General features: G+C 40.7%; 1 protein-coding gene across 1 annotated transcript; it reads left to right on the top strand.

Moving 5' to 3' along the window:
- The first annotated feature begins 8,474 nt into the window (after positions 1-8,474).
- On the top strand, positions 8,475-30,469 carry LOC139463939 (endoplasmic reticulum junction formation protein lunapark-B-like). Its single transcript, XM_071245397.1, has 11 exons — positions 8,475-8,614; positions 11,312-11,353; positions 15,691-15,878; positions 17,721-17,779; positions 21,274-21,314; positions 22,867-22,953; positions 24,435-24,483; positions 25,396-25,545; positions 26,329-26,502; positions 27,331-27,444; positions 28,433-30,469. The coding sequence occupies exons 1-11, from the start codon at positions 8,588-8,590 to the stop codon at positions 28,774-28,776; spliced, it is 1,275 nt and encodes a 424-aa protein (XP_071101498.1). The 5' UTR covers positions 8,475-8,587; the 3' UTR covers positions 28,777-30,469.
- Positions 30,470-57,878: the final 27,409 nt, after the last annotated feature.

The following is a 57,878-nucleotide window of genomic DNA, read 5'->3' on the forward strand; positions in this document are numbered from 1 at the left end:
CTGTTCTCAGCAGCATTTTAGCTTTACTCCGGCATGTTAAGACCAGTTATTAAATATGCTTGTTTCACGGGACTTATTTTCAAAACTGACTGGATAGGAAGTTAGGATTTGTTTCCATTTGGGTACAAATCTATGCAAGTAAATTTAATTCCATGCACCATGTGACATCATTTGGTCACGCACCCAGCGGCTCCCAGTGAAGAAGGGGCGGGCATGAAGCCATGGTGACAAGAGGGAGCTTCCTCTGCGAATCTGACATACTATACATGGCATTGCGGTTTCAATAATTGGAATCTGGTGCAAAATAATTTCTTGAATTGCTTCTGAAGAGTGCTTAGAAATTACAAATATGAGGTCGAGGACAATGGTATGAGCGGGCGGGTCATTAGACACCAAGAATGTACCAATCTTTATTGTGAATCCTTGGCAATGTAAACATGTAGATGATGTCATGAGTAACGATTCGCGTCAAAGGGACATGATGCTTCACAATCAATCATGTCGACCATCTCCATTAGTCGATATCTAGTACCGTTTACGCCTCGGAATCCAACGGGTCTATCTAAAAGTGTTGTTTCTAAAGAGACACTCGGTACAGAGAAACATGGGGCGGTCGGGTAGCCTAGTGTTTAAAGCGTTCGCTCGTCACGCAGAAGACCCGTGTTCGATTCCCGACATGGATACAATGTGTGAAGCCCATTTCTGGTGTCCCCCGCCGTGATATTGCTGGAATATTGCTAAAAGCGGCGTCAAACCATACTCACTCACTCACTCACAAAGATACATATAGTGCATGGTCCAGCAACGTACCACCAATTCCTGTCTCAAAGATTTACCACAATCCTGAATACAATCAATGAACAATTAGAACTTATTTGAGACAAGTGGATTAATTCCATGTGGATTATTAAACACTTCAGGATTTGCTTGAACTTTTGCAATCTCAGAAAAGAATCAAGATCAGTTCTGTAGAAACATTGACGTTTTCAGTCTATACACCACTACCCTACACCACATACGTAATGAAAGCCTGCATTCCTTGTTCCACGGGGCATTTGTCACAAACAGTTGTGAATGGGTGGTGGCCATAGTTTAGTTGCATATCTTTCTTCAAAGCTTCAGGGAAATTTGTCAAAAATGAAAGCAAATGTCATGTGAAGTTTACTGAGAAATCAATATGTGAAATGCTGAACTTCCTCATGGATAACATCAACTTGAAATTTGGGGACATTCGGAGAAGAAGAAGGCATCTCCATGGGCGCACACTGTACTCACCTCCTTGCTGATCCCCTTCTCTATGCATGGGAATCGGAAGTTTTGCTCGAAGTTGCAAGGTGCGGTGGGGTAGTTTAATGGTTAAAGCGCTTGCTCGTCACGCCAAAGACCCGGGTTCGATTCCACACATGGGTACAATCTGTGAAGCCCATATCTGATGTCCCCCACCCTGATATTACTGAAATAGTGCTAAAAGCGGCGTAAAATCATTCTCACTCACTCACTCACTCAAATCAAAAACAAAATCAAAACACGGGTTTGTGTTTCATATTTAGATCACCAACTCACTCACTCGCTCATATTTAGATCTGTACATAGATTCAGTGACAAAACAACATCCACAAGACCGTAATACGAGAGGGATGAATTCAACTTCATGACAGTAAACTTGCCCTTTTCCAATATAGCAGCTGCTCCAGTTGGTTTCTGCATTTATAAACTTTTTAAGTACAATCGAGCATGCTCTTTCTAGGAAGATTACAAAGGTCATCTTTGGACTCTTGACTAAAGTTGATAAAAATTACATTATTCAAAGCCTAAAAAAAATTTTCTAAACTTTTTATGGAGACATTCCCAAATTGGACGCATCAGTGACCAATGATGTCCCATGTTCCCGTGTTATTTTCCGAAACGTCCAATCTGTCAGACAATATGCCACCTGATAAATAAACAAGTGTTGTGGGAACAAAGTTTTGAAGCGGAACAAAGTGGTGAAGGTACCTAGTGCTGAAGTAACCAAGTGCTGAAGTAACCAAGAGCTGAAGTAACCAAGAACTGAAGTAACCATGTGCTGAAGTAACCAATGTGCTGAAGTAACCATGTGCTGAAGTAACCATGTGCTGAAGAAACCAGTGACAAAGTGCTGAAGTAACCAAGTGTTAAAGTAACCAAGGGCTGAAGATACCATGTGATGAAGAAACCAAGAGCTGAAGAAACCAAGGGCTGAAGTAACTATGTGCTGAAGTAATCAATGTGCTGAAGTAACCATGTGCTGAAGTAACCATGTGCTGAAGTAACCATGTGCTGAAGTAACCAATGTGCTGAAGTAACCATGTGCTGAAGTGACCATGTGCTGAAGTAACCATGTGCTGAAGTAACCAATGTGCTGAAGTAACCATGTGCTGAAGTAACCATGTGCTGAAGAAACAAGTGACAAAGTGCTGAAGTAACCAAGTGTCAAAGTAACCAAGAGCTGAAGATACCATGTGCTGAAGAAACCAAGAGATGAAGTAACCAAGAGCTGAAGATACCATGTGCTGAAGTAACCAAGTAAGTAAATAATTCGTGGGCTGACCGTTATATTTTCTAAAAATAATGTGTCTTCTCTTTTATTGGCGAGGGTGGGGTTTGGGTTAGATGGCGTGGATCATTGTTCACCCTGGGACACTGGTTTCCCTGACCAAAACTCTATTATTCAAAAACCGCCACGATGCGGTTGGTCGACTCACTTCTTCACTTCCTCACCTCACGAGCCGTTCTACAAAACGTTATTTGGACGTTGATGTCTCACAGCGGTTCTTTCACATCAATTATACCGCCCGGGTGTACATCACAAAAGAAATAACAGAACAATATGTCAACATCTGTCACGACTTCTACACTATAAGTAGTTTTCACTATACCGTGCCACCTTCTTCTGACATCAACAGATCGTATACACACAAAAGTGATCACGTCTCATGAACCCCACTCTCCTCCACCATCAATGGTCTAACAAGGTGTGGATTACATCACTGAACCCCACACTCCTCACCCACAGCAATGGCCTAACAAGGTGTGGATTACATCACTGAACCCCACTCTCCTCACCCACAGCAATGGCCTTACAAGGTAGGGGTTACATCACTGAACCCCACTCTCCTCCACCACAGCAAGGGTCTAACAAGGTAGGGGTTACATCACTGAACCCCACTCTCCTCCACCACAGCAAGGGTCTAACAAGGTAGGGGTTACATCACTGAACCCCACTCTCCTCCACCACAGCAATGGTCTAACAAGGTGTGGATTACATCACTGAGCCCCACTCTCCTCCACAACAGCAATGGTCTAACAAGGTGTGGATTACATCACTGAGCCCCACTCTCCTCCACAACAGCAATGGTCTAACAAGGTGTGGATTACATCACTGAACCCCCCTCTCCTCCACCACAGCAATAGTCTAACAAGGTGTGGATTACATCACTGAACCCCACACTCCTCACCCACAGCAATGGTCTAACAAGGTGTGGATTACATCACTGAACCCCCCTCTCCTCCACCACAGCAATGGTCTAACAAGGTGTGGATTACATCACTGAGCCCCACTCTCCTCCACCACAGCAATGGTCTAACAAGGTGTGGATTACATCACTGAGCCCCACTCTCCTCCACCACAGCAATGGTCTAACAAGGTGTGGATTACATCACTGAGCCCCACTCTCCTCCATCACAGCAATGGTCTAACAAGGTGTGGATTACATCACTGAGCCCCACTCTCCTCCATCACAGCAATGGTCTAACAAGGTAGGGGTTACATCTCTGAACCCCACTCTCCTCCACCACAGCAATGGTCTAACAAGGTGTGGATTACATTACTGAACCCCACTCTCCTCCACCACGGCAAGGGTCTAACAAGGTGTGGATTACATCACTGAACCCCACTCTCCTCCACCACAGCAATGGCCTTACAAGGTGTGGATTACACAACTGAACCCCACTCTCCTCCACCACAGCAAGGGTCTAACAAGGTAGGGGTTACATCACTGAACCCCACTCTCCTCCACCACAGCAATGGCCTAACAAGGTTTGGATTACACCACTGCAAACGTTCAGCGTGTTGCATCTGACAAGACGAGCACCAATCCAAGCTCTCCTGGGCGGTTATGCAGTGTTTGGTCGGAAAAGTGTGGCATGCCAGGAGTCTAATGTATCGGTCCTCCGTTACACTGGGTTACACTTGCGCGGTTACACATGGTCTTCCTGCGCTAGGCCTGTCAGAGAAGGCCACACTTCCAGTGCTGATGTATCTTGATGGTCCCCCAGGACAAATCCATGGTCCCAGCATCCCGCCGAGTTAGCCCTGCTCCAGACGTCCGATGACACTGTGACATTATCTTGCGTCAGTCTTGTGTACCTGTCGGTATAGATTACCATATACTCTCCAAAAAAAAGAAACGCATTGCCAAAAACATTAACCGTTAATGGGTTTATTTCACAGCATGATAAGGAAAGAGCAACTGTTCTGTAAAACATGAAATTGCACATAACAGGAGCAGCAAAGTTTGTCGATATGATGTTTCGTATTTCATAATACACGGATGTCGTGCAGATGGTCAGTGGTGACGTCAGGTTCAATATATGTTATGGACTCTACATGCTTCCATTGGGTTCATGACCTGGCGACCTGGATGGCCAAGGAAGCACATTTAGGTTGTTAATGGCTAGAAGGGCTTCCATGACGCAAGCCGCATGCGGCCTGGCGTTATCATGTTGGAAAATCTCACGTTGGACGTCAGTGGCAGGAAGGACGTGGTGCTGCAAAATTTCGTCCATGTAACGTAAACTTCCTCCACCAAAATCTGTCCACTCAACGTACACAATTACGGGCAAAACGTTCGTTAATTCCTATGTACACACGAATTCGTCCATTACGTCTTTGTAAGAGAAAACGTGATTCATCACTAAACCATCTTCGTCTCTGGCGTCGCAGATTTCAGATATGAACGTCAGTGTGCCAAACGAACGCGTTGAAGGTTTGATGACGTCGTCAGACGAAGCCCAAGTACGGCCGCCTGGCACTCAATCCAAGCGAAGAACGACCTTTCGCGAATTTTGATCGACCAATGAAATAACTGACAAGAAATCGACATTAGCCAATCAGAAGGCAGCTTTCTCGAGCTTTACGACACTAGTTTCAAACTGGCGACTACGCTTCGAAACATATTATGACGTATTCTCGATTTAAAAAAATTAAAACTGATAAGAAGAACAATCTGGAATGGCTTATAGATGGCCTAGATTGTATGGATATAATCATAAAATACGTAACTGTCGTTCGTAATACCCCGTGTTAAATGTTTCGTGGTTGCATGATTAGAAGACATATTCCGACAGTCACTTTCATGATCTGGTAAGCGACGCTCTGATTGGTTGGTGAAAGGTCGTTCTGACGTGACCCTTAATGGGATGTCCTCAGATCTTTGTTTAGCGATAGCGAGAACTAAGATCTCATTTTAATGAGATTGATTCTGTACGGATATCCTTCGTAGTCAAAGTCAAAGTCAAAGATATTTATTGCATGTAATGCCTCCGGACCATATACAAAACAGTTACAAATAAGTAGTTACATATTTGGATATATGCTCATGTTTAACAATTTGTTTCTGAGGGAAATTGCATTTTTAACATATATAGTCAGTTTTAATATGACAGCATCATCGTTTGAAGAAAGAAGAGAAATAAAAGCAGGTACAGGATAATTTGCCAGATAGCGTTCTGGTATAAACTTGTTTCTTAGATCGCAATAATAAGGACATACAAAAGTAAAATGAATTTCATTTTCTATAGCTGAATAGTCCTGGTACGTTGGCTTGTGGTTTCGGCCGTGACAGTCCGATCACGTAAATGCAGCACCCGGATGTAATGATCTTGGGCGGGTGTGGTGACTCGTCGTCGGCCTGAACGTGGACGGTCATTGGTTGGCCCAGAATTTGGGAATCGTACGACGAGACGTGAAATTGTAATCTGGTCGACATTTCAACGACGGGAAACTGATGTCTGAAACTCTCCAGCTTGATGTCGGCCTATGGCGATATTGCGTGTAGCAGAGACAAGTCGTGGCAATGTTAAGTTCGTTCAAATTTGCAAAACCACATAACAAATTTGTAGACAGATGTTCACTTATTTAGCCAAGTAGAGCCTGTACTTTTCCGTTAAGGTCGCGTTTGGGCGACATGTTTTAGAACGTTGTGAACAATGCAGCCAAAGTGAAAACTTCAAACCAAATGGCACAATTTCCTGTACCAAATCCTCACATCCGAATATGTAGATGATCCATGGAGTATTTCAAAAACACTGAAGCCATTTAGGTGAAAAAAACAATATTCATTGTCATGCAATCGGCAGTGCGTTAACTTAAATTTTTTGGAGAGTATATATACCTCCGACAAAAAGTAGGAAAACTGATGAAATGATAGTGAAGGAGTAATGAGGATAAATATCTGTAAAATATATTTCGGGCGTGGAGACCAATAGCTGACGTGTCAATTATGTTGGGGTCAGTCCAATGTCCGTATGCCTTAACGTCGGAGATAATCGGTGACGACCTGGGCAGGACGTGGTCTGCCGATAATTCTGGTGAAGAGAACAACTGGACACAAAATTTGGTCAGCATATCGCTCGCCAGTCAAATGTCCATTGACATTAACCAAATTAGTTCGCCGGTCATGTGATTCCGCCCCACACCATGACACTACCACCCCCATACCGAACATGGTCAAGAGTTGTTGCCCTGGCATGCCGCTCACAGCTACGTCGTCAACAACGTTTCCTACCATCTATGCATCGGAGGCAAAACATTTACTTCTAAGTAAACATGGTGCAACGCATTTAATGCGCGGCCCGCCCCTGGTGTTGCCTAACCATTCGCATTCTTTACCGCCTATGCTAATTTTTTTGGGGTCACATCCTTCACAGGACGTCTTGCTTTCAGACGGGCTGCAGAGAACCGGTTTAAATTTTGATGGTAGATGTTGAAATTCGGTGTTTTTTCCCTGTTTTAGAAATTTACATTTCTGATAATGTCAGTGATAAAATGATCAATAGTTTACAATGAACTTGTACCTAAGTTCAGAGTAGGAGTTACATGCACAGAAGATGAGGTAACGAGGTGAGGTAAGGTGAAACGACGTTTGTGTGTGTTCTTAAACTTATCTTCAACCGAGAAATTTATTACATTACTCAGATGTGAACACGGGTGTTATACTCTTTGAAAGTTAATTGATCAAATGTTCCAAGGACGCTTGACACTCATTTAATTCTGTGTGCGCTTTTCTACGTGTATGTTATTATGCTTGCGAATAGTAGTATTTCTGCTTGTGATCAGTATTATACTTGTAATGTTTATGTTGAGTGTCGGTGAGGATAAATGCACCTCTGTGTTGGGGGTGTGTGTGTTGGGGGGGGGGGGGGGGGGGGGCGTGTGAGGGGCTTGTGTGCGTGTGTTGGTGTCTCCGTGTTTGTGTATGAATGTGTGCGTGACTTTATGAATAATGTGGCGTATGTGTGTGCGTGTGTGCGTGTGTGTTCATAACCCAATCTTAACTTTAAACATTGTGTTAGTATATGTCTTAGTTTACCTTATCCAGATCATGACGTTATACATTTGCTTTTATGTCTAGTGTCTCGAAGGCCATAACTGCTCGGGTGTTATAATTTATTGTTTGTGTACGTGTTTTAGTATGAAGTGTATACAACATGTAAACATCTCTGTGTGGTGTGGTGTGTGGTGTGTGGTGTGTGTGCCTGTGTGCGTGTACTAGTCCGGACAAATGCCGTTTTTATAGTGTAAGTCCACTGAGATACCATGCTGCAGTTTGACATGCCAACCCCACTCAGAGCCGACCAACCCTTGCCAAGCGCCAGGCAGGGTAACAATAAATACCTTCTTTTAACGTCTTTTCGTATGTCGCGGCCGGGGATCGAACCACCGACCTTCCGCTCTCCGGGCGGAGGCTCTATTAACTAGACCACCTGTTATACTATGGCTCAACAGCATTTCATAATGAAAACACATGAAATCAGAACCTTTTATTATTTTTTGTGTTCTAAAAACTGCAACAGTTAATGAAGTCACATTTCAATAAAATTGTTCAGTCGCCTTTTACCCATCTGGGAATCGAACCCAAGCCTTCGGCGTGACGAGCCAACACATTATCAATGACACACCAACTCACATGGTCATTTCACTGTATTTAATAAATAAATGTGAAAAGAACAGCACGATTAATAGAAGTATTAAAGTGGGGACTATGATTGGTACACATAAATCAGTTCTCTTATGGTAATTTTTTGACGCTGAATTTATCGATTTAACTGAACCATGGACGCAAAATATATATTCAGTGTCAATGACTGACCCAACCATACATACAGTCAAATGGGCGACGTGGTTTGGTCAAAGGGAAACAACTCTAAATGACTGTCATTTACCGCCAGGCGTCGGGTGATCCACGGAAGTCCTCGAAAGTTGAAAACAAGTCGACGTGACAGCGTGAGCGACAGATCCACTGATACCAACAATCTGATTTGTCTGTTAGCCCTTTGATTGGTCAAGATGGGCATGATAATTGGGAAATTTAGAGTAAGTTCACACCATCAGGTGATTAGATGCGATCCACAAGGTTATGACTCACTTCTCCATCGTTTGTTGCGCAAAAACACTGTCCGACTCCAAAGCACACATTTCAATATTTTGATAAAAGTTTAAGGTATGGAAGTGAAATATGGCTCTTTGTCAAGCATGTATTGAGATATTAAGCTGTTGTTTTTTAACATGTTCTCGTTATGAGTAAAATTTTGGATTGACAACATTATCAGTTTATTTTGTTCTGTTTGATTTCATTTTAAATTGCATCAAACATCTTTCAAACACTTTCAATTTCCGTCATCTTTAGACGGTTGATCCTGCACACTTCACATGTTAGCATCAGTTCAGAATCAGAAATTATTAATATATTTTTAACAAATGGTTCTCGGTAAATGATTGTAACATTTGTTAATAGACTTTCTCCATTCTTGTAAACTTGTAGGCCTAGATCATGTCTTCGCTCAACAGGGCCACATGCCCCTATGCAGCTATCTTAGCACTATCTACAACTGTCATGGATCTCACTTAATGAGTGCATGAACTGTTTGAGTGTCACATCTAACATACATGGAAACAAGGGGATATAAAAATGTCCACAATATAGTCCTTCTCTACTTAAGCATTTTAAGTGGAACGTTATGAAGGCATGAATCAGAGAAGGTTATGAATTGTAACTACCATTTATCAATTTGACACCCCCAAAAAAGAAAGCTCAACATTGCTCTTTGGGGGGGGGGGGGGGGTGGTTGGGGGGGCTACGTGTTTGAATGTGTGCGTGACTTTATAAGTAATTTGGCGTGTGTGTGCGTGTGCGTGCGTGTTCATAACCCAATCTTAACTTTAAACATTGTGTTAGTATATGTCATAATTTACCTTATCCAGATCATGATGTTATACATTTGCGTTTATGTCTAGAAGGCCATACCTGAACCATGGACGCAAAATATATATTCAGTGTCAATGACTGACCCAACCATACAGACAGTCAAATGGGCGATGTAGGCCTACATCATGTCTTCACTCAACAGGGCCACATGCCCCTGTGCAGCTATCTTAGCACTATCTACAACTGTCATGGATCTCAGTGGTGTCTAGCCGGGAGAGCCACATTTCAGAAATGGCTATTGCCGGTAGAGCCACATTTTCAGCTGAGTGCATTTCACCTATTCTAGCAGGTAATTAATTAATCCGATTACCGATACCTTTATATGAGTGTCCAACATTTAAATTACTAAGCGTGGTGTTCTTTAGAGATACCTTTAAATGAGTGTCCCACATTTAAATTACAAAGCGTGGTGATGAAAGAAGGTCTGGTGATGGACTATAAGGAAGATGAGGAGGTGAAGAAGCTGGTGAGAAGAGCTGCTGCCCTCCCTCTAGTACCTCGTGACAAAGTGGATGATGTGTGGCTTGATTCCATTGCTGACTCTCCTGCTGGCCCTAAAGTGACTGCCTTCATGGACTACATGACAACCAGTTCATGGAGGGGCCTTCATGCCAGAGATTTGGAACCATTTCGAAAACCAAGGCCACCCTACCAACAATCACCTGGAAGGGTGGCACACCAGTGATCAGAACCTTCACGAAGAAAGAAGTACAAGGCAATCGATGCACGTATTGCGTCCCTCAAGATCCAGCTCCTGAACCAACACCTGAGTGAGATGGAATATGCTGACCACGTGGGCGACCTCCTTCATCTGCAGTAATGCCATTAAATCCATTATGATATTCATATGCTATTCATATTCATCAATGTAAAGTTTTGATGAATATGTTATCCTTGTTGAATAAAAAATGAGAAAACAAGACTTGTTTTGTTATATACGGTAACCTGTTAGAATCACAAAGCATGTTTTGAAAGCATAGCCGCGAGAGCCACATTATACAATCACGCAACCATAACCATTGCCGCGAGAGCCACATCAATTTGGGCTATCTATTTTCGAAATGTGGCTTTGCCGGCCTGTAACCATCTCAGTTAATGAGTGCATGAACTGTTTGTTTGAGTGTCACATATAACATACATGGAAACAAAGGGGGTAGTTAATGAGTGCATGAATTGTTTGTTTGAGTGTCACATATAACATACATGGAAACAAAGGGGGTAGTTAATGAGTGCATGAATTGTTTGTTTGAGTGTCACATATAACATACATGGAAACAAGGGGGTAGTTAATGAGTGCATGAATTGTTTGTTTGAGTGTCACATATAACATACATGGAAACAAGGGGGTAAAAAAATGTCCACAATAGAGTCCTTGTCTACTTAAGCATTTTAAGTGGAACGTTATGAAGGCATGAATCAGAGAAGGTTATGAATTGTAACTACCATTTATCGCTGTGCATGTAATAGCGAGCTTTGGATGTCAGAAAGTAAAAACAGGGTCATGCAGAGCTTCTATATCGCAGCTAGGGCATTGCTTGTAAAATTATCATTTGATCATTGGATTTGATCAATTCTCAAAATTAATCACTTTGTGTCATTTTGCTGTTTTGCAATGTTAAATTCATTTAAGCATGATCACACCTACCAAACACAAATACTTAATTTTATAAAATTACACTGGTCTCTGTATGATTTGATTTGACACCCCAAAAAATGGAAAGCTCAACATTGCTCTTGTATTACAGCCTTTTAGTTTTTTACTAATAATGATGTCATGTCATTTTTATTATGTTATTTTCTTGCAGAAAAAGAAGACCACTGTTGAAATCTTAGAAGGCATTGACAAGGTAAGATAATTCCTGTCATTATCAACATCCCTCTTAACCTTCCTGAATATCCTCACAAACACAGTTGGTGTTGTAAAGATTATAAAGTGAAGCATTAATCATATGTAATAAGTTTTATAGTGGTTTAATGATAGGGCAATACAGTATTGTATCCTGATATCAGGTCCACGATACAGTACGTTGATTCACTGCCCCTTTATCACGATACATGCGATATATTACAAGGGACGTAGGTGTAAAACGTGAATAATAACAGATTTAAAATGCTGAATGAAACTGTTAAACAACCAGTGTACGCAGATTCTGTGCTATTTCTGGGTTGGGTTGGCTATAAAATATTAACAGCACAACAATGACAGTGTTCTATTACCTAGAGCTGGGACGAGTCCGAATTTCCTACCCGGGTACCCACCCCCCTATTACCTGACCCTACCCGGGTTCCCACTGTAGGTCTTAAGAGATAGGTACAAACTGTCCAATTGGGCATTTTTTTACCATAGCACTGGCAAAGCGTATTTAGATACATGTATTAAACAATCTGGTCATGCATACACAGAACTTGACTCAAATTATATCTTCATTCAAAGATGTGAAAAGTCAGAAGAAATGGATGCATAGTCAGAAAGAAATACGAACATTTGTGACTTGTAGTGTAACCATAGAGTTCTAGATATTTTTGTCATTAAACAACATATCACATGACTAACCACGGGTCAGGGTCTTCCTGTGGGTACCCGGGTCCTACTCGGTACCCACCCGACCCGGGTACCCGAGTTACCCGTCCCAGCCCTACTATTACCTGAATGTTTGGCTCTACAATATCCCATCTTTGATCTTGGAATTTAAAAACAATTATTCAGGTTTGTGATTCACCTGCAAAAAGAAAGAATATCAACTTTTATGAAGTAAAACTTCCACCAAATGCCATGGTGCTGGGTTACCCTAACCATACACAAACCACTGTGCCTGTGCCACAGCCGCCACACACATGACAAAGCTGTCCAAGGCGGGGAGTGGTGTCCAGTGAATTATGTCTGTCACTGGCCTCAGGAATGATCACTCCTTGAAACTTTACACAGTCACACATTTGTTGCTCTGCATACAACTTTCAGCAACATTCTGCACTCCGCCATGTTTGTCCCACGTCTACTCCATTTTACATCAAGTCACTTTGCCCCAAGCCGTCAATTCAGGCCAGTTGCTCAGTAGGTATAGTTCAACCAACTCGGTAGGCACTCATGGCCTGCAGTTACTGCAGTCTTCTTACATTAGGGGTGGGAACATTAGTTACAACTTATTGACAGAAAACACCCAAACTCACCACAACCAGCAACGCAAAACTTTGGCTTTGTTTCCATATGTTTGCCTGTCCCCACAATACATTGTGGAATGTTTAGTGTCACATGAACCAAACTGAAACCATTGAAACATTAATACGAACCCAGCTTATTGCTGCCAGGGACTTTAGCTAATCTCACACAGTACAGAAATAAAAAATATGACATATTTACTGCTAAACTTCACGTTTTTGTGCGTTTTATTTTAAATAATATTATTTTATCTCTTAAGCTAAAGGTGGAGGCAATTAACATTTTAATAACAACCTGTCGGTTATCCTAGTTTGAGGATATTTCATATTCCAGATTTGATTTTAATCACATCTCCAATAATACATGGTTTTAAATTTGGCATCTAAGAACAGTAATACAGTTGGCTCTGACCCATGTCAAGTATAGTAAAGCATAGTTTGTCCTGGACTATAAAAACATCACAGCACGAGGACGTGTGTGTACCGTGTGCGACATACGCTTGCAGTCGAAAACGCACGTTAAATCTCCAATATAAGTAAGTAAGGACGCGTGTAGTTCAGGGCAAATCTATACTTTATAACACAACACATGTGGTAGGGCAGACTTTATGTGTAATGGGGATGTGGTGGCCAAAATGTCCTCATTGTCAGTGTCAGTCATCACTGGCATCATAGTAATTGTTTCAGATGTCTTCGTCAGTAATCAGTTAAATCCCAATAAGCATTGATAAGTAGTATAGATGTTAGGGGTTCTGGACCACTTCCACCAGGCTGCCCTGATCTGGCCGATGTGGTGCTACTTAGATGACTCCTGCAGTTCATCTAACTTCTCTTTCTGTCGATTGTGGGTTCGAATCCTGCTTCGCCACGATTGTTTCTAGGTTTGTCAGCACCATACCCAAGCTCATGGTTTTCACCTAAGTGTTAAATGTTTGAAGCCTGCATCACCTTGGGCTTTTCTCCACATTAAGCTGACACACTGTGATACAACTGGAATATTTTTAAAAGCGGATTACAAGTTAAGGATTCTCTTCCTAGTCTGTCTGTTTTTCATTGCTGATGTTGGTGAAATAGGTAAAACTCTGGACTATTAGTTATGATGAAGTGGCTTTGAAATATCAGCTTATTTCATATGTCTTTTTGATACATTATGATCTTGTAGAAACTTAGACTGGAAGCACTTCCTGTTTCCTATATGAATTTTAGGGCTGGCTATCAATACAGATCATAGAGATCGTTAATAAATGTTGATCAGTTATCAATGAATATCGGAGAAGTATCTTTGAGCAAATCCGCAAATAAAAATTCCTAAAGAAATCAACATGTTTCAGTCCACTGGTGAGTGGTTGTCCATTTATTCAGGGATTACTTTGTGGACTTTGAGATATAACCAAATCAGTTACTTAACATCTTCAGCAATTAACATTATTGACAATGACAAGTCTCTTTTGGTAAATCTAAACTTTATTTCGTCACAAAAGTTTATGTAAGGTATTATCAATGACACAATTTTTATATAGATAATAATCAATATTTCTTTCCATCGATGATAATTCCGATTATCAATCTTTTTAGCCAGCCCTAATGAATTTAGAAAGTAATAATAAAAGATCTTATTTTCTGCCTACTCCCTGGTGGGTTCTGAATGGATGAAAACCTTTGGGAAGAGTTGCTCCAGCATTTATTTTGGAACAGTGTTTCAATTTTTATGTTTTTTTCTGGTTGCTTTTGGTTTGTAAATAGTTATTTGATACAGTATTTGTATGATAGTATAATAAAATAGAGACTGCACCCATCTAGTACCCACTTATTACTCCTTAGTCCTTAATAAAAAACATATTGGGCAACTATGTGATGTAGATGTGTAACATGGTGTAATGTCGCGCACACGCGTACACGCGCACACGCGCACGCACACACACACACACACACACACACACACACACACCCACACACCACACACCACACACACCACACACACCACACACACCACACACACCACACACACACCAAAATAACTGTGTTTCATGTGTTTCTGGATACCTGACTGATCTAACTTGAACTTGCTTAGTTTACCAGACATATGCATGGTAATCTAATCTGCAGGAAATGCAATTGAAACAGTACATCATCATCTCTAGTGATATTTTATCACATATATGATGTTCATCATACCTCTTCTGTGATGGACAGATACATATGTATCTTAAAATTATTTATTTTGAAAAAAACCAGTCTTTTCAATTGATGTAATAGGAAACACGTATGTTTCTTAGCAAAGCTGAATGCATTCTGTTTTCTGTTCTCTAGTTTTTTGTTTTTTTGCTGTAAACAGACCTTTGCTTGATTTGTTGGTTACACATAGCAACTACACTGTGTAGAGGCTGTGTGTGTTTACAGGTGATGGAGGAACATGTGTTTTATTCCACAAACCCATAAATCACTGTCTGTGTTTTTCAGCTTCTTCATTGCTCACTTCTTTCAGGTTTTCAGTTTGGTTGGTTGGTTGTTGGTTGGTTGTTGGTTGGTTGGTTGGTTTGTTGTTTAACGCCGCACTCAGCAATATTCCAGCTATATGATGGCGGTCTGTAAATAATCAAGTCTGGACCAGACAATCCAGTGATTGATATCATGAGCATCGATCCACGCAATTGGGATCGATGACATGTATCAACCAAGTCAGCGAGCCTGATCACCCGATCCCGTTAGTCGCCTCTTGTGACAAGCATAGTCGCCTTTTACGGCAAGCATGGGTTGCTGAAGACCTATTCTACCCCAGAATCTTCACTGGGCATTTTCAGTTTGTTGTTGTCACAGTACATTAAATACATTTAAGTAGAAACATTATTATCATTAGACACCGATCTAATTTAACTATCATAATCAAATCATAACAGTTGGTCATTGATGTAGTGATGATTTTGCCCATAAAACAATTTGAGAGATTAGAGCTAGGATCAATTTTTGTTAAGGTTGACAAATTAATCTGGATGCATCTTGAAACTTAATTTAATTCCTCCACTAACAGGACATCACCAAGCTACAGCGGTTTCGGCGCCACAACCAGGAGCTGCAGAAGAAGTTCATCGCCAGTCTCATCCTGTACTCCATCCTCCTGTACATCATCTGTGCCGTTGTGTTCTACTTCTGGTACTTCCCCGACACATGGAAGGAGCGCTTCATCTACTCACTGCCCTTGTTGGCCTTCCCCTTCATGTGAGTATCACCTGGTGTCTTAGCTTAGTTTGTTTGTTGAAATACAGCATTTAACAGTACTCCAGCTATATGGCGGCAGTCAGTAATGAACATCTTCCCGTGGCAAGTGAGTTAACTGGCTATAAAAGTTTGCTGAACAAGGCTGGTATTATGGAGTTACATTTTGGCTGGACTAACGAGTCTCCTCATAGTCCAATCAAAATCGCACACCGAAATCAAAATCCATGATTTGATGCTCTTCGCGATGTAAGACTCGTTTTATAACAATACAGATCTTGATTAACAATCAGATCGTCTTGACTGGGCGCCACCGTTTTATTTGAAGCAAATGCAAGTGATACGAGAGGTTGAATCTGATTGGTCAATAGGAAAGGCATAGGAAGGACATAACTCGTAATAGCCACTGGTGGCGCTACGATCGAGCCAAGGAATTCCAGCCAAGTTCGGCAAGGGTGGAAACTGGACTGTTACAGTCAGTTAACTCTCTTGCCTCGGGAAGATGGTAAATAATAGAGTCTGGTCAGACAATCCAGTGATTGATATCATAAGCATAGATCTGGGATGCGATGACATGCATCATGTGGGGCTCTGAAATTTTTTAGGAGCAAATAAAAATATTGTTGTAAACATTACAAAATGGTGTCCGGGTTGTCATTCTACCAAAATGATCAACAGATATCTTTCTTTGAGTTAACCATTCACATGATATCCTGTATTATGATTTGTGTATGAGTATCACGCAACATATAGTAGGGCTATCATGAATATAGGGTAATAAATACAAATATTGATATTAATTCACAAATACAATAACAAGTTAGCAGCTGATATATTATTTGTTATATTCAGTGAAACAATAACAACATAAATTATTTGACATGGTTTGTTAACTATTAATATATTATACATTTATATACTGCACTTATCCAGGTACTAGTATCTGCTCAAATGCAACAATGACCATCAACCACAATACTGTCAAATTGAGTATTAAAAGAGTTTTGTCTTTGAAGAAATCTATGCATATGTTGTTCTTATGGATATTTGTAGGTACAGGGTATTTAAATGCACATGATTGCATATTCATAAATATTTGAATATAGTGGCCACGAATAACAAATTCAATTCATGAATGGATAAGGTTCGATTCACCGAATATGCAAGTAGTTGTGACAGTACCAGCCTTATACATGTTTATCATATAAAGGCTTGTGTTACCCGCTGCAATAAAAACAATCCAATGAATGTGGTATCATGATCCAATAAATATGCAAATGAGGATGTCTTGCAGGAACTACTTTCAAGCTCCAAACATCAGTGTGATGCTATCTTTCTTAGTGAGCTATTGACTAACATTCCCCATATGCTTGGACGGGTATTTCCCAGTGTGTTGGCAAAACAGGGGACAACCATGGCTGGAAGTAATTTGGAACTATATGATACATTGGGCGATTCACTCAAAAAGATGTATTCATACACGATTTCTAAAGCTTCATAATTGAGTGAAATTATGTCTTAGACATCCATTATTTTTAGACCAACATTATATAATAAAGAAATTGTTACCCTTGTCTTTTTCCGTATTTTAAACAATAATTAAACATAACATATTAGGAACAAAAAATATGTATATTGTACTCACATGATACAATTTTATTACCTATATATGATATTTATGAAACAGAAACACAGAGCTATTAATTTCAATATGGTCTTGTCATGCTGTGGTTTAAGTTTCTTGAACTGATTCATTTGTATCATCTTGTATTGAAAACAATTAAAAAGTATATTATCTCACTCTTCCATTTCCTACTATACCTTTTCCTTACGTTATTATTTCAGAATTTGGGGGATCAAGAAAACCCTCCATTGGTACTTTGTAAAGAGGATAGCAAGCAATGGTAAGCCCTGTTAAAGGATTGTTTTTGTTTTTGTAGCTGAATCTCATTAAGTGGAAATTGGATAAGAAGTGAAAAGGATGACTTTATTTATTTTTTAGGAAACAGGATGACTACAATGGTGTGAATAGAAAAAAGGCATAAGTAAACACACAGACCTTGCTGTTCGGGTGTCATCATTCCGCATCAAGAATTGTTACTCACACTATTGACCCCTAGTTTTTCTGGTTAATTTTTTAGACAATTTCCTTCAAAATGTGCTGTCATTATGTATCTATGTCCAATGTTGCAGGGGTGGTCGGGTAGCCTAGTGGTTAAAGTGTTCGCTTGTCACGCCAAAGACCCGGGTTCGATTCCCGACATGGGTACAATGTGTGAAGCCCATTTCTGGTGTCCCCCGCCGTGATATTGCTGGAATATTGCTAAAAGCGGCGTAAAACCATACTCACTCACTCACTCCATTGTTGCACAAGATTTTGAAAGTACCAAGGGTCCAAACTAACCTTTGGTGCAACCTATTAACATTACCTTTCACACAAGGTTTACGACCATCATGCCAGGGAAACATTTTGGACCTTTATTGATGATTGTCTCCCTTTGATGTGCTAGTCCTAAGCTCTTTCCCAGCTCATGATTCCTTCGATACCCTCCCGGTATCATATTGCCACTACTGTGCAAGCAGCCATTACAAGAATATTGAAAAAAATTCCTTCTAGCCCTAAATGTGGTGACATTTATATTCTTGTGCATATCTTTGGGAATGTCATTCTGGGAAATGAACTGGGAAATGGTTTACGACTGACCAATCTCATTAAAATCAAATCTTAGTTCTCGCTACCGCTAAACAAAGATCTGAGGACATCCCATTACGGGTCACATCAGACCGACCTTGCGCAAACTTTGGCCAACCAATGGAATGACCAATGAGAAGGCAGCTCTCTCTTGCTTTATGGCACAAATTTCAAATTGGCGACTACGCTTCGAAAAATATTTTGACAAATTCTCGATTACAAATTTGAAACCTGAACAAAAAAACATTCTGGAATGGCTAATATATGGTCTAGATTGTTAAACCTGTAACTACGGTCGGAATACACCATGTTAAAGTTTTCAAGATTGTATGATTAGAAATCACATTCCGACTGTCACTTTCATAAGTGACGCACTGATTGGTAGGATGAAAGGTCGTTCTGACGTGACCCCTAATGGAATGTCTTAGATCTTTGTTTGGGGGTAGCGAGAACTGATGTCTGATTTTAATGAGATTGACGACTGACTGACTATGTGCCAGATGAATTTACTTTGGTTTGTTGGTTTAATCAGGATGGTTTGAAATTGCAGACTAAGGAAAAAGTACCCATTTCCCCTTTTCATTCTCACTGAGCTAATAACATGACAGTAGAGTATTCATCATCATTTCTTGTTTGTAAACATAACGGTCAGTCAGCTGAGAGTTCAACTCCATGCAATGATGTTCTCATTTACTGATTAACTTAGGCTTTGACCGGTAATTCACGTGACTGACATTCCTAGTGGACGAGGAGATAATTTCCTTATAAATCTTTGTTGTTGAACAAAACATTGGCAATAATCAATGAAGTATATTTTTTTAACGAAGTAAGCTTGTCTTTTATCATCAGGGTTTCCCATTGTCTATTTTCAGTGCAAGGAAATAACATTTAGCTTTGCTTCAAGGTTAGATATGACTATGTAACGACTTAGTCTTGAACCACTGAAATGTTCCAAAAAAAGGGAGAAAACTGCGACTGAACTTTGTGTGAATGATGAGTAGATCTAACTAAGCTACTTCAGAGATGACGTCATTGAATTTGTCAGCCATGAACGTACACTGCGTTGAACATGATGTTGAAAGAATGAAAACTAGGAAATTTTCACACATTTCTTATTTGTTCTGAGTGGGACTGACAAAAATTGAGGGGGACTATCACTGTGAGGTGTATAGAAAGCTCCATCAATGGGCTTTGGCTGTGAGGTGCATAGAGAGCTCCATCAAAAGCTTTGGCTGTGGGGTGCATAGAGAGCTCCATCAATGGGCTGTGGCTGTGAGGTGCATAGAGAGCTCCATCAATGGTCTTTGGTTGTGAGGTGCATAGAGAGCTCCATCAATGGGCTTTGCTTGTGAGGTGCATAGAGAGCTCCATCAATGGGCTTTGTTTGTGGGGTGCATAGAGAGCTCCATCAATGTCTTTGTCTGTGAGCAGCATAGAGAGCTCCATCAATGGGCTTTGGTTGTGGGGTGCATAGAGAGCTCCATCAATGGGCTTTGCTTGTGAGGTGCATAGAGAGCTCCATCAATGGGCTTTGCTTGTGAGGTGCATAGAAAGCTCCATCAATGGGCCTTGCTTGTGAGGTGCATAGAGAGCTCCATCAATGGCCTTTGGTTGTGAGGTGCATAGAGAGCTCCATCAATGGGCTTTGGTTGTGAGGTGCATAGAGAGCTCCATCAATGGGCTTTGGTTGTGGGGTGCATAGAGAGCTCCATCAATGGGCTTTGGCTGTGAGGTGCATAGAGAGCTCCATCAATGGGCTTTGGCTGTGAGGTGCATAGAGAGCTCCATCAATGGTCTTTGGTTGTGGGGTGCATAGAGAGCTCCATCAATGGGCTGTGGCTGTGAGGTGCATAGAGAGCTCCATCAATGGTCTTTGTCTGTGAGCTGCATAGTGAGCTCCATCAATGGGCTTTGGTTGTGGGGTGCATAGAGAGCTCCATCAATGGGCTGTGGCTGTGAGGTGCATAGAGAGCTCCATCAATGGTCTTTGTCTGTGAGCTGCATAGTGAGCTCCATCAATGGGCTTTGGTTGTGGGGTGCATAGAGAGCTCCATCAATGGGCTTTGCTTGTGAGGTGCATAGAGAGCTCCATCAATGGGCTGTGGCTGTGAGGTGCATAGAGAGCTCCATCAATGGTCTTTGTCTGTGAGCTGCATAGTGAGCTCCATCAATGGGCTTTGCTTGTGAGGTGCATAGTGAGCTCCATCAATGGGCTTTGCTTGTGAGGTGCATAGAGAGCTCCATCAATGGGCTTTGGTTGTGAGGTGCATAGAGAGCTCCATCAATGGGCTTTGCTTGTGAGGTGCATAGAGAGCTCCATCAATGGGCTTTGGTTGTGAGGTGCATAGAGAGCTCCATCAATGGGCTTTGGCTGTGAGGTGCATAGAGAGCTCCATCAATGGGCTTTGGTTGTGAGGTGCATAGAGAGCTCCATCAATGGGCTTTGGTTGTGGGGTGCATAGAGAGCTCCATCAATGGGCTTTGGTTGTGAGGTGCATAGAGAGCTCCATCAATGGGCTTTGGTTGTGGGGTGCATAGTGAGCTCCATCAATGGGCTCTGGCTGTGAGGGGGTTGTTCTTGACCATATCCTTTGAATCATCCAGATAAATGTGAGGTTATCCAGGATATTTTGAAAGTTGTAATGTTTATGCTATGAAACTACTGTGTGTTTTACTTCAATGTTTTGAGTTTCATCTATGTTTCAGATGTGTCTCTTGGAGAGCTTAGGGAAAAGAAAAAGCAAATCGTAAGGCCCTTTTTTTAACCTATTTATTGCTCGTATTGTCTGAAAAAAACTCATAAGGTTGTTATGACTATAATATTAAGTGTGTTTGTTTGTTATTTATATTTTCCCCTGCCACGAAGTTGGACGCGGGAATTGTTGCTGGCAGTCCGTCTGTCTCATTTGGTTTCTTGATCATTTGTTTCTGGACGTTCAGTATTTCTTGATCGAACTGTGGACGCATTTCAGTCTAGCCATGACCTGGTGCCTTTTACTATTTAGATATTTTGGAAATTTTAATTTTTTGTTTTTCATGACTACAACCATTTGTATTTCCTCACTAATCAATCAAGTCATCAACTGCTTACTTGCATGTTTTTTAATTTTTTACACACCGGTATTTCTAATTCCATCGAAACAAATGAAAAACGCTGTTGCATCAAATGATAACCACTGCTCCCAGTGATGTTCTCACAGTAACACCATCCCACAGTTAATTATTAAGTGTCATGATAGTTATTAAGTGTAATAACAAGTCCCAGGCAGCTTGTGTGGTCAGGGGCTTGAGTCTGGCACATAGTAGAACATACCATTGGTAGGGGATATGACTCTGAGTATTTCATGCTTGTTAATATAAACATGATAAATACTTGGGATCAGGATTTGTATTAGGTCTTTGAAAGGCATTTAGAAGTAATTAACATAAGGAAGAGAATATATGGATGTCTGACATCCATATATTCTCTTCCCTAGGATTTGTATTGTTTGGCAAGAAGGTGATGCAATATAGCCTAACTAGATAGTACTTCATGTCACCTACATATGAAAATATGGGGAGAGGACACACGGAAAATACACTTTACACATTTGTCAACTTTTGAGATCTATTTTTGGATCTGGCCCATAAAAAATATTAAAAAGTGCCCCTATTCAGAGAATGAGATCAACCTTTTTCATACAGATTTATTATTTAAAAAGCCCATGATAATCACACAAGGATTTTGGTAAACTTTAGTCAGTCTAATGTCATGACTATGGACACTGGTTCCAGGGCCGTATTGGCCTATCAATGCCCAGACCTGTTATAATTCCTGAATGTGCGCTGCTAGTCATCGCTAATTCTCTCCATACCAGCACATTTTTATAGTAGTTACCATCAGGGACATATCCATTGGACTAGTAGAAATTACCAGATTTTGATACCAAAAGACGTTAAAAGATGCCACTTGTTGTTACCCTGTCTGACGCTCGGTATTAGGGGATAAAAAAACCGAGGACTGGTCGGCTTGGAGTCAGTGTTCTGTGTTTGATGGCACATTCATGTTAAACTGTTACATGGTATCTCAGCGGTTTAGCACTATAAATCTGTCATCAGTCTGGACAAGTACAAGCAACCACACACACAGACATGCAAATTACCATGTAAACATGAGAGGGGCAATAATCTTGAATGTAACATTAAACCTCATTTCACATCATTTTCGTGGATTTTGGCATGTATTTTGTTACATCATAAGGTCTAGTAAGATGAGTTTGTTCCTGCTGCTGAACCCCGATGTACCTGTGTGTGTTGTAGCTGGAGGATGTGATGGAGAAGGAGACGTACAAGAAGGCGAAGGAAATCCTCGAGAAGTTCGACCCTGCCAGGTTCAAGCAGCTTGAGGTTAGAAACTGTAGAATGTTGAACGTAGAACGCCGTGTCAAGTCAGATCAGAAGATGATCAGTAGACTGTCCTAGCGCTAGATAGATGTTAGGCTTTCATGGATTGACATTTATATTTAATTTAAAGAGGATCATGAGATGCCACAATTCAATGTGCAGAGTTGCATCCCTTGGGTGTGCAGGATACCAATACCAATACTGGCACGCCCTGAGAATGTTTCTAGGTTTGTCAGCACCATCCCCTTGTAAATGGGCTTCACCAAAGTGGTAAACATCGAAGACCAACATCACTTTTGGTTTTCCTCCTACATCAAGCTGACATGCCATGATATAACTGAAATACTGTTATCACCGGCATTAAACTAAACTCACTTTAACTAAAGTATAGCTATATCTCCAAGTTGATCCTGACACACTGGTAGTGTGCCAGGGACAACGTTCAAAAGTCTTTGCCTGAGAAGCATCAGATTATTTTGTTAAATCTAAGAAAATATTTTGAAAACTGGCATTATGTTTTGCTTACACTCATAATAAAATCCAGCTCTCTGATTGGCTAGCTGCCATGTGTAAACACTCAATCAGTTCGGTCGGCCGGATGGCCTGTATGGACACCATGACTTCATCAGCTTGTCATGTCATTATTGACCCTGTTCACTCTAAACTCACACCAACATACAGTCAAGTCCCGTTAGTCTCACATGGTTGGTTGCATATGATTTTGTCCATCTTTCCGAGGCAAGAGCTTTAACTGACTAGAAAAGACCAGTTACCACCTTTGCCGATCTAGCTGGACTTATGGAGGTAAATTTTGGCTGGACTAACCAGTCTATGCATAGTCCAGTCAAAATCGTGTAACAAAATCAACATCTGATTCATAAACTGCCATACATATTTCGGTTGATTGCAGGATTTGCAAAGCGTGTGTACTGCCAACTTGGCATCAACAGATATTTTCCAAATCGTTTCATGATTTTATTCAAGGTGCTTACATGATTTGATGCACTTCGCGAAGTAAGACCCTTTTATCACGATATAGATATTGATTATTTTTCAAATTGTCTTGACTAGGCGCTGCCATTTTGTTTGAAGCAAATGCAAGTGATATGAGAGGTGGAATCTGATTGGTTAAGAGCAAGGACATAGAAAGGATAGGAAGGACATAGAAAGGACATACCTCGTAATAGCCACTGGTGGTGCTACGATCAAGCCCAGATATTCCAGGGCTGGAAACTGGACTGTTACAGTCAGTTAACTCCCTTGCCTCAGGAAGATGGATTATGTCGGATTAACGAGTGTCAGATTAAAGGACTGTATTTTACCAATAATATGTAACTGTACTTGTGAACATGTAAAGGTAAATTATGTGTCACCTTTGGTCTCGTGATGTACAAGGCAACTGAGCTCTTAAAACCTTTTACACCCTGATCACGCCACATGTAATTCATACTATGTGGTCAAGTTATAAATTTTCTGTTGAACAGAAGCCAGCGCAACCTTCCCCTCGACTAGTCACACCCTCCCAGGGGTCAGGTAAGCTTTGGATTATCTATGTTCAAATCATCAGGATAATATGCTGGCAAACATTTCTTATTGAAGATCCACATTTCCGATTACCTTGATTGTGATGTTCAGCTTGTGTTTATAGTTAGGGATTATGTGAAGGATTTGTTAAAATAAATCAACTGAAAAATGTTCAAACTCTGCATGAATACCCACCATGTATTTGTCGTATTATGCTTAGCATCCTAAGGCCCAGAACTACTGAAGTGAGCTGAGGACAAGTAACAATCCAAAGATGAGGACGACCCTCATTGACTGGTAGCATTTGGGTTATAGTTCTGAACCAGTTGTCAGTGTTTCATTGTTGCTGCAGTAGCAGTTGGGTAGCCTAGTGGTTAAAACGTTCACTCGTCACGACGAAGACCCAGGTTCGATTCCCCAGATGGGTACAATGTGTAAAGCCCATTTCTGGTGTCCTCCGCCGTGATATTGCTGGAATATTGCTAAAAGTGATGTAAAACGAAACTCACTCACTTAATGTTGCTACAAATTGGAACTGAATATAGATATAGAGAGGCACCAAATTACGAGTTCATTGTTATTCCCAACACTTGAAATACCCTCTCTCAGTCAATTTCTTCATGTTTTCTTTCCAACCTCCATTGCCACACATACATAAATATTGTTGTAAACTCTGTGTTTTCTAACCTATAATTGAACATGGCATTATTTTAAAATGGCTAGCGACAAGATTGAGAAAGATGTTCATCTCTGTAAATAATAGCTTCTGGGGTCGTTGAATCAACGGTTTCAATCAGTAGTGATTGTTGTGATTGGAAACCTCTGCTTGACTAATCAGAATCGAGTAATTTCCAAATTCTTAAGAACTGGATAAGTTTACAGCTACAAATTACCACTCTGACATGACCATTCATGTTGTAGCTCTCCGACAACGTGTAGCTCCAAGGATGGCTACCCCAATTCGGCCTGGTATCCGGACACCGATGACGACACCAGACCTGCCTCAGTCAGGTGCAATGTCAGGACAGAGGATGAGGATGTCGGCCAATGGTCAGTTCGTGCCTGGATACGGTAAGCATTGACTGCCTAACTCAGCTCAGAAGCATGTGGAGATCATGGGATAGAATGGGGATAGAAAGATCCTCATAGACTTACCCATTTCTGTTTGGTCTATACTTCTCCAATTTTTAGGGGGATATTTGTATCGTAGCAGAAATGACTTTTGATTTTAGACCGTCTAAGCCCCCTTATGTTTCAAGGGAGATTACTCCGTTCAGGTTAATCATAAGTCATGTATGGTTGCTCTTGTTTTTGTACATGTGCTAAGGGCCAATGTATTTTGGCACCATTTTTGTTAGTATTAGCGACAGTTGTTGGGTCAAGCAGTTTGACAAATCTGACATTCCTCGACATTTTGTCTCAACAGTAAAGCACTCTTCTATTATGTTAGACATTACCGTGGGCTTTAATTTCATTGATACACAAAACTGATTTTCATAATATGTCAAGTGTATATATAAATAGAATGACATATCTGAATATCTCTATCAAAAGTTGAGTTGCATCTTGTGTCACTATTACATCTTCACTGAATATTTTGCAGTGATCATGTTTGTTTCATCTCCATGAACACCGTAAATCTTGTATTGAAAGTTGGACTAAGTATCTGAAGTTAGATTATTCAGACATTTAGAAATTATTACATGTGGACGTAGTGTACGAAACACATGCCAACCTTATTGTTTAGTCTTGAACTCCCAAACAATTTGAATTTTCTTAATGAAATTTGTTTCCTCTCGGCTAACTTGAATGAACGAAGCACAGTGTTATGGGTGTTTGTGTATTGTATTGAAGGAAGTCCCCCTGGGCCCCCACTGCCGAGACCGGTGCTGCCCAGAGAGAGGGGCAACTTTGACAAGGTTGTCGAGTATCTTGTTGGAGATGGACCGCAGAACCGCTATGCTCTCATCTGTAAATATTGCCATTCTCACAATGGAATGGCCCTGAAAGAAGAGTTTGAATACCTCAGTAAGCATTCTTATGTGATTAGTGTTCATCAATGGGGATGGGGCATGGGTGGAATACTGTCCAAAGTGGCATTAAAATCCAACTCACTCACTCATCAATGGGGAATTAAGTGTTTTTTAGAAATGGGTGTAAGAGTCTTCAACATGGATAGTTTTGAATCAGAAGATTAGCATGTTCATCAAGAAGAGGACATGGAGAATTAGTTCTTTCATTAAGGATGCGGATAAGTGCTGTCAGGAAGAAATTATTTTGCATGTGTAGTGTGTTAATGTGCCGTGTCTTAATCTGAGACCGTCTGCTGTGAGTTACCTCCCTTAGCCAAGCCAGGATAAACTGCTCATGGTACAGATCCCAGATTCTCCCCAAATAGGATCCCAAATCTGTCCTTACCATACCTGGCCCGTGAAGATCCAGGGTAGAATTGGGTCACCACCAAACCATGCTTGTCGTAATCGGGATCGGGTGGTCAGACTCACTGACTTGGTTGATGCATGTCATCGTGTCCCATCGCGATGCTCATGCACTGGATTGTCTGGTCCAGATTATTTACAGACTGCCGTCGTATAGCTGGAATATTGCTGAGTGCGATGTTTAACAACAAACAACCAACAACCTTACCATACATGTCCTCATAAGTTTAACGAGGTGGTAAACTAATGATCTGGGTCACACTGTGATGTAATTATTGCTGAAATCTTTTTCAAAGCAGTGTAAACCCAACACACTCATTCAATAATGTGTTCATAAGAAGGGGGGAAAAATGAGTCCACGCTAAGCAGCTTCAAATGACAGTAATGCACCAATGTTAATGTGTCTCACTATAAACAGGTTTTCGCTGTTGCTACTGCTATGCAATGAACCCAGCCAGGAAGCAGCGGCCACATGCTCCCAAACTGGAGTTTCCTGCTCCTCCCTCACCAGCAAAGCGAGCTGCACCCCAAGGTAAGATGATCTTTTATTCTTTGATGTTATAACAGATTCCGAGAACATAATGGCTGCTTGTGTAGGCAAATTTTCCACATACCTTTGTGAGGGTCCTGAGGGGTATTCTGTTTAGCATAAAACAACTAAGAACTATCGTAAACTTACAATGAAATTTTATCGTAAACGATTAACGTTAAATGTCCACAATAAAGTGCTTCTTATTAATTCAAACTTTTGTTGTTTGTCGTAATCATGGTAAAATCTTGTGAATAGCCATATAACTAGATCTAACCACACCACAAAACCAGTCTGTGTTTGCTATTTGAAAAACATGAATTGCAGAAATGTCATGAAAGCAGAACCAGATGTCCCAATGTTTCCCTACAGACAGACTGACGATCCACATTCGCGTAAAGAGGGGTGGTGGGGTAACCTAGGGGTTCAAACGTTCGCTCGTCACTCTGAAGGCCTGGGTTTGGTTCCCCTCATGGGTACAATGTGTGAAGTCCATTTCTGCTGTCCCCTGCCGTGATATTGCTAGAATATTCCTAAAAGCTGCGTAAAATCACTCTCACTCACTCACTCACTCACTCACTCACTCACTCACTCACTCACCTTGTCTGTTATTATCATGGTTTTTTTAAATGATCACACACGCATGTGTCATCATGGGTCAATGTGTATGACATCACCTACTGGTTTGCCAAGCTAAAACTGGGTTATTTACGAGCTGCTTTGATATAGCTAGTATATTGTTGACTTGTGCATAAGCCTGATAAACGCACATTCACTCACTCTTGTCAAAGTCATAGTGGTGTGTAGTTTAATTATTCATGATAACAAATACTTCTTAAGTGTACTGACAGTTATGGATCACGCATGAGTAAGTTTGGACGATTGCTTCAATGGATTTCCAGGAATATATGGTATGATGAAGACAGATACCATATTCGTTATTTACTGTTTGACTCTTTGATATTATATTTCAAATTGTTTCATTTTGTAGGTCAGCAGAAAGTTGCTGAGGTTAATGAGGATGAGGAGGAGGAGGATAGTGAATACGATGATGAAAATGATAGCGAGGAATCAGAAAGCAGTGGTGATAAAAATAAAGAAGGTAGTCATCTAAAAACTGAAAATATAGAAACACAGAAGCCAACAGTTGGCACTTCATCGGCAAGCACTGCCTCTTCCAAACAAGGGGCAGAAGTCTTGGACAAAAACTTGAAATTTGCTGATGAAGACAATGTTGAAGGAGAGCCAAGGGAGGTAATTCAAACTGAAGCAAAACAAGCAGATGAAGACCACAAGCAAGACGTGACAGTGAAAGCAGAGACCAGGACAGAATGACCCATACTTCCAAGTAGAAACACTATCATTAATCTTCAAACCAAATATTTTGTAAATATGAAGTTGCTTGTTTTGAATTCTTGTGTGTTTAGGATTTGGAATTGTATCGAATGAGTTGTGCCATGAGATGTATTAAATATTTGCACCTCATCCTAGATGGTGGTGATTGTATAGAGATGCCCTACTTAAGTATTTATTGAACAGTGCTTATGTTTTCCCACTTTTACCTCATCCTTCGCAGTATGGAGTTTGTGTTGATATTTTCCTGTTATTTATTTCTTTACCCATGCAAATTATTTGACCCCGCAGGGTTTGACAAGTACATGTACATTGGTCCACAAACAATCACCAGTAAACAATAGTCAGGACAACAACAAATTACATGTCTTATAGTATATCATAATTAAGGACCACCTTATTCTTTGATATTACTATAGTTAATCTGTCATTGATCACAGTGTTGGTTTAATGAGACTGATTAATGAGTGATTTCGGTCATTCGTTGCAAGTCGGAATTCATGTGTCAAAGTCGAAATGCGGGACTGTCGGATTTACATGTCTAAATAGCACTGATTTAGTCAGTTCTCATCATAAGTGTTGGATTAGGCCGATAGTTGGATTAACAAGACTTGAGTCTATTATGCTACTCAAAAGAAATTAAGGACCACCAAATTCTTTCTGATTACTCTAGTTAATCTGTCATTGCCCCCTTATTGGGTGGTCCTTAACTACATTGCATAACATATTACCATATTCGACGTAATAAGCGCCTTGCTCTATTAAGCGGCAATAATTGCTCATATATTGGCTAGTGAACAATCCCAATTAGCACCCATTCCGATTGATCAATGTACACAAGACTTTTTTATTCGCGTATAATACGCACTCATGTGTTATATGCACCCTTAATTATGGGCAATTAAATTCTGAAAAAATATATCTGTCATATATTAACATTTCAGGCCGTCAGCATAAACCACAAAATTTATCTTTCAACTCTGTTTTTTCCACCAAAATAATATTCTAATAAGAGCCCCCATTTCTAATTTTGAAAGCGCCCTGGGCGCTTATTACGTCGAATACGGTAACTATATTAATATGAAGGAGTCAGGTGGTGCTTAACTTATTTTGAGTAGTATAATACAAGTCTGACTTAAAAGCATAAAAAAAGAATGAAATGTCAGTAAATGACAGAATGTTTGTATTCACGAGATTATGAAATTGGTTAGAAGGGTGTTTATAGTTGTCTAGCAGCTTTCTTATGGGTGTGGTCCTTTTTGCTAGCTCCCCATGTTGTTTGTTGAACCCTGCTTATCAGTTTTTCCCTGTATATATGGCGCACAAGGGGGCTTGAGGCTGAATCAGTTCCCAGTTCCAAAGTATCTATACACACTGTTACATATGTATGTTTGGATGACATGTAGTATGGCCTGAATAGGAAAAAACGTTTTCGAATATCTTTTAATATTGCGTGATGGAATATGGTTGGTTTAAGTAACAGGTGTCGTTCTTTTGCGATATGAATTCCATGGTGAAAAAGTGTATCCTTTCATGTTCAAGTAGATTGAGGAAAATCCTTACCCGACTTTTTTAGAACGTGGTTAGAATGTGGATTGAGGAAAATCCTTACCCAACTTGATTAGAACGTGCTTAGAACGTGGATTGAGGAAAATCCTTACCCAACTTGTTTAGAATGTGGATTGGAGCAAGCCAATCCATACCAATGTTGCTGTAATGGTGCTATAAGGATCCACCTGAGGATCAATGATATATTACCTGTCCAAAGTGAATATATTTTGCAAGTTCCAAGCCTTACCCATAGTCTTTTTTCTTAGAAAATGTAGAAAAATGCAGAAGGATTTCGCATAAGAATGTCATGAACAATCTTCCATTATGTGCGACAATGCGTTCATATGATGTCATGCTGGGCCTGTTCTCAAATGAAGAAAACAGTAATGTTCCATGAGATTTACTGAAAACAATGTTGCCTATATCTGTGCTCCCATGGATACTATTAAACCATATTCGACTTGGTTAAAGCAATGCCACATCCGGCATAAAACAGGTCACTCAATCACCCTGGGAGATTAATATCCCTAACCTTATTAATTTTATTAATGATTTAAGTAATGCCCTTTACTAACCAGTTAACGTAGTATATTTCTACTGAATGACAAAAAGATGTTTTGATTTGTGTTAGCATCCTCAGTTATCCAGGGTATTATATCTCCATTGTATTGTTATGACCCCTGGGACCATTCACTTCTATAGTATGTTTTCGAAGTGAGTATGAATTTTTCATACCTAGGGACCAGTCATTTAGTACAGGGGGGGTGGGGGTGGGGGGGGGGGGGGGGGGGCAGAGGTTATTGATGCACTGATGTACAAATATAATAACACTCCCCTAATGCTTGACATATTTTTAGATGACCCTCCCCATGTCCTTTTGTACGGTTTTTGCATGACCTTCCGCAAATATATGTTTTTGTTATTATGACCCTTCCCTAGAGACTCGTTTTTTTTCTCCTCTAATTTCCTCTGGCACTCCCACCCACTGAAAAAAATTACCGGCCTCTTATCCCTGTTATCAGTATAATTTTATTTAATGGCTATTTTTCAGCATTGTGTCACTTGATTCGGAATAAAACTGTGGCAGCAACTGAATGCAGGTAGTACATCTAAATGGAGATATAACACAGTGGATAGATAGTGATAGGGACCATATGTTACTGAAGAATGAAAATCCAGAAGTTAAGATGGTACCAAAACAAACACCAGATTCCAAAGACTGATCATCTCTGATGAGATCTTTCCATTCCTCAGTGTTTGACATGTTTACTATGTGTACAACAAAGTCCCACACCCATGTCAGCCTTGTGTTCATTACGTTGTTAATACTCATGATTCCTCAAAGCAGTCAACCCTTTTCCTCAGTCGTTACAAGTACTACCGTAGTTGTTGCAATATTTGTGGTTCATGTTACTCCTTGTAGTGTTATATGATTCCTTTAAGGGTGGTTGGGTAGTCAAGTAGTTCAAGCATTCCTTGTTATGCCAAAGGTCTAGGTTTGAATCCCCACATGTGTAGAGTGCATGGAACCCATTTCTGGTGTTCCCTCCCATGATATTGCTGGAATATTCTAAAAGCAGTGAAGAAACCCAACTCACTCACTCACTCAATCACTCACTCACTCACTCACTCACTCATCATCATTGCTTTATACCGGTGTAGACTAAGTCACAATGTCTAGTTAAACTGCCATGTCTAAATTTGTAGTTAAACTGCCATGTCTAAATTTGTAGTTAAACTGCCATGTCCAAATGTCTGGTTAAACGGCCTTGTCCAAGTGAGATCTATTATACAAGGCGTTCAGTAGAGCTAGAGTTGCTTCCCTTGACTTGTCTTTTTGTTTCCATTTGTATCACACTTGTAGCAGCTAGTCAAAATATTAAGTCAAATCAATGTCCATCAATCAAATAATGTATTGTGATCAGAGTATTAAAATCAAATTTTTCACTCGGGGAAATATTTCAGGTTCATTTGTACAATTGTTATGACCGAGTTCTAGGTTTGTAATTCTCAGTACATGTAATTCTGTTGTCTCAGATGCTGTCTCATTTCTTTGTGTCACTAGTGAAATAGTTCTGTAATAACCTCAACACAGGTTCCTTATCATTATTATCATTTTTGTTATTATTTCCCTCATTTCTACTACTGCAATTTCCATTATTTGTCCATTATTTGTCCTTGAGCAAGATCGGCTTTATTGTTGATGATGATGATCATCCAAATTATTGTTCTTCAAGACCTGCAATATAAAACTGTATGTGCAATAATCATCACTATACACATATGCCATATACATGATATACACTACACTACAGTCATTAGTCTGTGCACACTTTCGTATCCAAAGAAAGATGAATATTAATTTATCTATACGGTTTGAAGAATTTGCCTATCACTCCAATGGAAAAGGATTAACTTTTTTTTTAAGGAGGTTCCTGATTTGTTCCTAAAACATCAGCAATTCTTCATGGATTTGATGTACTCCGCATTCCATCACCTGTAAATACATATGGCCCATTTTCAGTGCAGGCGCTATTTTTAACCAACGAATCAAAGCACAGCCTGGTTCCAGTGAGGGGCAAACCATCGAGTGCTCTGGCCAATGAGCACCCAGGTTACATCACATAAATATCAATACTTCTTATACACCCATGAAGATCTGGTGTATAATAGGTCTTCAGCAACCCATGCTTGCTGTAAAAGGCAACTATGCTTGTCGTAAGAGGTGACTAATGGGATAGGGTGGTCATGCTTGCCGACTTGGTTGAAGCATGTCATCGTTTCCCAATTGTGTGGATCGATGCTCATGATGTCAATCTCTGGATTGTCTGGTCGAGACTCGTTTATTTACAGACCGCCGTCACATAGCTGGAATATTGCTGAGTGCGCTGTTAAACAACAAACAAACAAACAAAATACTTCTCATACTTCTTCATCTGTTCCCACACCACTTCTGTATAAGGGAATGGTCAGGTTCGCTCAAAATTCATTCACAGAGTTGTACTTATTTTATTTCGGTGAGTTATTAATGGCCTTATTTCTTTAGTTGAATACAAATAGACACAGGTCACCACTACACCACAAAGCACCTGCATATATTGATGGGTGATGGAGGAGCATGGTGCATACAAACCTGTAAAGTATTGACGATGTTTGGGAAGAAAAATCCCATCAGGCACATTAATATTTTTTTACGTTTCTTTGTGGGGTGAGGGTGATAAGAAGGAAGAAATATATTCATTTGGGTTTCCAGCATAGACTCCATGAGATATATCCTAGTCCATAATTCATTTCCGACTAGCTGTTTATGTAAACGTTTTACCTTTTGGAGAAAACTACTAGTCCATCCAACTGTGACTAGTCTTTGACTTGCCAACCAGTAGGCATGTCTCTGGTGAGTTTCAGGATATGAAATGTATTTACTGTTTTGTTTTCTCAATACAATAATTATGATGTACATTTATGATAAAGACTACTGGTGGCTCTGTCTAGAACACATGAGACATATATACATCAAATACTGTACCACCGATTCCTGCCGTGTCAGTGTGTGACACTGAAGTTTGTGTTAGTATCTTTCAGTATGTGTCAATATTTATGTTTTGATGTGACAGTTGTTGGTGTTGTTTCATAATATAATGCATTGTTGCTTGGTGTTGGTTATTTTCAATCTTCATCTTTCCAGAATCTTTTTTTCTGCACCTTATTCTATCTTCAAATTGGGGCGGTCGGGTAGCCTAGTGGTTAAAGCGTTCGCTCGTCACGCCGAAGACCCGGGTTCGATTCCCGACATGGGTACAATGTGTGAAGCCCATTTCTGGTGTCCTCAGCCGTGATATTGCTGGAATATTGCTAAAAGCGGCATAAAACCTATTCTCACTCACTCACTATCCTCAAATAGCAGCCTCTTTCATTTCGAAAACAACAATGTTCGGGCCATGCTTTTTTTATGAATAGGTACATGGATAAAGTTAGTGCTGTATTTTTATTTTGGTATGAAAAGTTTCATTAGAATATGACACGGCACTATTTTGGTATATTGGTATATTTCCTTATCTGATTCCTTGATTGTATAATTCAGAAATAATCTTTCTTTTTTCCAAAGATGCCAGTGGTTTTGTTATGACATGTGGAGTTGTCTCCCTTGAATTTAAGTCAGACTAAGTTCTATGAAAAATTTCGAATAATATCTGGTCCAACTGTATGTAATAATATATAGTCTGTATAATTAAAGTTCATTTGAAATGGACTGTTATCCAAAGCTGGGTGTGCACAAAACCCCCAATAAAGTGATAAGAATGATATTTAAAAACAAATTTTAGACTCATGATCTGAATACTCAGCATGGACTTTTTATTTACGCAGCAGTAAATAATCTCAGTCAGATGAACCAGTGGTTGATATTATAAGCAACATCCTGTGCCATAGAGATATAATTAATGCAATTAGCCAATGAAATCATTTTGACTGTGTGATCCAATTTAGTCTTGCATCTCCAAGGGGGTGCACACAGCTAACTTGATATATTGTTTATGGTCCCAAGGTCTTTAGAGTTGACAAAGTTTCACTGTAGGCATGATAGACAAGGTTCTACTTTCTGCAATACACACAGCGCATGCCGTTTACCCTGTGACTTTTGTTGATCTCAGAGACCAGTCTCTGCTAAATACTGTCTTCAAGATTATCTTTCAAAAAATGTTCATTCTTAAATATTTTGTGGTAATGGTTTAATGGGAATGGCTATGATGTTCCTGAAAATATGATCAAAAGAAATGTTGTCATGCCTGACTTAAGCAAATACAAACTTTAGCAAAAATATAAACCAAAAGATGTTTAAATCATTTTTTTTCACTCTTACAAATTGTAAAGTAAAAACGCCTTTGAAATAAAAACAATATTAGTCAGGCTAATTATTTTCTTCAAATTTAGAAAATGTTCTTTCTTCAAGAGAGTTCCCCAAATGTACACAGATTAAAAAAACTGATGAAATAATTGCTCTTTGTGTGTTCAAATATAGTAACATCTGCACAGTTGCTATGGTTACATGTATGCATGCAGGTATTTCAGTCTGCTGTACAATGATGTAAAGTTTTCAAAGATGTAAACCTTATACAGACACTAACCAGACCCATTTGCATATCCATAACATGTCCAAGTAATCCTACCGTAAATGTATGTAAATATATTGTACATATCTTGTATGGGTGTTTGAGGATGAGTCGAGGATTCTATGTCAGGACAGGGTGAAGTTGTGAATGTTTTACTAATTGACTGAGATGCATCAGCTAGGAAACAGCTGCTCAATTAATAATTGAGACATGCTGTAGAGTTCATTTTGCAGTTGTTGAAAGTGATTCTCTCAAGATGTTAGAGAGAGCACCTTGTATGAAACGTAAAATCGATACAAATTTACACTGAAAAGATGCCATGGCTGAAATTTCTGTTTTGTTTGGATGTGTATCAGCTAAATAATTAAAGTCTCACCAGAAATGTTTTTTGTACATGAATGTGGTGCTTTGAATATTGCCTTAACTATTCTTTGTCATACACTGTTAAATGAAATTACATTTGTGTGTTTTTACTTTATTTGTAAGATGCAGTTACCAATATAAAAATGCATGTCATTTTATCCCAATTGTTTGGAGCAATGCTCATGATATCAATCACTGGATTGTCTGGTCCAGACTCGATTATTTACAGACCACCTTCACTCAGCTGGAATATTGCAGAGTGTGGTGTTAAACAACAAACAACAAACCAAAATTATAGTATAATAGTTGTTCACAGTCCAGCAACTATTATGATAAGTCATGATCAATAAAATGTCCAGACCTTTGGCATTCACTGTATTAAGTACTTATTTTAGACATGGCTGGTCACATCAGATTCCCTTCAAACAAAACTGTCACCTTACAACTGACAATAAAGATATGGCGTACTACTCCACCTTTGATAAGGATATTTTTATCTGTCCATGAGACACAAAACTTATTCTTATATGTCTGGTGAATATTAATGTAAAATGACATACCATATTTGACGTAATAAGCGCCCGGGCGCTCTCAAAATTGGAAATAGTGGGCTCTTATTAAATCATAATTTTGGTGAGAACAAAAACCGAGTTGAAAAATTGTAAATTTCGTAGTTTATGCTGACAGCCTAAAATGATACAAAAGAAAAGTATGTGCGTATCATACACAACAGATATATTTTCCAGAATTTAATTGCCCACAATTAAGGGTGCATATAACACATGAGTGCGTATTATACACAAATCAATGTCTTGTGTGCATTGATCAATCGGAAAGGGGGCTAATTGAGATTGTTCACTACCACTGCTAATATATTAGCAAATATCGCCATGGACGCTTTTTAGAGCGGTGCACTTATAACGTCGAATACGGTATCTGATAATCCCTATCAAAAGTGGAGTAGTGTACCTTAATGTTTTGACTGAAAATAAGGGGGGAGGTGAAGCAGTCGGGTAGCCTAGTGGTTAAAGTGTTCGCTCATCACGCCATAGACCCGGGTTCAATTCCCGACAAGGGTACAATGTGTGAAGCCCATTTCTGGTGTCCCCTACTGGGATATTGCTGGAATATTGCTAAAAGCGGCGTAAAACCAAACTCGCTCACTGATTCACTAAAAATAAGGATACTGTGGGTGAAAGGATTCACTTTTGCACCATAAATATTATCTTGATAAGATGCCCATCATATCATGACAGGGGTGTACTGTTCCAGCCTGAATAGATGATGTGTATGTTATCACCAACCTGGAGGAGTCTGTGTAGTAAAAGTGTTATGACTGACAGACATGCTCACATAGTGATATCACCTTATGGTAAAGTTTTTCCTGTGGGACCAACCGTTTGGGGGCTGGGGGACCGGAGATTTTTTCAAAGAAAATATGTTGCCCCAGAAAAATATGGCAAAAAATTATTATGCTTCAGATTATATCCTTCTTCTCCTCCCCCCCCCCCCCCCCCCGAGATTATGAAATGGTCGGTCCCTCATCTTCCTATTCTCACCTACGGTTAAATATGGTAAAGTGATTCCTGTATCTATTCTCACTTATTAATAACAACCATACCATATTCGACGTAATAGCTCCCCGCTCTTATAAGCGCCCACAGAGAGATTTGCAGATATAATATAATAACTCGTGTCTCATATGCACCCTTAATTATGGGCAATTAAATTCTGGAAAAATATATCTGTCGTATATAGACATTTCAGGCTGTCAGCATAAACCATGAAATTTACGATCTCTCAACTCTTTTTTTCACCAAAATAACTTTCTAATAAGAGACCCTATTTCAAATTTGGAGAGCGCCCTGTAGGGCTGGGACGGGTAACTCAGGTACCCGGGTTAGGATGGGTGGTTACGGAGTAGGACCCGGGTACCCACAGGACTACCCGTGGTTAGTCATGTGATATATAGTTCAATGACAAAAATTATCTAGAACTGTATGTTGCATGACAAGTCACTAATGTTTGCATTTCTTTCTGACAATGCACCCATTCCTTCTGACTTTTCATATGGTTGAATAAAGACATAACTTAAGTCAAATTCAGTGTATGCATGACCAGATCGTTTAATACATGTATCTAATATGTTTTGCAATTGCTGTGGTAAAAAGAAAATTGCAATGGGACATTTTGTATCTCTTTAGGCCTACAGTGGGTACTCGGGTTAGGTCGGGTAATAGGGGGGTGGGTACCCGGGTAGTAAATTTGGACTCCTCCCAGCCCTGGGGCTCTGGGCGCTTATTACGTCGAATACAGTATTGATGTGGTATTTCCCATATTCTTACATACTGATACCAATTTCAGACACACTGTGTCATGTATCTCTCCCAATGTGTCACATATTGATGTAAACATGTATTTCCCTTGACAGATGCTCTTGTTTCTGTTTTGTTTAATCATATTCTCACAATATGTACACCCCAAGTACCGAGAATAAATTTCTCCTTATTATACTCACTCCAAGTCTTTTAAGGGGCGTTTATCATCAGATGGTCTTTTGGGCATCCCCAGGATGTGGCAAGATCAGATCGTCAGATTATCATCCTTGGTTCTTTTCACCTGAAAAAGATTATCCTCAGCCATCTATGCTTAATGGATAAGATGGATAAGAAGTGCTCAGCGCGCAAATTCAGCATATGTACATCGCATATACAACAAAGAAGCAACAGTACGATAGTAAAAATATACATAATTTTTCAATTTTAGCATTCCAAAAGGTATTAAACACAGTTATACTGGATGCACTTTTGAGGCTGCGGAGTTCCATAGAGAGGCACCAGAGAAGGATCCAGCACCAAAGGTATTTTGGTACAGACAAGAGAAGTTGGTCTTTTGATCGGAGATTTCTGGTAGATTTGTATTGGAGAAACATTTCTTGAAGATAGGCAGAATGGATCAGGTGGTCAGGTTAATTGTTAAAAAAACATTAAATATCTGGGCTCTCCTCCCACATACAGCAGACCCTGAGTGATATTACTAAAGTATTGTTCAAAGCACAAGTATAACTCCATCAGTAAGTATGGGGTAGTTTGGCGATAAAATTTTGCATAATTGTACAGTTGAACCCCGTTTATCGAAACACTTGCCTTTTCTCAAATAGTGTGCAGATAAACGAATTTTAGGAAAGTAGAATCCCTTTTTACATGTGAGGAGCTTCACTTCTACGATTAAAAGGGAGACAACTTATGTCGAACAATCAGACACATGCGTGCACAACGCAACGAAACATTGAAATGGATCATATACTACAAATAACCTGTGTTTATATCACAAGGAACCTCGACTTAATTATCTTGTCTGAAAATGCTATTAAGTGGTTGATAATTTGGGGACAAATTATATCCGTGGAGAATATGGGCGGTGAGGTGCATTCCTTATTCCCGTTATTATGCCTTCCAGCAAAATGGCTTTTGCCACAAAACAAACGTATCGCTGCCATTTACTGTGATAATCTCTCTGAACTTCAACGATAACATCGTCCTGTGGGTCTTATCGCCCTTGTAGATAAAGGGACCCATGCAGGCGACTAACGGGATCGGGTGGTCAGACTCGCTGACTTGATGGATGCATGTCATCGTATCCCAACTGCGTGGATTGATGCATATGATGTCAATCAATGGATTGTCTGGTCCAGACTCGATTATTTACAAACCGCCGCCATTTTGCTGGAATATTGCTGAGTGCTGCGTTAAACAACAAACGAAGTATAGATAAAGGCAATGTTATGCTGGATAAATGTAACAATAGAAACTCGATGGTTAAACAGTGTGACGTGCAGATGCGATTCAGTTCGAAGAATTTGTTGAAACAGTATCATGAACTTGTGGTATGCAGTCGACATTGTGATATACATTATAGGGTTGATATTTTATTATATGCAAGAAAGGCATCATGCCATTTGGAAGAAGCAATGTAATATATGATAATTTGAAGCACAGGTATTATACCTTACGGCAGAGGTCTGGCTGATAGCAAAGTTACATACTTGGACTCAGTGTTTGGAAACACTGACTGTGCTTGAACACGTCCCGAAACGTTTTCCCGGTGTTTTTAAACGCTTAATTCGTCGCCAAAACGCATCTGCAACAGCTGAGGAGAAATTGCAACATCCCCGAAAATCCTTATTGGCAGTTTGCACTCTCAAGCTACATCTAACTATCACAATAAACTTGTAGACAACAGGTGCGTGAAAATATCAGCCGTATCACATGGACCCTCGTTTTATAACCCATTCGTCAACACATATACATGTGATGCTTTCACTACAAGATTTGGTTCCGTGCACGTGCAGAATCCCTCACATCAAAGCGGGCGTCATAAAATGCTGGTGATGTGATGTGACAAGGCAAAGACATGTATACGTCTTTAGACAAGGGTTTCGTTCTTTGGGGGGAATAACAGAGCCTGCTTGGATAGGCGGTTGGTTGCTTTGTTCTTTAACGCCGCACTCAGCAATATTCCACCTATATGACGGTGCATGGTCTGCCAATAATCGAGTCTGAACCAGACAATCCAGTGATTGATATCATGATCATCGACCCACGCAATTGGAATACGATGAAATGCTTCAACCAAGTCAGCGAGCCTGACCACCCGATTCCGTTAGTCGCCTCTTGCGACAAGCATATTGGATACATGGGCGGATACAGAGGAGGGGTGCGCACCCCCCCCCCCCCCCCCCCCCCTTTTTTTTTATTTCGAAAAAAATCTATATTTCTGTATAAATTACCACCAAAGACAATAAATAGATCTTAGTTGTGCACCCCCCCCCCCCCCCCCCCTTTTCAAAAAAGCTGTATCCGCCTCTGGGATAGGCGGATGATGCGGACCTGATGTACTGATGGGGTCTATTCTGTTGGTGCAAGAGTCGATGGGCAGGTTTGGGTTGTTCATTTGTTTGCCGCGTAGATTCAGGCTTGCTCTCTACAATGGGCACGGTGCGCAAAGCAGCTCTCGATTTGTTCTGCAGTGATGAGAGAGAGAATTAATTATGTTTACACCGCAGTCGGTAAACATTACAGCTATGTGACGACTGTCTGTAAATAATTGAGTTTTCTTGGAGATAAATGGGTGACTTTACAACCACATACAACCGGCAAGGTCACAAATCCGATGTCTTCCCAATATGCCTACAATCCCAATCTGCCTACAGTAAAATCGCGAAATGATACGGTCTGATGATCAGAAAGTTATGCTTGAGTGAACATGAATGTCTGAGGCGCCGCGATTCGATGTGCAGAGTTGCGTCCCTTGGGCACGCCAGACAACTATGATTTGGGGTTCGAATCCCGGTTCGCCCCGATTATGTTTCTAGGTTTGTCAGCACCGTGCTCGTGGGTTTCATCGAAGTGATAAACGTCTCAGACCTGCATCACTTCGAGCTTTCCGCCCACATTAAGCTTACACGCTGCGATATAACTGGAATACTGTAAAAAGCGGCGTTAACCCAACTCACTCATTCACTCTGGTCATTAAAAAAACAAAAAAGGAGTGCTTCGAACCAACCTCACGGCTCTGTATATTAAAGCCTGTAGGTTAAGTCCATTCGGTAGGCCAAACTATATACTTCCCCAATCAAAATAAATTGTGTGTGTGTGTTATTTTCAAATTCTGTGTTACAGATGTTTCGTTGTAAAGTGAATTATTTACAATATTTTCTCCCTTGTCGAAGTCAGTAAAATAAGTCGGATATCTATGTTTTACTGCATCTTCCCGAGGCAAGAGAGTTAACTGCCTCGGGAAGATGGTTTTACTGCGGCATGGTATCTCAGTGGGTTAGCACTATAAAATCGACATTACTCCGGACTAGTAGAAGCAACCGCACACACAATGACATGAACATCGCTATAAGGGCAATAATCGCAACATTTAAACCCATTTCGCCTCGCCCAAGACCAGACCGCCCCCGTGGTCTAGTAGTAGAGCGTCCGCCCGGAGAGCGGAAGGTCCGGGGTTCGATCCAAAAGACGTTAAAAGTTGTTACCCTGTCTGGCGATAGGCATTAAGAGGCTAAAACAAGGACTGGTCGGCTTGGAGTCAGTATACTGTGTCTGAGTGGGGTATTTATGTTAAAATGCGGCATGGTATCTCAGTAAGCTAGCACTATAAATCGGCATCAGCCCGGACTAGTACAAGCAGCCACACAAACACACACACGTGCATGCACGTCGCTATATAAGTGCAATAATCTTGGACGCGACGTTAAAACCCATTTCACCTCCCCTCACCTCACCTCACCCAAGACCATGACCAAAATCACTCACTCCACCAAACGACCAGCTCGGTCTCTGAAACTGTTCCATCAACCCTTTCTTTGAAACGAAATGTTTTACAGGAAAAAACAGTTGTTAAATTATCTTAATAATATGTAATAAAAATGAGCCCTTAGATTCTTCTCACTTGAGGAAACTACAGTAATCTGGACTCGTATAGACTTGCAATGACTATATTGGAAATATTTGCTTCAGGGTCTGCAGACAGACTTAGTCCCACTGAGCATATAGAATCTTTGCCATATTACTTAACGCTTTGTCAATATACTCGGTGGCACAATTTACAACATTGTCATTTAAGTTTCACGGCGGTTAATATAACGATCTAAAACAGCAAGGTGCGTTTTACAGCAACACTAAAAGTGCTAAAATAGATATACGAGACTTGACTTATTTAATGGCACCTTTACTTTCTAACTTCAATGCGGAAGGCGTATCTGTAAATAATTGAAGGTCCACTGATCTCCGCTTTCATGCAAGACAACACAGAAAGTAAAAACCATGAAGAGCTCGGGTTTTCACCTCATCTTTAGTTCTCCTTTGCAGAAAGACACGTGATATCTGAACGCTATTATCATTACGCTACCTGCTAGGGAGCAGCTGGGACTGTGATTGGGGGCTCGCCCGTGGGCAGGCTAACCCAGGGACCCCCGAGGATTGATGAACTGTCGATGGAAATCTAACACGAACGCACGTACACACAACGACGCATGGAAACTCAGACACGCTCAAACACGAATACATACGCTTTTACCCTGCTCCTGAACCCGATTTCCGTTGTTTAGTGGAGTGGGTGAGTTTGGTTTTAAGCCGTTTTTAGCAATATTTCAGCAATATCACGGTGGGGAACAACAGAAATAGGCTTCACAAATTGTACCCATGTCGGGAATCGAACCCGGGTCTTCGGCGTGACGAGCGAACGCTTTAACCACAAGGCTACCCGACCGCCCCTGACGGAAGGTCGTTTGTTCGATGCCTGGCTGCGTCATACCAAAACCTGATAAAAGATGGTACTTACCCTGCCTGACGCTCGACACATAGGGGATAAAACAAGGTGTGGTCTGCTCGGAATCAGTATTCCGTGTCTGAGTGGGGTATCCATGTTAAACTGTAGCATGGTGGGTTAGCACTACAAAACCGGTGTAATTCAGGACTTGTTATGTCAACTTATTGCCGAGCGCCAGGCAAGGTAACAAATAGTACCATCTTTTAAGGTCTTCGCGAACCACCGACATTCGGCTCTACGCGAAGACGCTCTATATATCTATATATGATGGTAGCTCAGTGTGATGACGGATGACAAAACTCAGGGCTGAAGTTTAAGACGACAGCAGCCATGTTTATTGTTGATGGTTTGGAATAAGTCAAAAAGGTACATGTTGATAATAACGTGACAGAACGCACACCGGGACCGAGTGGCCAATCTTCCCGGGTTGAGACTCGCTCTGTCTCTTACCTTCTGGCTGTCTCCCTGACTGACCATGTCAGTCGGATTTTGTAGAGCGAGGTATTAAGTAACGTGTGGCAAGGTCATTGTCCCACGTGTATGTATACTCACACGCAAAAGAAACGCAAGTCGAGTATGCAGTATACATGTTATTTATTTTCAACAGTAAAGACAAGAAATACTAATGGGGCAAGATTGACAAACATTTGACTGAAGACAGTACAATGGATTAAAAGGCAGATGACATAATTGGTTTTTTTCAAATGTTAAGGGCTTACACAGTTTCGTGTCAACATGGGGACGAGCGTTGTCCTGCTGGAAAATGTGTTGTTGATGTTGTGCAAAAAAATGGAACAACGTGGGGTCTGATCACTTGGTCGATAGACCGCTGAGCAGTAACGCCGTGTCCCCGACCTTCACCAACATTCAGAAAGCACATGGGTCCAAGTCTCCCATTAAGTTCAATCCCTTCCCATATCATGACGCTAGGTCCACCCCATGGATCCCTTTCCACAACGTTTCCGTCAGAGAAACGATCACCTCGACGCCGCTAAATTCTGACTCTTCCGTCTGCATGGAAGACACAAAAGCGACTTTCATCAGAGAAGATGACACGCCTCCACTCACGATGACGCCAATTGCGATGACCCTGTGCCCACTGAAGTCGTGCCTGTCGATGCCGTGGTTGGAGAAAAGGACGACGTGCTGGTCGGCGACATCTGAGTTTGTTGGATAGGAGACGTCGGATCAGTGTCCCGGCTAATGTGTCGATTATGTGTTCCTATGGTCTGTCGAGCACTTTCACTTGTTGGAACGGATGTCGCTGTTGTTGACGGATAATCTGCCGATCTTGTCGAGGTGTGGTGACCCTAGGACGACCGCTCCGAGGAAGGTCATCTGTGGTCTGTGTAGCATTGTATCGATGCAGGAGACGGTAAAGTGTGGTTATGTTAACGTTGAAATGAAGGGCAACATCTTGGACAGACTCCCCAGCTTCCAAACGTCCGATAGCCTGGTTTCTCTGAATTTGAGTTAGCCGTGGCATTGTTGACCAAGGAGTGATAGGTCCAAGCATCGGCCACAGTTTTATACCCACTACAGTTCCTGACAGTTCGTGACAGTTCGTGCAATTTCGATTTCGCGAGAAATGGGTGCATGATACCCACATATTCACTGAAATGGTGCGTTTTGGCGATTCGTTTTATATGCTGCGTTTTTACTCGGGGCTTCCAAAATGCAACCAAAAATATTGATAACACCATCAGGCTTCACTACATGCTAAAACTCGTATCAATTTATGGTTCCGTGTTTGTTACCTATTTGCTGAAAACACTTGCGTTTCTTTTGCGTGTGAGTATATATACGTAAGATCCGGCGACGTAGGGAGGTGTTAATTGAAATTTATAGATATCGCTAGATATTGAGGGTCCTGCCCGGAGGGGCTTATGATAAGAGGGGATACGCCGAATGTTTGCTGAATATATTAAAAAGACAAAGGTCATAGAATTTCGGTGCACTTGGAAACATATTGAACCAGTTAGGTATTTAGATAAATGAAATGTTAAATAATTATTGAAATGGTTTGCACTATTTTAAATAAAAGTATTGAACTGGTTTGCACTATAACATATCCACTAGACCACCGAGGCAGGTTTGTCTGATCCATGAACATTTGCAGGTCACCGTGATATACTGTAATCGTGCTAAGTCATATGTCTCGAAAATTAGTTATGCTGCGTTTATTTTTAAATATTACACAGAATCTGTTGCTCAAAGCAAAAATAATGTTTTCATGAGGTAAAGTCGTAAAGCAATTTCAATGAGCGGGCTGGATTATGAAGCAAGCGTTACCTCCCAGCGACGGGGTGTTTAATTTCTTCCAGATTGAACTCCCTTGTCAAAAAGATCCAACTTTCATGAGGACGCCATGTTCGCATAGTCCCTGCTGTTTTATTGAAGCTGAAGACGTGCCATCACACATCGCACTCTCATCAGCTCCACTTTTTCATAAACCATTAGGAGGACGAGTTAACAAATGACGCAGACAGGGGTCCGGCAAGGCTTTCGGCATTGAAGCTCCACACATGTACCTCAGATGGAGCATGTGTGATAGGTATACCACACATTGACTATCTGTGATACGAACACCTAATATGGACTCTCTGTGACACGCATAACTCATATGGACTCTCTGTGACACGTATACTTTTCATGGACTCTTTGGGACACATATACCTTTCATGGACTCTTTGGGACACAAATGCCTGACATGGTGGGTTGGTTGGTTGATTTACGCCGCACTCAGCGATATTCCAGCTAGATGACGGCGGTCTGTAAATAATGGAGTCTGGACCAGATAATCCAGTGATTGATATCATGAGCATCGATCCATGCAATCGGGAACGATGACATGCTTCAACCAAGTCAGAGAGCCTGACCACAGCTTACATGGACTCTTTGTGACACGTATACCACACATGAACTATCTGTATCACGTATACCTTTCATGGACTCTTTGTGACACGTATACCTCATATGGACTCTTTGTGACACATATACCTTATATGGACTCTTTGTGACACGTATACCACATATGGAATCTCTGTGACGCGTATACCATGCATGGACTCTTTGTGACACGTATACCACAGATGGACCATCTGGGACACGTATACCTCACATGGACTCTCTGTGACACGTATACCACACATGGACTCTTTGTGACACGTATACCACACATGGACTCTTTGTGACACGTATACCACACATGGACTCTTTGTGACACGTATACCACACATGGACTCTTTTTGACACGTATATAACACATGGACTCTTTGTGACACGTATACCACATATGGACTCTTTTTGACACGTACACCTCACATGAACTCTTTGTGACACGTATATGGAATCTCTGTGGTACGTATACCTTTCATGGGCTCTTTCTAACACATATACCTTGCATGGACTCTCTGTGACGCGTATACCTCACATGGACCATCTGTGACAGGTAAACCTCACATCGACTATATGTGTCACGCATGCTTGACATGCGCTTTGCAGAGTTGCGTCTCTTGGGCACGCCAGAAACCTATTAGTGTGGGTTCGAATCCTGGTTCGCCCTGATTAGGTTTCTAGGTTTGTCTGCACCATACCCGTTCTTCGGGCTTTCCTCCTACATTAAGCTGACACGCCGTGATATATAGTCCTCACAAAAAGTTAAGCAACAAATCTATTATGTGTCAGTCCATGTTCATATATTCCAATACCTAAAAACTGACTAAAGCAATACAAAGAAAGAGCACAAACACACATTGTCCTCAAAGGGAACTGAAAAGCGTTTATGCCTATTAGGTTTACAAATGATCAAAAACAGTATCATGAAAACAGTCGTGCAAAATGTGCTGCACTGAAAGATGAAAATCTTTAAATTTGAGTTTCAGTCATTTTGAAACAATGATTCAATGTTCAGTAACGTGTATGTCCACCATTGGCTGGAATGCAAGCTTCTACACGTCTTGGCATTGACCAGATAAACCTATCAAGTGTCTGTTGTGGAATATTCTGCCATTCTCTCCTCAAGGCCTGTTCTAGTTGATCCAGATTCTGAGGACGAACATGAAGACCATAAACACGCCTTCCAAGAATGTCCCATGCATGTTCAATGGGATTAAGATCCGGAGACCTTGCAGGCCAATCCATATGCGTGATGTTGTTGGTCTGAAGAAGATCAGTGACAACTCTTGCTCGATGTGGACGAGCATTATCATCCATAAAGATGAAGTTAGGGCCTGCTTGTTGTGCCAGGGGAATGATCACAGGTGTGACAATCTCGTCCCTGTACCGTACTCCAGTCATGGTACCACGTCTGATGACCACAAGATCAGTTCTGTGTCCAACCCTGATGCCAGCCCAGATCATCAAACTTCCACCTCCGTACTGGTCGTGTTCAGCAATTGTACAGTTGGCGTATCGTTCATTACGGTTTCTCCACACACGTGCCCTACCATCGTTGAAGTCAAGGCAGAATCTTGACTCGTCTGTGAAGAGAACGTTATGCCAGCGATTGACCCTCCAGTTACAGCGTTGATTGGCCCAAGCAAGTCTCTGTTGTCGATGGTGTGCAGGCAGTGGGATACATCGTACTGGTCGTCTGGACCTCAGATCCTGAGCGTGAAGTCTGTTTCCTACTGTCTGTAATGAGACTGTTTCCTGCAACTCTCTGAAGGTCTTTCTGGAGAGATCTGGCCGCAGTAAACCTGTTTCTCCGGGCTAGGGTGGCTAAATACCGGTCCTCACGAGGAGTTGTCACCCTTGGACGACCTGTGCGTGGTCTCTCTCTCATCAGTCCAGTTTGATGGTATCGAGTTATCGGTCTTGAGATGACACTGCGGTGAACATTAAAATTATTGGCAACAGCGGTGAGACCCCCCTGTACCATTCCAACAATCTGAGCAACCTCAGTTGGTGTTAAGTGACGCCTAGCCATGTCTAAAGTGTTAATGTCGACAAATTGCCCTTGCTGGCAGTTTTTAAGCAATCAGGATGCATGGGTGAAGTGTGTAAAACATGCATGTCGTGCATTTTGCATGTGTGTTTTGAGGGTGGTTGTGTTCAGGCGATGTTATCAGTGTTATCAGGAAAATCTACATGGAAAAGGTTTTAAGTCGAGTATTCGTAGGTAATTCTCCTGCCTGAATTTGTTCTCAATGGATGGCATTCAACACTGGTGAGAATGTTGCACGGAAAATAATACTTGTTGCTTAACCTTTTGTCAGGAGTATTACTGAAATACTGTCCAAAGCGGCGTTAAACCAAACTCACTCGCTCCATCAATAGTATGTATGTTGTTGAAACATTTGTTTGTTATGATATATTTAATGTTGCCTGGATTGTCTCCATTACACCTGCCATCATTATTAGCTCACCTAACTGAAATTGAAGTGAGATTATTTTCTGGCGCGTTATGCGTTATGCGTCGTCTGTCCGTCCGTCTGCAAAGGGGCTGACAGCTGGGCGTTTTTTGTAAATGATAGTGGCTAAAGAAGATTTAAGTTTTTTCAAGGCATCATTGTTTGTACTCAACCTTATTGTCGTAAACGCTGCAAAAATACGTTTCGTTTTTTTTCTCTCCTACAATCTATTTTACCCATTTTGATTTTACTCAATCTTATTAAAATCAGATTTTTGGTTGTGCTACCTTTAAACAAACATCTGAGGACATCCCATTACGGGTCATGTTAGAACGACCTTTGACCGACCAATGAAATGAGGTCAAAAGCCAAACAGAGAGCAGATTTCTCTAGGTTTACGGCACCATTTAAAACTGACGACTTCCGTTCCAGACTATGCTTTAAAAACCTATTTTGACAAAGTTCGAAATACTAAATTTGAAAACTGAACAAAAGGAAATTCTGGAATGTGTGATAGATGGCCCACGGGCTTGTGTCATCTGTTCAAAATGTTTATATCCATCGGAAGCGAGAGATAGACGATGATTTTGATGGAATCAGTCGTAAGGCCCGGAACTGTCGTTCGGAATACCCCGTGTCAACATTTCCGAGGTTACATGATTAGAAAACACATTCCGACTGTCACTTTCCCAATCTGGTAAGCGACGCTCTTGTTGGTCGGATGAAAGGTGGTTCTGACGTGGCCCATCATGAGATGTCCTCATATCTTTGTTAAGCGGTAGCGAGAACTAAGATTTGATTTTAATGAGATTGGATTTAACTCACTATAGATGCTTGTAACTATAAGAATTATTTCTTCATAATTTTGGTGAGCTACAGAGCCTCGTGGCTCTAGATTTCCTCATCGTTACACTGAATAGTAAGGCTAAATCTGCAAAATAATATTTCCGGAATATCAGCGGGTTGTGACAAGTTGAGTCTCCTTTCAAGTTAAATTTCCATCATTGCCTAACAAAAGCAACGGGCAGGAGACGGTTGCATGCAACAAGTGTTTTCATTATCGACAGACCGCCTCCGTGGTCTAGCGGTAGAGCGTCCGCCCGGAGTGAGGAAGGTCGGATGTTCAATCACGGGCGGGTCATACCAAAAGACGTTTAAAATATGGTTCTTGTTGTTACCCTGTCTGGCGCTGGGTATTAAGGGTCTAAAACAAGGACTGGTCGACGCGGAGTCAGCATACTGCGGCATGGTTTCTCAGTGAACTAGCACAATAAAATCGGCATCAGTCCGGACAAGTACAAGCAGCCACACACACGTGCATGGACGTCGCAATATAAATGCAATAATCTTGGACGCAACTTTAAGCCCCATTTCACCTCGCCTCATTATCGACATGTGCACCCAAGGTCGAGGCAATGCATATGCATACAGGAAAGCACGCTGGGAAGCGTGTGCGATAAAAGATGGCACGTGGCCCGTTCTGATCGTTGGAATGTATTCTGTCGACTTTTTAGCCATATTTCAACAGACACACTTAGTTTTACAAACAATTCTTGACAGGCAATTGTGAAGGAATTTTCCTCAGTACACAATAGAGAAACATTTCTGTGGATACGCTTTGAAGTATATGTACACAATGTAGCACATGCTGTTTTAATGGCGGTATCATTTGTCGTGGGAGTGCGTGACTGGGTTATCCACAGCAGGCAGCAATGTCAGCAATTCCGCCTTCGGTGCGCAGCAATCACGTTTGGACTAACCGGAAGTAAAAGCATAAGAACCATATATCACAACGGAATATAGGGGACAATTATTATTTGGTCTTGAATGTGTGCGCGGAAGCTATATGCAGTCAGGTATATGCCCTGGCGGCCGGTATGTAATAGAGCCTGTACCAGTGACACCAATGATTAGTACCGACAATAAACATTCAACTAAAACGTGTGTAACGATCCACGCCATTGGGGATACACACTGGGTATGATTTAATCTAGTATCTATTTCGACGAGGAATGAAGTGCTGGGAACCCCAGACTGAAGACTCCGGACAGTACGAAGACTCCGGACTGAAGACTCCAGACTGAAAATTCCGGACTGCAGACTCCAGACTGAAGATTCTAGACTGGAGACTCCAGACTGAAGATTCTAAACTGAAGACTCCAGACTGAAGATTCTAAACTGAAGACTCCAGACTGAAGATTCTAAACTGAAGACTCCAGACTGAAGATTCTAGACTGGAGACTCCACACTGAAGATTCAAGACTGGAGACTCCGGACTGAAGATTCTAGACTGGAGACTCCAGAATGAAGAATCCGGACTGAAGACTCCAGAGGGAAGATTCTGGACAGAAAATTCCGGACTTCGGACTCAAGACTAAAATCTCCAGACTCCGGACTCCGGACTCCAGACTGAAATCTCCAGATTCAAGACCCAGCCTCAAGACACAATTGGCAACCTCCAGTTTGTCATTTCAGAATCAGTACAGATATGTTCAGACATCCCTATAAAGTGGTGTTCAAGTGGGATTTCCACGTATCCAATTCAAATTCACTCGAGGCGAACATCCTTGGAAAATACTCGATGACCAGAAACTAGAGCATGTACACGAGTTTAAATTTCTACGTGTTTATTTTGATCAGAGATTGACATTTTCTAGTTAACAAAAGTAACAAAGTAATAAATATGTTGAAGCACATCGCTGACACAAAGTATAGGGGGCAGATAAACATTCAGTGTTTTTGCTTTATATTTTCTTATCCAGGCGGGAGTGTTGACAGGTGTTTATGTGTGTATCAAAATCTCATCTTTCACAATTTGACCACATTTAGGCAGAGGCTTTTCATGGAGCTTCCCAAGTTTCAGCTCTCCAAGTTGAATGCTCAGAAATGCCTCTGAAAGGCTAAAACAAAACTGATTGTTCTGAATATGTCATTTGTGATTGGTCTCATGGTCATGACCCTTTTGTAGTGAGTGTTTAGAAACATGTTTCACAACATGGAGTCCGTAAAGCTGTGGCAGTTTGGATTTCCTATTTTTCTCGTGAGTGTTCAGGTTTAACGAAATCAATACAGCTCGGTGTATGCAGCTGAACATATTGCCATTCTACAAGCTTTTAAGTTAGGAAATGACCATGATGCAGTAGTATGTACTGACTCAATGGCAGCTGTTGATGTAATAGAATCTGTTAATAATGGATCCAGTCACGACATTGTAAGTGACATGTTGAAGTTGGTCATATAGTATTAGGGGGCACGGGTGGCCCAGTCGTCTAAGGCGCCGCGATTCGCTGTGCAGAGTTGAATCCCTTGGGCACGCCAGAAACCTATGATTGTGGGTTCGAATCCCGGTTCGCCCCGATTATGTTTTTAGGTTTGTCAGAACCATACCCGTGCTCGTGGGTTTCACCGAAGTGGTAAACGTCTGAGACCTGCATCACTTCTGGCTTTCCTCCCACATTAAGCTGACACGCCGCGATATAACTGGAATACTGTTAAAAGCGGCGTTAAACCCAACTCACTCACTCATATCGTACATATACTCAAGTATATTCCATATAATATAGAGTGGATTCCAGCTCATGTTGGACTACGTGGAAATGAAATTGCAGATAAACTTGAAAATCCGGAGTACAAACCCTCAGTTAACAATATCCGAGACCCATACACAAAAAAATGAATTCATGAAATGGTGGTACGTCCCGCCGATATTTGTATTCAGTTTTCCCTTCTGTTAAATCAAATAGGAACATTCGTCGACGAATGAAAGTCGAGGAAATCAAGGCTTCATCTCGGACACTGGTTTAACGCATAGCACATGCAATGCTATTGACAAAGATGTTTCTCTTTACTGCAGTCAGTGCATTGACGATACTCCGAGACGGGTAAACGGTGAGAAGTTTTAAATTGCGCTTTAGTAGATTTGAAATCAATAAAAGTAAACCTCAAGTCTTTAAAAGACATGATAAGGAAGAGAATGTATGAATGTCAACTTCTTTATTATAATAAAGACGTTGACATCCATAAATTCTCTTCCTTAACAGCAAACCCGATTTTTATCACCACCTGGCCTTAAATGGCCAAGTCACCTTCAGCTCGATGTGCAAAATGTCGGAATCAGATGCAAAAACGAAAATTGAGTCGAAAAGGTCGTTATCTTGACAGTCAAAGGGCTTAAAAATGTTTAAAATTATCATGTGACGGGGTCAATTTTAGGGTCAGAAGGTCACAAGAAACCATAAATTTATCTCGATAAACCTTATACAGTACGTACATGAATGGTAATACTATCCAATATACGCGAAACGTGTTACTATGTGCGAGCTTTAATCTCATAGCCTTCATACCAACCTATTTCAAAACCGGTCAAAGTTTACATACAGCGAGCGTATCAGTCAATGTTGTATTTACGTTATGTCGGAGTGTTAGGTGCCTCGCCGACAGCGTTTACATCCACTTTCACATTGTGAGGAAACGTACATTACCGAACGATGTAAAGTAGTGGCAGTGCACTGACGAACTGCCTGTTGAGACAAGTGCATTGTGTTCATACCTTGAGAAGATAAGTTGGGCTGAAAGCGGGAGATATATATGTTATCTCACACCTGCCACACCAGACGGATCAGTGAGCTTAGCAAGGAGAAACATTTTACTCATAGCAACGTTGTCAACATAGAAGAGCGAGATTCGCCATCAATGGCCAAGTTGTGTCTCAGTATGGGTCCTTGTTGCTGTGTTGTCAATGACCACATGTTGTACGGTCGGAATGAACAATGGACTCTTATTAAGATTTCTTATGAATGTGGAAGGGGTTTTGTCGCTTCTATTTGTTTGATATTTCTTTACTGTTGATCTTTGTCAATACATGTATTGAAAAGGTTTACATCGTTAGGAAGGACCTTCGGTACCTCACAAGATGACAAACAGACAGATAGATATATTTATTGTGCAAACGTCCATTGCTGAAACAGTGACAACATTCTATAAACTATATAAACATATACATAAAGTATTCAAGATAACAAGAATACACACAAAAATAATATGTGTTATAACCTAAGATTATCAATTAGTATTTCAGATTTATGTGAAGCTGTGTGACATTTTTTAGATGGTAAGGCTTTCAAAATATTTATGTTTTGAGGAAAGAGAAATATAAATAAGTAGGGAGTGCATGTGAATATAAAACACAAGACATGAAATAGTGTTCTTCATCTTCGAGGACTGCGTGCAGTGATCACAGGGACGTTCATATTAAGTTGTAGATGGTCTTAGTCTTCTCCCCAGTGTATTTTCAGGTCAGTTATCACTCAGTTTTAACTTGGTGGTTTTTTGTATCTTGCAGTGTTCTACTACGTAAGCCTTTTAGAGCCATTTGTTTATTTTGTTTTTTTCTTTTGAAATTTCAAGATACTAACTTATAATTTCAAGATGCTATGTTGAAACTCAAGATAATAAGTTGAAACTTCAAGATATTAACTTAGGATATCAAGAAACTAGCTTGAAATTTCAAGATGCTATGTTGAAATGTCAAGATAATAAGTTAAAACTTTAAGATATTAACACATTCCGAGGTTGCATATTATCTTGAAATTTCAAGTTAGTATCTTGAAATGTCAAGTTAGTATCTTGAAATGTCAAGTTAGTATCTTGAAATTTTAAGAGAAAAAAATAAGAAAATAAATGGTCGTAGTTCTACATATGGTTCGGTTTTCTGATTTAAATTTTCTTTACGTTTTAGGTTTGCTTCTTGAATTTAATTTGTTTGCTTTATCAGAAAGAGATCAGTGGAACATATCTGTAAATTTTCTTGTTAAGTCTGTCACTGAGGAAGAGGGGGTGAAATAGGGTTTAACGTCGCGTTCATGATTATTCCACTCAGCAATATTCCAGCTATTTGACGACGGTCTGTAAATAATTGAGTCTGGACCAGACAATCCAGTGAAAGACATCATGTGCATCGATCCACGCAATTGGGATACGATGAAATGCATCAACTAAGTCAGCGAGCCTGACCACCCGATCCTTTTAGTCGCCTCTTACGACAAGCAAAGTCGCCTTTTACGGCAAGCATGGGTTGCTGAAGACCTATTCTACCCCGGATCTTCACGGGCTGGAAGAAAGCACATATGTTCGTGGGTCCTTTTTTTACAAGAGATTCTAGACTGTTTGAATTTTGAATTTTGAAAGGTTATTCAAAAGATAATGGTTCAGCATTCTTAAAGTCTTAAAGCTCTCAGTTCCATGAAATATCAACCATCAGTCCATGCTTTAAATGGCTCCATCAACTTTCAGCGAAAGCTTTGAAATTGGTTGAAGTTAAAGGTTCTCATACTGCCCGGGGACACACGGTATTCACAATATTTTCCTTAGAAACAAAACTCTGTTGAGCTATCCATCTCCAAGACGTCTACCTGCGCGAGCTTATCTGGGAAATGCACGATAAGACTGCTTGCTGAATACTTCAGTGGCCAACGCATGCTTTATCTGACCTGGTGCGAAACATCTATCAGTCTTGTGTGTCATCGGTGCGAGGCCCATTTAAGGTTTCGTACTTTGCGGCTAGCCGAAAGCACAAACCAAACTCGTTCCTTTTGTCATCTGCTGTAAACCTTGTTCCTGTCTTTGGTCGGATACGTACCAACTGAATTCATAGTTAACCACTTGAAAATTGTACTTTTGTCGTTTAATTTGATGAAAGAACAATATAACGAAAGATGGGTGTTTCCAGCGGTATTCGAACTAGCGAAGGCTGGCGAAATATTGTCTCCTGGTCAAGACGCCATGCAAGAAATCAAATATTAACTTATATCTTACTAACACTTATTTCGTAAATGAAAGGGGATATTTATTCAGCGTGTTAATCTATACATCGAACGAACGTTTGGTTTGGTAGCTTTTGTTAAAAGAAACCCATTTCTTTGGCGGAGGGTGTGTTTGCTCAAAATTGGCTCACCAAAATTGCACGTAATCTTCTGGTGATAGATACATGTTCTGAATTTGGGCCAACATGAAGTGCCCCGAGACGCACAAACATCGAAGCGCACGTTGCGAAATGCACTTGAACCAGATTTTACGTGCATTACGTGGGGTGAGCCGCACAGTGTTCCAGCCTGGTTCTCTGGGTATGCTGCGCTTGCGCTACACTACAGCATACCAGGGAACAAGGCTGACAGCACTCTCACAGTTGAACATAGAATTCTGGAATATATTTTTTTAAAAGACGGCTGTCAAAACAATGTTTAAGCGTATTTTGTATCTAGATCATATGAGTGTTAGCAATGTTTAAATTATATGTTTAAGCACTCTGAACCCTGGTTTCTAATCGTTAATAATCGGTCGGGTAGCCTAGTGGTTAAAGCGTTCGCTCGTCACGCCGAAGACCCGGGTTCGATTACCGACATGGGTACAATGTGTAAAGCCCATTTCTGGTGTCCTCCGCCGTGATATTGCTGGAATATTGCTAAAATCGGCGTAAAACAACACTCACTCACTCTTATCGTTAAAATGAAAGCGCGGAGTTATTTTGAGAGTGAATCAAGTATCTATGCAAGTAAGTAGTCACGGACTGATAATTTTCAAGAAAGTTATTCTTGGGTTGAGTCCATATAAGGGTATATAACTGACAGGTCAGCAATGCTTCAGGATGCCTAATGATATGTGCCGATAATGTAAATTGTGCAGCAACCCGTGAAGATCCTTTAAGAATAGATCTTCAGCAACTCATGCTTGCGACCATGATTGCCGTAAAAGGCTACTTACGGGATCGGGTGTTCGGGCTCGCTGACTTAATTGATGCATGTCATCGTATCCCAATTGCGTTGAACTTGTTGTTTCATATAGCTGGGGACCCGTGAAGATCCGGGGTAGAATAGGTCTTCAGCAACCCATGCTTGCCGTAAAAGGTGACTATGCTTGTCGTAAGAGGCGACTAACAGGATCGGGTGGTCATGATGCCCATGATGTCAATCACTGGATTGTCTGGGATAGACTCGATTATTTACAGACCGCCGTCATACAGCTGGAATATTGCTGAGTGCGGCGTTAAACAACACAGGAGCAAATGGGCAATGTGCAGCAGGCCCACTGATTAATGTTATGACATTATCCCTTCAACACAATCTGTATTTGCCAACAATCTCAAGATTCTAATCGAACACTCGTATAAGACGGTTACAATTACAAAACCTGACGTAAACCATATGCTTTCGTTAACCTTAACTGATTCAGCGTGGGAACAAGCAAAGATACAGCTTTCTGGAAAATGACTGATGCATTTGTGACAAGTTAACACACGTGCAAGCTGTAAACAAATAATCCTCGCTTATTTGAAAGATACAATTTATATCAAGCGTCGAAAAGATGAACTTGAATGACTGATACAAAGTCCCACTTATGTTTTTGAATGCTTGAATCCTTTACAGGGCCCCTTCTCGGTCCCTTCATCAGATAAGATAACGACCTTCTTTACTGAGTTCAAGCCAATTCCCTGAACCAATAAACGAGGCTTATGTCTTTCAGCATATCTGTTAGAGTAGGCCCCACTCTAGACTAATGCTAAGTCTCTGAAATTATATAATTTAGATAGGAACAAACCATTACATGTAACATTTAAAAGTATCCCCAGCTAGATGGGAGTTTCTGAACTGTGGAAAATCTAGACTTGCTTCATTTAGAGCTATAGCATTACAGTATGGAGAAGAATATGGTCCAGGGTCCGTGAGATTCAACTATCTGTGTATGCTCATACCACAGTAACTGACAAGAATAAGCACCAAAACATAACAATTTCATGGATGAGAAGGAAGTTTATTTTTTATCTTTGAAGAATATGAATAATGTGAATTTTACGGCACGGATGAAAATAACCGAAGAAGACCAAGACAGTTTTCAGGCGTTAATGCTACACATGAAAGGAACTGTTGGTTGTTGATGTATAGCAATGAGTGAGTGAGTGAGTTGGGTACAGATCACCTGTGCCCAAACTTTGAATTTAAATTTTATTGTATATTACGAGAGGTTGACGATGTTATGCAACAATTGACATGCCTACGACAAGAATTACAAAGGTGTCATCAGCTCACATTACTTACATATGAAAGGTAAGCCATGGGGATTCTGGGTAAGACTATAGGACTCTTGTTCTGCGCCATGACTGTGGAATTTATATATGGTTTGTTTTTTATACTAAAAACCTAGGCAAGTCTATTTAAATCTAAACCAAGTCTAGTTTCCTTGATCCCACAAACAAAAAGGTTCTTTTGAAAATAAAATATAATTATTTTAGCAACCCGTGCTTGTCCTAAGAGGCGACTAACGGGATCGGGTGGTCAGACTCGCTCACTTGGTTGATGCATGTCATCGTATCCCAATT

Source organism: Haliotis cracherodii, unplaced genomic scaffold, assembly GCF_022045235.1.
Source record: "Haliotis cracherodii isolate W230 unplaced genomic scaffold, xgHalCrac1.p SCAF_16, whole genome shotgun sequence".
NCBI classification, from domain to species: Eukaryota; Metazoa; Mollusca; class Gastropoda; order Lepetellida; family Haliotidae; genus Haliotis; species Haliotis cracherodii.

Coding starts and splice junctions, on each gene's coding strand:
- LOC139463939 (XM_071245397.1), top strand. CDS start 8,588: ATGGGCATGATAATTGGGAAATTTAGA. Junction 22,954..24,434: donor CCAGGTTCAAGCAGCTTGAG/GTTAGAAACTGT, acceptor TCTGTTGAACAG/AAGCCAGCGCAACCTTCCCC. Junction 27,445..28,432: donor AAAGCGAGCTGCACCCCAAG/GTAAGATGATCT, acceptor TTCATTTTGTAG/GTCAGCAGAAAGTTGCTGAG.